A 70,074-nucleotide genomic window follows, 5' to 3' on the forward strand; every position below is an offset into this window, starting at 1 on the left:
GTCACTCACTTAATAGGAGTTCACATCGTTTCTCTTTCAGGCTAGGCGCGGGGGATGGGGGTGGGATGTAGGGTACATGTATACATGTGTGTATCTTTTCACATGCACCGGTGGGCCTGTGTACAGGTAGGAACGCTCACATAAGGAGTGCAGCCCTTCAAGGGTGACTGTGTGTGCACTTGTGTTTATAGATTGAGGGGCACATGTGTACACATGTGAGTGTACAAACAAAACATTGTGTTTGTATCAAAGCACCATATTCCAGCTCAGCACCCAAATGCTCCACCCCTCCCTTTCCCGGAGCAAAGAGGAGAGATCCTGGCTAAGGGGGATGAGGACTTAGAGGTGGGAGCTCCCCTCATCCCCAACCTGTACCCAAAGCCCCTGGCAGCCTGTCACTGCTCAGGGGAGGAGTGGCAGATGCCCAGCTCCCTCCAGGTGTTGACAGGCAGGCCTAGGTTGCAGCTGCGTGGGGCCCAGTCCGCTGGGAATCTGGGTCACCCAGTGAGGAGCTGATTCATTGTTTGTACCAGTCACAGGGTAGGGAGCGGCAGGGGAGATACCCCAAGGCAAATTTGAGGAAGCATGGCTTACCTATTTCTGGGTCCCCAGGTCACCCCCATTAGCTAACCCAGTCCAGGAGGGCTTCTCCATGCCCAAGCATGACTGTGGGTGCTCGTGTTTGTGGGTGTTTATCTGGGTGTATCTGTGCCTGTGAGTATCTTTACGGCCTGGTGGCTGTGTGAAGTTGTGAGTGGGTTTGTGGCTGCATATGGAGATGTGTATGTGGGTGTGTGTTTGTGTATCTGCAGCTCTGCTTATGAGTATCTAATGTGAACAAAATGCCACAAACTGCTTCCCCCACCTGGGCTGCCTTTTATTGAGCACTTATCAAGTGCCAGGCTGGTCTAAGTTCTTTACACGTATGTATTAACTTATTTGAGCTTCATAATGACCCTCTGAGGTAGGTAATAGTGTTATCATCATCCCTGTTTTGTAGACAGAAAGCTGAGAACCAAAGCGGGTCTAAGTCGCTTGCCCATGGTAGCACACTTAGTCAGTGGCAGAGCAGAATTTGGATGGTTGAATGTTCTTAGCCACAGTGCTATCCCAGGTCAGTGAAAGATTGCCGGCCTGGGAGTTGGGACGCCTGGGTTCTGCCTGTCTCTTATGGTGTGACTTTGGGTGCTGGCCTTGCCCTCTAGTCTGAGTTCCCTGCAGAGTTTTCCCTCAGCATTCTCAGAGGCTAACCAGCTACCCCGTTCCTCTCCAACCCAGGTAAAAATCTGGTTCCAGAACCGCCGCTCCAAGTTCAAGAAGCTCTACAAGAATGGGGAGGTGCCCCTGGAGCACAGCCCCAACAACAGTGATTCCATGGCCTGCAACTCGCCACCATCACCTGCCCTCTGGGACACCTCCTCTCACTCCACTCCGGCCCCTGCCCGCAGCCAGCTGCCCCCGCCGCTCCCATACAGCACCTCCCCCAGCTACCTGGACGACCCCACCAACTCCTGGTACCACGCTCAGAACCTGAGTGGACCCCACTTACAGCAACAGCCGCCTCAGCCAGCCACCCTGCACCACGCCTCTCCTGGGCCCCCGCCCAACCCTGGGGCTGTGTACTGAGCACCCCACCTTGCCTGAACTCCCCACGAAGGAACCCCGGGACCAGGCAGAAGGCGCCTCCGTCCTAGCTGACACTCAGGAATCATCAAGGAGCACAGGGGAAAGCGTACCTCCTTTCCCCCTCCCTTGTCCCTTCCTCCAGGGACCCAAGAGCTTCCAGATGAACTTTGCATGGACCAAGGATGTCCCCTGAGCCTCGCACCCCCTGCCCAGGTACCGGAGTGCCCCTCCAGATATCGGGGCATTCCACTCCAGCTGGGACAGCTCTTCCCCTTCTGCTCCAGGAGCCTGGATGGGCTTTAAGTGACGGCTCATCACCTTTCAGTTTCTGAAACTTAATACCTGTGCCCTGGACTGGCGACCTGGCGGATGGGCGAGACTGTGGAGCCTTCACAGGTTACGCATGGGCTGGGGCTCCAGGCACCATGGAATCCTGGGACCGGCTAGTCCTGGTTCCTCCTAAGCCATTTGTGACCTTCCCCTTCCTGAGCGGCCCCTCTGCCGAGAAGACATTGGACATTGTGACTGGGACTCAGGGGGAGGGACCTGAACCAGCACCCCTGCTCCGCACTTCTAGCCCTCATTTAAGAAATGAGGGTTAAACCAAAGAACACCCCCCGCCCCCCCGCAACATGAGGGAAGCCTTTAACATTTGTGGCTTAGAGGGAAGAATGAAAGGAGACTTCTCTCTCCTCTCTCGGCCTCTGTTCTGGGGGAGAAGGAGGGGAGAGTCTCCAATGTCTTGCCTAAGGACCTATTTCTTCTTCTGTGTACAGGACTTTGCACAACTTTGGTTTTAAAAGCTGTTGAAAAATAGGAAAACAAAGGGCATTGTTAACAGATAGGACCAAATCTCCTCTTACGCGGCGGGCACCTCTGCTCCGCTTCTACCCCCCACCCCACCTCTTCCTCTCCTCCAGTAAGTTGGCAGTTTGGGTGCCAAACCCCAAATCTCCAAGGAGACAAACTAGGCAAGACAATCCCCCAGCACCCCCTTTCTGATGGCCTTGGAAGCAGATTGTTCCCGCCGAGATGGAGAATGCCTGGTGAGGTACATGGAAGAGAAGGGGAAGGTTATAACTTGGTGCCTTCAGGGGTGAGGGGGCGGCTGTGTACTGGGACTGCCCCTCCCTCACCCAGACGTCCCCCCAAAGCTAACCCTCCTCCACCCCTGATGTGGTAAAACATGGAAGCAAAGGCGAGGTGGATGACTGGAGCTATATATATATAGTATGTATTTTTTTTAAGAGCAACAGAGAGAAGTAGCCTCCTCCCTACTGTGGTTTCCTATTTATGTGACCCTTTCCTCCTGGACGGAGCTGCACGGCAAGTTAGAGAAAGCGGGCTGTGGGCTCCGGCTGGATTTCGAGTTGGTAGGAAGTGCAGGAGTGGGGAGAGGCGACGGGTCTCAAAGAGTCCCACTTCAGGGGGACAGGAGCAAAGTCAACTCCTACCCCCTCCCAGCCTTGCCATTTCTGCTTCCTTACTGGACCCATCTTTATATATAAGGTTAATAAAAAAGAAGAGAACAACCACTGAGCTCTTTGAATTGGCGAGTGGCGACAGGCAGCTCCCAGGGGGAGGCCCTGGGAGTTGGGGAAGGTGTTTCAGGGTGATGGAACTCTGCGCCTCCACGGGCTCCTGGGGGTGTCAGGGCCGTGGCAACTCACTGCTGGGGCTCTGGGCTGGGCTGGGCCTGACCCCAGCTGGCAGGTACGCCTGACCCCATGGCTGCCCCCAACCTGGGCAGGTTTGTGTGGGTGCGAGGCTTCCGCTGTGGCCTCCCTGACTCCACTCGGCTTGGCGGCTTGGCGGCTTGGCGTTCCCTGCCAGCCAGCTGCCCTCCGCCGCCACCGCCGCTGGGTCACCTCAGGGCTGCTCTTTGATCTTGAGCTCACACACAGACATGCTTGCACACGCGTGTAAACCCCCTGTCTCCGTGCCCAGGCACTCCCTGGCCCCTTACCCTCCTGTCTATCCCTTTCAGCTTAGGGTGAGGGTGGGGCTCGGGCAGGGGGAACACTACTGCTCCCACAGCTGGCAGGGACCCCGGGCTATTGGGAGCCAGGTTGGGGATGGAAGCAAACAGGCAGGGTGGGTTCTGGGTTTTCTGTCTTGGGGAAAGCTCAGGCCCTGACTCAGAGCCCTCTTGCTGCTGCCACTGACTGCCTGGGTCAGCATGGCCGCCTCTCCCCACCTTCTGTGCTGCCCAATGCCAAGGTTTGGGGTGGAAAGCTGGAGGTGGAATGAATGGAGGTGTGTGTGAGTGTCACATCCAGGCACAGATGGGAGACGGAGAGCGAATGGAGCCTCTCTCTCACATACATACAAGCACACGCAGCAAGACAAGCGAAGCCATCTCTCCATCGTCACACATACATGGACCCCCACTTTGAGGCAGATATGTCATCATCGCGCAGGCACATATATAGACATACACACACACACACCCCTGAGACACACCAGCCTCGCACAAATGTACAAAGCCAAAATCATTAACACTCCAAAAGGTACAGGCCCCCAATAGGCAGGTGCACAAGCACAAGCCACTCAAGTCACCCAGCATCACACAGCACACACACATGCACACACACACAGGCAGAGGTGGCTCCTTATTATGGAAAAAGTCTTGGATGGAACATCAGCCACACCACACAGCAGCCGAGGTGACCCAGCTCATTCTGCAACCTCCCCATCAGGCCCTCAGTTTCCTCATCTGTCAAATGGAGATAACAATCTCCACCCTATTGACCTCTGGGCTGTTGTGTTGCACAAAGGCTAGTAAGGAGGAGCAGGCAGGAGGAGCGAGTCTGAAGCTCACATAAGGGACTTGTTAGACAGTCACAGCCTGATGGGCGAGGGGTTCTCTGGGCAGGGATCCAGAGCTGTGGGGACCACCCCCCTGCCCCTACTCCATGCCTTTCCCTCTCAGAAGGCAGGCCTTCTCCTCCCCCGACGCCGCCCGAGGGAGACGGAAGGGAGGAGGGCTTTCAGCCCACGGACGCCAACTGGGCTGGCGAGGGTTAAGGTGGCAGCTGCCAGGCGGGGCTGAGCTGAGCAGTTTGGTTTGAGGGCTGCGTGCAGGCAGGAGCAGCGAGGCGGCAGCCGGGCAGACTTGCTGGAGACACTGCATTTTATTAGGGCTGGGCTGCCAGCAAAGGGAGGGAGAGGGAAAAAAAAAAAAAGGGCAGAAAGAGAGAGGAAGGAAGGAGGGAGGCTGGGCAGGCGGGCGGCTACGGGGATGAAAGGATGTTGTAAGCTTTCTAATTCCTCCCTGCTCATCCCTGATCTGTCAGTCTGGATTAACTGCCCCGGTGACCTCCTTTGGGGGTCAGCCCCACCTCTGACCTCCCCTTCCTCCTCTCCTCACCCCCAGGTCAAGCAGGCATCCTTTAAGGCCTGCCCCTGGGGGGGTCCCCGTGAGGCAAGGGCTTGGGTGGGGAACCTGACCCGTCCCGTGCCACGGTGGGGGCTGCTGAGCCCATCTTCTGCCAAGTGTGTCTTGACTATGCCCATTGCCTTATGACAACCTTTGGGGAAGAAGTAGGGGGATGACCAGGGAACCCCAGTCTGCCCTGAAGGTCACTGTTCTCCAAACCATAGGAACAGCTGGCATTTGCTAAGCTCTGATTCTGTGCAAGGCACTTGGCTCATGATCCTCACAACAGCCTGGGAGCTGGATGGATGGTGCCCATTTTTCAGATGGGGAAATTGAGGCTCAGAGAGGTTAGGTCTCTGTCAAGTTCATGTGGCAGTGCTGGGATTGGAACCCAAGTGTGTCTGGAGCATGGGTGCTCTTAAACACTGGGCTTTTCTGCATCTCAGCTTACTAAAAGGCCCCAGGGCACAGTGTCAGAGAGCGGGAGCCCCCGCAGCCCCACCCTTCCCAGCTGCCTTCTCTCCTCTCTTACGGGGGGAGGTGGGGGCTGGCCTTCTTCCCCAGGACTGGTCCTAGGAAAAGCTTAATGCTGTGGTCAGGAATGTGCACGCTGGCGTCAGCTGACCTGGATTTGAAGCCTACCTCTACAACTTTACTGACTGTGTGACCTTGGGCAAATCACTTAACTTCTCTAAGCCTCAGTTTCCTCATTTGTAATGTAAGGATAATGCTACGTACCTAGCGAGGTTGTTGAGAGGATTAAATGGGATAATGTGAGTAAAATGCTTAGCAAGGTGCCCAGTGCATAGTGAGTGCCGCTCAGGTAATGGGAATTGCTGCTGACAATGGTGACGGCGATGATGGGGCTTCCTCCCCCCCCACCGCCTCCTGCCCCATCCACCCACACCCCACCCGCAGTTCAGACCCAGGCCTCAAGCTGCAGTTGCAGTATTGGTTGATCCAGCCATCTCCAAGTGCACTCAGGAAAGGAATAATTCAACCAGTGTTTATTGAGCAGTTACTTCACACCAGACATTACTCTGGGTGCTGGTCCAACAGAGGACTTAAGACCGGTGGAGGGAGGCATAGCCTCTATGTTGAGCGCTCCAGGGCCAGCAGCAGGGCCCACCCTAGACAGGCCCAGAGCTAGGGAAACCAGGAGCACAGTTAGGGGAGGATTGTACAGGCTGCCAGAGAGAGGCAGGGGCAGTTGGCATGGTGGGTGGGAAGGAAAGCTGGGAAGGCTTCATGGGAGAGGTGGCATTTGAATTATGCCTAGAAAGAAGGGTGGAAACATCATCACAGGCAGAGATGTGGTTCTGGGGAACATGCTCCTGACTTCACGGGGACCCCATGTGGGGACCCCACCTGTGGAGTAATCCCCACCCAGGACTGCACGGGTTAGGAGAGCCTGAAAGCAGTAATCAAATGGATCATGCTAGGGCCACTGCCGAAGGGAAGGGCGGGTCTCTAAGTCCTTTTCCGGATGTTGGACTCAGAAAAGGGTCAGGGTCTGGCAGTTCCAGTCCCGTAGACAAGCTAGGAGCTGCCTGATACCTTGAGCTTGGGGAAGGAAAGGAAGTTCCTTGCCCTTCTTTTGGAAGGAGACAGCCCCTGTCCTTCTCACGGGAAGTGGGTGAGAAGGATGGTCCCTAACCCTGTCCCTGAGGCCCCCTCCCTGGCAGAAGTCCCAAGCACTAGGGAGAGACCCTACCCCAACTCCGTCTCCATACCCCATCCCCCTTGGCAATACACCATCACTATCACCTTCCCCAATCTCACAGAGCCTCTGCCCAGAGATGCTGATAGGAAGGGGGCTTCTAGACAGCTGGGGTGAGGATCCGCGATGCTCAGGCTCCTATCCTCCAGCTCCAGGCCCCTAGGTAAGGGCTCTGGCTGGCAAAGTCAGGCTGAGTTGCATCAACCCAGCCCAGAGGGGATCGGAGCAGAGGGGAAGGGGGGACAAATGGAGGAGGAGAAGAGGGAATCTTCAGCCAGCACCCTGGCCTCTGTTTTTCCAGCGTTAATTGCAGCGTTAATCACTTTAATAAGCTGTTTACCAACCACCCAGCAGCCTGAGACTGGGAGACTCAGAAGCCAAAAAGTGCTTGGAGATGAGTTTCCTTGGCCCCAGGGAAGGGGGGCAGGAGAACAAGGTTGATGGGGGCCCTGGTGGGGCTTGGGGCAGAGGGAGCCGGTGCGGGCTTTCAGGAGAAGGCTGGGGTCAGGAAGTCTGTTGAAGGCCAACCTCAAGCTTCAATTGTGCCCCACGTAGCACGGGAGACCAGCACCCCCCTTAAGAAGCCTTGAGGTCACTTCCACAGAGAAACCTTCCCTGACCTCCAGCCGAGGTCCTCAGTCCCGGCCTGCTCCTTCATCACTCGGCCATGCTTGTCACTACTAATTCCGTGACTCTTACCAGGCCTTTGGCTCCCCTTCTTTCCTGTGTCGTCCCCGCTCATGGCATTGGTACATTTGTCCACCCTGGGGAGGGCTGCCGGACTGGAAGCCAAGGGGCCTGGAGCTATCTTTCATATCCAGGTCCCTGGGGGCAGAGCTGGGGAGAGTCTGAACTGGGGGTGTCAGGAATGAGGGCGGGTTGGGCATGTTCACCTGGACACTCCCTTCCTGTGCCTACCACAGGCTGGAGTAGCAAAATGTTCAGCAAACATCAAGTACTTGAATGAATAAATAAAGCGATCAGAGAGCTCTTGGGACCCCTCCCACAATCCCTGTCTCAGCACTGGCTCCCACTCCCATCAGACAAGGGGCTAGGAGGCTGAGGGGGGAATGATATCGCCACCCTTCTCGGCTGTTGGAGGTTAAACGAGATGACACGGAGCCGGCATCCAATTGCTGCTCTTGAACAACTGCAGGAGTTAACAGTGATTGTACCTTCACTCTGCATTATCTCCTTTAATCGTCAGGAAACTGAGCTCAGAGAGACTGTGTGACTTGCCCAAGGTCACACAGTGAATGAGGGGAAGTGCAAAATGAGTGCCTGGGCTTGCAGAAGGTGGGAGAGACTACGGAAACTGACCTGTTGAGCCCCAGGAGAGCCCTGGGAAGAAGCTCAGAGGCCCAAGAAGCACTAGGGAGAGGTCTGGAGTCCGGTGGCAACTCTCTGCCCAAAGTAGGGAATCTGAGAGAAGGAGGGGCTTAGGGGCTCCTAACAGTCAGAATAGGCACCCTGGAAGAAGGCAAACCCAGGAGGGGGCCTGGGAGGGCTGGGGCCTTGAGGCCCAAATTCCTGGGTTGTCTCCTGGGGCAAATCGGAGCAGGATTGGAAGTGTCTGCTGAGTAAGCAGGGAATGGAGACTCCACACCCTGGAGGATTAGCTGGGACTGGGGAGGGGACGTCCCCCCATCCTCGGCAGTTTCACCTCGCACCTGGCAAACGGCAGCAGCGTGCCCTTCCCTGCGCACAGAAGGCGCCTGGCCACGTCATGCAACCTGTGTGGCACTGTCCTCCGCCCACCCCCCAGGGCCAGTCAGGCCTGCCCTGAGCTCAGAAATCACCAGTGGGGTGGTGGTGACATGCCCTCAGCTGGGGAAGGATAAGGGGCAGCCAAGGGAGACAGGAGGCCAGAGGGAGCAGAAGGCAGGCAGGGAAGGAAGGAAAGCAGGAGAAAATTGCTCCCAAGCTCAGACTTAGATCCTCCCAAATCTCGGCAGAAGGTGCTAACTGAGCTCCTACTGCACGCCAGGCCCTGTGCCAGGAGCTTTGACATGCAGTCTCATTAGTCCTTACAACTGCTTGGCAAGGTCAGTGTCATTATTATCCCATTTCATAAGTGAGATAACTGAGCCGTAGAGAGGTTCAACATGGGAACCTAGGTAGCGTAATGGTTAAGTGCTACAGCTGCTAACCAAAAGGTCAGCAGTTTGAATCCACCAGGTATTCCTTGGAAACTCTATGGGGCAGTTCTACTCTGTCCTGTAGGGTCGCTATGGTCAGAATTGACTTGATGGCAATGGGTTTGGTTTTTTTTTTTTTTTTTTTTAAGAGAGGTTCAGTAGCATCTCCCAAAGTTCCCCAGTGAATTTGAAGCAGGGTGGGCCTTCTGAATCCCTGGTCCATGAGTCTCCTGTCATCCCATGGCATCCAAAACTGGAATGGAGAGAAGGAGGTGTGGGACCAGGTTTAGCCTCTCCCCCTTCTTTCTAAACCTGCCCTATGCCCGCAGGGACACCAGGATTATCAATCCATGGATTAGGACACACATGTCCAGACACCCAGGCACACATATGCACACACCTGAGGTCAAACCCTGGCTTAGATATTTACTAGCTGTGTAACTTCAGGTAAGTCACTTGCCCTCTCTGAGCCTCACTTTTCTTGGTCTGTAAAATGGAGCTAATAATCTCTATCTTGCAGTGCTGCTGAGGAAATTAAATGAGATAACACCTATAAAAGACTTAGTACAAAGCTTGACACCATGATGGGAGCTCAACAAACTGTATTGTCAGTTTTAGAAAAAAACTGCCTATGGGCAGTTAGGACACTTCTCAGCTGGACTGGGGAGCTCTAGGCACCTTCAAAGGGCCAAAAGTTGACCCCTTCTCCTTTGTAGGTCTCATACAGAATTCTTCCCTCTACTGAGAGAATGCTTCCTTGATTCCAAGCTAAGTCTACCATGCTGTAGATATAATGGAAGGATGGCCACCCAGAACAGAGCTGTGCTCCGGGCCTTAGCACCAGAGGAAGGAAAGATAACAGGGGTTAATATCCTTCAGTTACCAATCAACTAAAAACCTGCTCTCCACTCACAGTATCTTGTTATTTTTTTTGCTCCATTATAATAGGAAATTTTTCTTTATTTATTGCTAGACTAGAGGATAGCTACTGATGTTTTATATTTATCTTATATCCAGCCACTGTACTTAAATTCTCTTAATTCTGGATTTTTGCCCCCTAGAGTCTCTTGAGTTTTCTAGGTACACAATCAAATATCAGTAAAAAGAAATGGTTTTAACTCTAATTTTTTGCTAGTGGGAGGGATTGTGGGATTACAATGGGGGGTAATCTTTTGTGAGTGAAGAAGCCAGTCACCTCATCTGCCTCCGAATTAGCTCTGACCCAGGCAGGGACTGGATGGTCTCAACTCTTCAGGCACCTTCCCACCTGAGGTGCCCAGAGGGCTGTTCTGGAAGCCCAATCAGATTTCTTCACCTTTTGGCCAACCTTTACCCTGCACTATTTACTCTTCTCTTCACTAAGCAGCTTCTGCCCAGTCCACCACTCACACTGCCTAGGTATCTGCAGGAGACTCCGCTTGCAGGAGGGACCCCAGCCCAACAAAGATGCTTGGTGGGAACCAAGACTCCCAAGCAGAAGAGTCCAACAGAGGAACGAGGATACTTGAGCAAAGTCCCTTATAATAGCAATTGGAGTAACTAACAACTAATCCTTACTGAATCCTTACTGTATTGTAGTGCTTTTGTGTTTTAACTCATTTAGTCCTCACAATAACTCTATGAAATAAGTGCTGTTATCCTCATTTTCCATATGAGGAAGGTGAGGTACAGAGAGGTTAAGAAACTTGTCTAATGTTATACATCTTGGACTTGAACTCAGGCCATGTGGTTCTGGAACCCTATACTGTTCACCATTCTATGGTGTGCTCATGGGTCAAAGCGGAGCATAGGTGGATGTGGGAAGAGGGACACTTCCAGCACCAAGTGGGAATGTCCAGGGTGAAGGAATAAGTCACCATATCCCTTGCATACCTGATGCATTTCACAGCCTACCAAGGGGACATTCTTCCTGTCTCCATGAACTTCTGAGGCATCATTTTTATCATTATTCCCACTGCATAGGTGAGGAGATAAAGGCCCAAAGAGGCAAAGTGACTTTCTCAAGGCTTCTCAGCTGAGCATCTGCATTTCAGAGTGCAACTTATGAAGTCTTTCTGGGGGCAAGAGACATAATTTCCCATTGCTCAGATGGGCCTGCTGAGGGGCTGGGGGGTAGGTACTCAAAGCCAGGGATGAGCCCCAGGACAGAACTCAGGCTTTGGATAGGAGGTAAGAGGGCACAAGGAGTCAAGGCAAAGGCCCGAGGTCACAAAGGCTGGAAGAAGCTAGCACTGGTGGACCCAGCTGATCCCCCTGGGCTCAGGGAATGTGACAGGAACCCCGCAGAGGCATGTCAGGAGCCTCCTGCAGTCTGGCTTCCCCCAGGATCTGTTGGAGCAAAGAATTCCAGGAGGCTCCAGGGCTGGGAGGAGTTTGCAGCAGGCCCCGGCTTGCAGAGACAGAAAAAGCAGCTCCTAGGTCCAGCGCAGAGAGGAGTGCATGGCGGGCAGTGAGGGGGTGGGCAGGGCCTGGACAGGGTCATGTGTCCCCTCCCTCCAGCAGCCCTCTGCCCAACTCCAGAAACACAGCCCCTCCATCCTGAAGAGAGTGGGGGCACCAGGGGAGGAGGGAGCCATGAATGGGCAGAGGAAGGCACCCGTCTGAGAGGGGAGGCCAGTGCCTTGCTCTCTGTAAACCTCCAGTCTGAGGGAGGAGTACAAATGAAGTCCTGACTCTCGTGCAAAACAGGACAGAGAGGTGATCATGAGGGTGGGCTTCTAGGTGGAGGTAATTCCTGCAGAGTGGGGAAAGAATAATGACCCCCAGGGAACCTCATGATCTAAGTGAGATAATCCCTACCTCCCTCCTTATCTGACCTGCATGTTATTTATTAGCTTAAAATATGAGAGGAAGGGAGTGGGACCAGAGTAGAATCTCCTCATGCTGACAGGACAGTCTTCCTCAGGTCTGACCCAAAATTCAACTGAACTCTGAAAAGGGAAGCTCAGATGACCTGAGAGGAATACATTCCACAGAAAGTGGCACTCTACCTGGAAATGAAGTAATCTCTCCACTTTAGGGCCAGAGAGGCAGAAGGCCTGGCACAGTGAGGAGTTGAATCAGAACCTAGATATTTGGAGAGAGGTTGGTGGCTACTCCTTGCCCCTTCCTGGGCTGGCCAGACATGACCCCTAGGATGGCCTTAGGACTGAGTACCTTAGAATCATCAAACCATGGCGTTGGAAAGAGCAACACAGTGCTTCCAGTCTAATGGGAGAGGCATAGCCCTATGCTCAGGAAGTCCCCAGTCTGATGAAGGAGATAGGCTCTGCCCTTACAAAGCCCCAGACTGGAGTGGAGAATGGTGGTGGACACAATACCTACCGACCCCCATACACACAGGACTTAGCAAGAGAAATGATCTGAGATGCAGAGAAGGTGTGTGACTTGCCCAAGGTCATCCAGCAAGCAGTAGCAGATTCAGATCATCAGCTCCCAAAGCAGGGCTTCCTTCACCACACTAGGATCCCAGGTTCCCTCCTCCCTCCCTGAAGCAGGGGCATGGAAGGGACTGTGGAGGCATCTGAGGGGAAGGCCACCTAAGGCCCCCCCCCGCCAGCCTGGCAGTTCCTGTGGCAGGTCTGGAATAAATGTCCATGTCTGGGAGCCACTGGGCATGCCAGGACGGGCTGGGGGACAGGAGCTCTTGCTAGAGATCAGGAAAAGAAGCAGGCAAGCCTTCAGGGAACAACGAAAATACAGTCATAATCAAATTATCGGGTTTCTGTGGCCATTCAGCCTCCTTCCCCAACCACTCACCAGGGAAATATTCCCAGAAAATAGATTGAGAGCCAGGAAAAGGGGAGGGAAAGAGACAGGGGGGTGGGAAAAGAGAGACACTCACTGGGGGGAAGGGGGCAACTCCCCCACACACACAAAGGGAAGCTGGTCTGAGTATGTTTCCAGCCTGTCAGCGTACTTGTAAGTCCCTGAGCACCTCCTTCTTGGTTTATCCCCATGTTGGGCTTCTTTCTCTATGTACCCCGTGGGTGTATTTTCCATATGTCTGTATGCACCAGGGGAATGCTTCATGTACGTATGCACATGTGTGCCTCTGGGCATCTCTGCCCACTCCATGTATGTGTCTTTCTGCCTGTGCATGCATCTCTTCTGTGGGAATGTGTGTGCACGTAGGGTGTCCCCGTGCTGGTGTTTGTAGGACTGCCTGTCTGTGTATTTGTCTGTGTATTTGTCCCAGGCCTTTGAGTTTGGAGGTTTGGGGTGGAAGGGGTCTTTTTCCCCCCTTTCTTAACCAATATGAGCTGGCCAGGAAAGGGGGAAGGGGAGGCATGAAGAGTTGGCCACTTTGCCTCTCCAAGCTTTTTCACCTTGAAAGAGGAGAGACAGCAGTCACTCTGGGGACTCCAAGAAGGAATTTCTCTCTGGCTCTCCCAGGTCCAGCAGCCATGCTGCTCAGATGAGGGCAGGGGGCGGGACAAGGAGAAAGGAGAGCTGATGAATCACCTCCTCTTGGAATAGGAGAGATGGGAGAAAAGGTGAGACATGAAAAAGAAATACTTTGGAGTTAGTGAATTTTTCTTTTCCATCAAAATTGTTAAAACATTATTCACCCCTTAAAACAAGGGCTCCCAGGGAAAGGGGGATCCCTAGTCCCTTGAAAACTGGCTACATTGTGGGACAGATTTTAGAAGGGTCTTTGTATAGGATCTGAAGCCCCATGCCCACACCTTTGGCTCAGCCCCTGCCTCCTCATCTCTAGGAACGCTAGTCTCCTCTCTACACCATCACTTCTCCCTCCTGCCTCTACCCAGGTAGAATGAGCCCTGGCAAGGGAAGGGTTAGCTCAGGTGAGGTGGAGGTGGGAAGCACCTGCAGGGAAGGAAGAGGCTTCAGTGCCTCTGAGGACAGAGAGGAGATTTGCAGCCACTACAACCGAAAGGATTGAGATTAGACTCCAGGCAGAACTAGAAAGCATCAGAGCAGGGGAGAAGAGAGAGTGGGTGGATCATCACCTCCTTTGGGAGCAGGAAGTCAGTGTGCACCTTCTCTGGTCTTTCCTCTCTGCCCACATCCTTTATAAATTTGGGGGAAGTCCTTGATCTCCACGGCCCCGTCTACACAGGTTTCAGCTACCCGGATAAACATTCCATTGACTCTGGATACAATCCCAGAGGCAAGTTCAGGCATCCAAACTCGAATGAGGTTTAGAGCTGAGTAATCAGTGGCTATGGCTATGCAGACATTTTGCTGGGGATGAACCAGCTCCCCACCCCCACCTCACACGGCGCGCTGCGGATTTGGGGATGGGGGAGGGGCAGCCTGTCACTTGGTGTCTTCCCACCCCCCTCCCACCACCACATTCTCCCTCTTCCCACCTGCAAGTAATTTGGCCAATGGGAGGGCAGTTAAGATTGCAATATGGAATCCCTCTAGAGCTGCGTGTGTTTGGTGAGGAGGGGGCTCCCTCCTGCCCCCTAGACCCCTTGTGCCCTTTTTCCTCTTCACAGCAGCAAATTACTTGTAATTATCTCACATTGAGAACCTTCAGGAGCTACTCCCCAAATTGCTTTAATTGAATTAATTGAATCTCATTTTGTTCGGGGAGAAAATGGGGGCATGTTTTAAAATAGCGTACGGGGAGAAGGAAGAGGAGTAACTCAGAGGGGAGGGGAAGCTCCAAGTCGGGTTCTTTGTGGCCAGGACCATAGCAGGTGGTAGAATGTGCCCTGGGCTCTCTGTCCCCGTCTTCCAGTCCCATCTGATTTCAGATGCCTGGTGCTCCCGGCTGTTTTGCATATAAGAGCTTGTCTGTGTCCTGCTCTCAAATGGAGGTGACCAGCAATGAGTTGGAGCTCTCCAATCTCCACCCCAATTCCCCCTCCCACCCTCAGGAGGCAAGTCTGCCAGAGGCAAGAGATGAATGAATGGCAGAATGAATTCACGCTCGCCGTGACCCCTACCCTCCCTGATAATCATAACAGCACCTATAAATGCCATTTATTAAGTGCCTTCTGTGTTCCAGGCACTGTGTCAAGCATGTTACAAGCACTGTCTCATTTTATCATCACAACCACATTGTGAAGCAGTTCCTATTAGTATTCCCACGTTGAGGAGGGCAGGGATGAGGCTCAGAGAGAGGTTAGGTAACTTGCCCCAAATCACAGAGCTAACAAGTGGCAGAGTCGACTCTTTGGAGGTCAAAGTCCCTGTTCCTTCCGTATCCAAGCCAACCTCCCCAGAGGGGTGTCCTCATGATTCGACACCGCAGGGTTCCCCTTCTACAGCCCAGATTGCTTAAGGGAGAATGGGACACTTCCTCCACTGGGGTTCCAGTCCCCTCTCCACCCAGGAACTCAGGGATCCTGGACCAGCCCCTAAGTGGAAAGGGATTCTTGTTTCCCTGGGAAAGGGTGGATGGGGGTGGGGGGTGTGTGCTGTCAGCTCAGCTGGCCTCTGGCTGGGAGAGTAATTACACTCCTTCTGCTACTTAACTTTACAACCAGGGCTGTTGTTTTAACGATGTGACTCGTGTTGGGCTGTCCAATTAATCTCGCCTTTGGAGGTTTTCCGAGATGGGGCGGTAGATCTTATCTCGCTGGTTCTGTAGAAAGAGGAGTGTGCAACCTGCAGTAGGAGGGAACAACTACCCGGAGGCCCACGGCCCCAGAGCAGGCCCAGAGGAGGAGCTAGAGGCAGGGGCAGGTGCTGGCAGGGAGGATGAGAAGATGCTTCTCTTGGCCTCCACCAGCCAGTCCTCCCTCCTCCTGGGTCTTGGCTTTGAGCCACCACCTGCCATTTGCTATCCCCAAGAGAATAGTCCACGTGTGTTTTGGGAAGTGGGGTTGACCAGAACTGGGGCCAAGGAGAGACTTATTGCTGTTTCTGCAGATGGGGGCTTCCCCTGAACTTTAGCCCTTCTGTCCTACATACGACCCCATTTGGGCTCCTCTTTGACCAGCCAGGGTTGCTCCAAGTGCTTGAGTGGGCTTTGCAGACTGGGGCAGGCCCGAGTTTACAGTGCCTGGGAACAGATTCAGGCAGTAAGAGGGAAGCTCCGCTTGGGAGCTTTTGCCTGGAATTAGGCTCAGGCTATGTTATCATCCCCCTCCACTCCAGTTTTCCTAATCCCCGGGGCACTATGTGTGTGTGGTAGCGTGCAGTGGTCGTGAATCTATCCCCGGGTCCAGCTGCTCCCACCCATCAGCCCAAGCTGAACTGGAGCTCCCTGACTATGCCCCTACCGTCCCCTGTGCTTCCTCTTAACCTGGCACTTACCATACAAGCATATGGTCCTTTGGCGTCACATTAACCCATGAGCTCCCAAGGGCAGAGTCTGCCTAGGTCACCTTGGTATCCCCAGGATCCAACACAGAGCATACAACATGTTTGTTGGATAGAGGAGGAAAATTCCAGTTCCTTTTGGGTTTTTCCTCTTTCTCCCTCTTTCCCCTGGTGGGACCTAGCCATTCTACCCCCAAGTAGCACACTGCCCCCAGGATAAGATTTGCCCGGCTCAGTGGACATGTCCTCTCCAAGGGTGAGCAGGGGTTCTCCCTGGGCTGAAGGTGGGGCATATGGGGCTATGAGACGCCTGGCTCCCTCCTGAACTGGGCCAGCAGAGAATCTGCTGGTAAGGATATTCAAACCTTGGCCATTCCCAGTAGGAGCATTCTCCAGTTTAACACTGGAGCATACGAAACTATGGAAGTTACTAGAACATTCCAGAGCTAGAACCACACAGCTAATTAGTGGTAGAGGCAAACTCGAATTCACTTCCCTTGACTCCTAGTTCAGTGCTTCTCCTGCAAAAGACAGATACAAAGAGGAAGAGCGAAGGGAGAGATGAATAACTAGCCCCTACTCCTGAGAAGTCAGGAAACAAATACACTTCACAGCCAGGGCCTAAGTTTTTGTACAAACTTTAATCTTTGGAAGTTCATGGCGTGGAAGATTGTGAGAGTTTGGAGGATACTAGTCAGGCTGGCTGGAGGGCAGCAAACCAAAGCCCTCAGGCCCCAGGAACCTTTATAAATATGAGCAGTTTGTTCCTTTGGCCCCAGACAGTTATGAGGAGCCGAATTGCCAGGCCTACCCCCAACTATCTGGTGGTATCTATACCTGCACTAATCCAGAGAGCTTGTTTGTCTCCACTTCTTCCAGTGTTACCCTACTGGGTTCCCGAGTATCTGTGTATGTGGGTTTGTTAAATGTTGTTGCTGTGTGCTATCAAGTCCATTCTGACACATAGCGACCCTATACGACAGAGCAGAACTGCCCCATAGGGTTTCCTACGCTGTAATCTTCATAGGAGCAGATTGCCAGGGCTTTTCCTCTTTACCTCACAGGATGGTGAATAGGGCGTGCCAGTTATAGGGGTAATGGACGAACCCCTAGGAAAAACCGGTGGATGGGAGCTCACACTGGTCGGTTTTGAAGATTCCAGATGCTCATTTCAGCTTTGGCTCACAAATGGGTTGACCTTGCTCAACCCCCACCCAGCTCACCCAAAGCATATAAAGAGAAAAAATACTGCAGGTTTCTTGCTGGTTTTGATTCTAGGCTATGGCGGGCTGCAGTCCTTTTGGGTAGTGGTAAGGCTAGTGGTCCCGGGGGGAGTCTAAACTCCTGCCAATGACTCTCTCTCTCCAGAGCCTTTGTCCAGTTGGAGGGAGGTTGTCCAGTTCTTGGTGGTGGTGGAAGGCAGTGGTTAAGGCTGAAGTCTTTGATTTAGCTGTTTAGGTTAGGGGGTAAGTGGGACAGGACTACACAGCATCACTTTTTCTCCTTTAGCTCCTTGTCCTCCCCAGAAAATCCATCTGGAGCTGGTTCCCTTCCAGCCCAGAAGGGCTTGGTAGGAGGGCTGGGGACTGATCCGCCCTTCCCAGAGTCACATCATCTGAGGCGTAGCCAGGACATCTGGGGAGTGATGCTGATACCAGGCTCCAAAGCTGTTGCCATAGCCACCAGTGGGCAGTGCCCCTGCCTTGGGTAGAGCCCACAGGGATGGAAGGGGTGGGGAGCAAGGAGACAGGGAGGAGGGCCCCCCAGAAAAGTCCCCTTCCTGCCCCCCAGAGTTCTGCTTCAGGAGTTTCTTGTATTTGGAGCGCTTGTTCTGAAACCAGATCTTTACCTGTGGGGAGAAAAGGGAAGAGAATGAAAGTTCCCTGAGTTCTCAGCTCCCAGCCAGTACCCAGTTCTACCTCTTGGTATGCCCTCCTCTACCTGAGTCTAGCTTTTAACACACACCCACCAACACTGAGGACCAGCTCTAAACATCCCACTGGAGACCCCTGACAACAAGGTCAGGGGACTCATCAGCCATCACAGCTGGGGGGTGAGCACCCGAGAACACATGGGTGATGTTAGAGCTCAGGAAGGATGGGACTGGCCCCACCTGGGTCTGCGTGAGGCCGAGCTGGGCGGCCAGCTGAGCCCTCTCGGGCAGCGCCAGGTACTGCGTGTGCTGGAAACGCTGGTTCAGGTGCTGCAGCTGCAGGCTGGAGTAGACGGTCCTCGGCTTGCGCAGCTTCTTGACTGGGACCTGCGGGCGCCGCTCCGAGGACACCGGGGACAGATGCGGCTTCTCCAAGTCTGGGAGGCAGCGCAAGATGGCGTGTGTGGGAGTAGGGAAGGGGGTGATAGGGTAGGGTGATAGGCTCATTTGCATGTCCGTCTCCGATTAGCAAAAAGCGCAGACGCGGAGGTCGCACCTCAGCCCCGGGCCCCTCTCTCTGCCCTTCTCTGTATTAGGCTTCACGGTCAGTGCAACCTCCACGTTCACCGTGCACCAGGTGATGCAAGACTTATTACTTGCCCTCAGGGGGCTCCCACTCTTGTGGGTCCTGTGACCAGAGGAAGAAAGCGCCAAGGGCCAGAACGAGGGTACCGGCGTCAGGCTTCGGGCGGTGCGGTCGCCCAAGCTTGGGGTGGGGCAGGGCGGAAGGGCTCCGTCGAGGGCCGAGCTGAGGCCTAGAGATGACGGGGAAGGATATTCCAGGCGGAGGGAACTCAACAGTAATGCTCAGAGGCCGGAGAGAGTGTCAGCTTGGCAGCCTCGGGGCTGCGGGAAGAGGCGAGGGTAGGAGGGGACCAGCAGAGGGACGTTGAACGCCAGGATGAAGGCCTTCCCCCCAGCATCGGAGTGTAGAAGTCCCCGGGGTTTGCCGTCGTCTTGACTTCTGTAACGGGCAGCCCCTCTCCCAAGGCACACCCTGCAGGAAAAGTGACCATCTCCCCTCCCCCACGGCCAGCTGGCTCTGGAAGGATGGCTTTTGGGAGGGGGGCTTAGAAGTCCCCCCCACCTCCATCGCTGCACTCATGGAGAGGTGGCGGGGAAGGTGACAGGAAAGGTGATGGGGTTCGGAGAGCGTACAGCTCCTGGCAGCGCCGGCTCGGCCGCTCCAGGACTGCGCTGCGGTGCCACTGCCGGAGAACTGGTCACCTCCGGCAAACCAGGCCCAGCCTCTCAAGGAATCTGGGCCGGGGAATGCCTTTGTGTGTGAGGGTGTGTGTCTATGTATGTAGTTTTCCCTCTACAGAGCCCGGCCGCCCCAACCTGCGCCACTCTACGGGGAAACCGGAGGCCCTCCCATGTGGACGGGAGGGGTGGGGTGAATGCAGAGACCGAAATGCTTCCGGACTTCGGACGACCTTCGCTGTCTTCCACGCTGTTTGCCCAACCGTACCCAGCCGCTGAGAGCGCTGGGCTCCAGTACCCAGCCGGCCGCGGCGTTTGTCCGTCCGCGTCTCCCCTCACCCCTTGCCTCCAGTAGGGCTCACCCCACACTCGTTAGGTTCGTCTCCCTTGGCCAGCCGCGGTCACCATTGTTCTCACCTCCCCCGCATCCCTTACCCGTGGCCTCGGGGCGCTGCAGGCTTCTCAGATCCACCACCCCTGCCAATTCCCGGAAAAACCTTTGGTTTCCGCTCCGCCCGCGCCTGTCCGGCCTCTCCAGCTCGACCCCACTGCTCGCAGCCCAGGGCTGGAAGCCGAGCGACCACCCGCACCTCTCTGGCTGTGTGGACTGAGCAATTGCGGCGGTGACACCGAGACCCGCGGCAGGCAGATCCAGCTGCTAAACTCTCAGAGCCCTCCGCGCCTCGACTCTCCGAGCAGACCGCCCCTCAAGTTCCTTCCCTGACAGCAGCCTTTCCCCACATCAGTTGCTGCAAGTCACGACTGGCTCGCCCAGGTAGCGACAATGTAGCCCAAGGGCCTCCCTCAAGGCGCCAGCAGCACCGCCGACTCAATGGGATGTTAGCCCGCAGCTCACTTGGAGCCAAACCTCTCCCTGAGGAGGGGTGGATGTAGGGTGAGGATAAAAGGAGGACCCCTGTCACACTCCAATAGCTCACTCTGAAGTAGGTCAAACCCACCAGTTTCAGTAGTAAAATGCCATAATCTGTTCTAAGAGCGTTTGTGTGTGCGTGTGTGGTTTTTTTCGCTGCATCCGGGAAAGTCCATAAGAAAAGGAATTCTCCACTGGCTGGTCCTTACACCAAGCAAAGGGAAGGCAAGGCATGTGGAAGACAGTAATGCAAACACCAGTCCCATTTCCAACAGTTCTCTTAAAGACAAGGTATCTTATTCCTCACACACACACCCAAATATACTGTACTAGCATATATTTAAAGTAAGAGTCCAAGGGATTCATTTTAGAAGCTAGATCTGTAACCTCCTCTCTCCCCCCGAACTACCCCTCACCCAAGGACAGACCCAGAAGTCTGGGAGAGGCAGTTCCATTTCTGCCACAGAAGACAGTTAACTTTTTGGGGCTCTGAGAAAGTTCCCTAAAATCCTCTTTACTGGCCCCATACAGTGAAAGTCAATTTGCAAAGGTCAAGAGCCTGGAAAAGAGGCTGTGTGCTGGTTTGTCCATCTGTACATCAAGAAGGTGGAGTGCCCAAATCTCTAGGGTCACCTCTGGCTCTAATGGTTTATGAGCCCGGGCCAGAGGCTGGTGCACCATGTGTAGGGGCAACAGGGGAAGGGAGGGGGACATATCTACCCTGGGCTGACTCCAGCAGAGTCACCGGGTGGATGTGCATCCTTAGAAGAGTCTATTGCAGCAATGACAATTGTGGCAGGGAGTGCAGGGGACCTAGAGTCTAAGCGGGAGGCAGTGCAGATTGGTGTATGCATAGTTTCCGTGTGTAATGCCCATGCCTACGCTATTTGTCTGCTGAGCTGTGCGAGGCTTCACTGAGGCCCCCCGCTGAGCACTTTCTCCGGAGCTCAAAGTTGTTCCAGATAATGGCAACTGGGGCCTAACCTATCCCAAAGTCAAGGGGTGGAGATGACGCAGATGGCTTGCTCCTTTGGCTGGAAGGCAGAGGTAGCCAAGGTCTCCAGTGGGGGGCTGCTGGCCCTGGGCTGTGGCTACCTTCTTAGAACAATGGCTGAGAGGATCCTACCCCTTGATTCCGCCAGGCCAGCTTCCAGCATTGGTCTGACAAGTTCGGTGGAGAGAGAGAGGGGGCCGGGAAGGGAGAAGAAGGAGCTCCGAATAAGCCCACTGGTCTAGTGCCCTCCAACCGGGGCCTGATTTCTATTTATCAGGGTTTGGTTTGAGCATTGCTTTCTGAGACGAGAGGAACGCCGAGAGGGCGACATAGGGAAGGGAGGGTGTGCACGAAGGGGAAAAACCTGGGGAAGGGTCTAGACCCCCCCCCCCACATCTGGATTGTTTCAGTTTTCCGTTACACGTAGGTACACACAACCCTGCTGCTCCAGGGGGTGGGGTAGGGAGCCCTCCCGCCTGGCTTCACACAACTGCAAATCGAAACCGGGTCGGTCTTGAAAGGAGACCTAGATCAATTCGCCCCCGCCCCTCCCCCCACGTCTCCCGCCCCATCCTTTTGCCCTCCCCCCACCCCCAGATCCCTTGGAATCCGAGTAAGGCTGGAATCCCGCTAGCTGCGCCCGACCAGGCGAGGGCGAAGTTTAGGGACTCACAGGAGCCAGCTCCCGGAGGTGGAAAGGAGCGTCACGGCAGCACTTACCTGCCTCCGGCTCTTGCGAGTGCCCGGCGGGGCCGCGGAGGGGCTGAGAGGGCGCTGCGGCTTGCTGAGAGGGCAGGTAGGAGTCTCCGGGGGTCGCTGGGCGGGTGTAAGGGTAGGGCAGGAGGTGGCCATACCGCCCAGAGTAGGACAAATCGGAGGCGGCTGCGGTTGCTGAGGGCAGGCCAAGCGGGTAGGCAGCCACTACCGACCGGGCGGGGGCGAGGTCCGGGAAGATGGCTTTGGAGGCGTCCTGGCCGAGGAGGGGGCAGGGCAAAGAGGTCATTGCGGCCGGAGCCCGGCCCGTAAGGCCTAGGCCATGGCCTGGCAAGTTGTCCGCTCCCTCCGCCAACTCTGTTTTCCGCGCCTCGGGCGTCGGGTCCCGGTGAGCCCCCCGTCGACCGCCCCCACACTTAAGATCCCCGGGAAAGTGTCTCTGTGCGCGGTCTCCAGCGGAGACCGCGCTCCTGGAAAAGGGGTTCCGGAGGTGCCTCCATGGCTTTTCCCCTCCCCCCTAAACCCATGGGGGCCCCATCCTCTTTCTCTAGGGTTCGGTTCTCGGGAACCGACGAGGGCCCCCGCCTACTTAGACGCCCGGGATTGGCTCCCGCACTCGGTGACCTCACGGAGGCCTGGAGCTCAGCCCGCCCCACTCCCCGGGGAGCCCGCGGCGGGGAATTTCAGAACTGGGAGAGGGGAGCGGGCGGTGCACACGCCCCAGGCCCGTTTATCTCGGTGTCTTTTCCGAGAGAGGTGCCGGAGTTGCAGGGTGCTTGGTGCCGCCGGGGAACCTCGGTCCCAATAGCAGACACGCGAGGGAGTTGGCGGGTCTGGGAAGTTGGGCGAGTGGAGCAGCGCAGCGGCGGAGACACTGCGGCTCTCGGGCGCAGGGAACCTGCATTCGCGATCTCCAGCTCACAGAGGTCTGCAGGGCGGCTCTGGTCCCGCCGCCACCAACTGGCTGGCGAGTGGAGACCGAACCGTCAGTGCCTGCAGCTTATTCAGCGCGTCGGAATGCGTCGCTGCCGAGCGCCGGTATTTGTTGGTAAACAGACGCCGGGCCGGGGGAGGTGTCGCCGGCGCCTAGGCTGCCCCGCACGCGCGCCGCCCTCACGCCCTGGTGGGGCGCCCTGCGCCAGGCACGCCGCGACCGCCGCAACTGCGCCTCGCCGCCCCCCGCTCCAGCTTCCGTTTCCGGCAGGGGCCCCGGGTTGGTTGCGATAACAAGCTTCTGCTGGCCCCCGCAGGCCTCAGGATGGATCCGCCGTCTGGGCTTTTGCCCATGCGGCGCCCCGCCTTTTCTGGCGTCGCGTGAGACTGAAGCCTTGCCCAAATGAGGACAAGACCCGGCGGCGGGGAGCGAGTCCGGTTTGATGGCTCCTCGGAACCCGCAGGAAGTACAGCAGGCCGGTCTCCGTGGCAGCATTTTCCAGGCTATGTGCAAGACCCGACTCTTAACACTAGTATCCACGGCCTTAATGAACATGTGTTCACGTATGCAAACATCTATTCTGACATGTAGACAACTACCTAGAGACTCCACTCAACTACAACATATACATTCGCAGATACCAACACACCGGTGTTCACATTAGCGTCCCTCAATGGACAGAAAGGCTCATTTATGGATCTGCAAACACACTATATAGGTTTTAATGTATCCACATCTATATACATAGAGATGAATAGCAGTATCTTTGCATAAAAGCACTATTACTTGTCTCTTACACAGACCCATGAGAATACCAGCCAAATCGCTGGTGTATACAGTCGAAATACAGAACATCCAAGCATATATACACGTGTACCTACCCTATGAGAGATGCCTGCCCACACACATCTAAACTGCTTCATGATAGGACACAGCTACATCCCCAAACCCTCCTGTCCTCACAGCATACCCGCACACCTCCCACGTGTGTACACAACCGGGACATGAAGATTCGTGTATGTATACACACATGCACTCAGTATTGGGGCTCAGAGTGAAGGTGGCAGTCTTCAGAATTGGGGGTGAGGGAGAGGACAGCATTCAGGGAAAGAGGGAAGCCTGGAAGAGTAAGAGAAAGCAAAGGGAGTGGCAGGGCCCAGGCCTCCTTGGAAAGACAGGAAGATAGACAGGTGTGCAGGGGTGTTTCAAACCCCAGTCAGATGTCTGGGAGGAGGTGTGGAGTTGAGTGCCAAATGGCACTCGACCTTCAAGAAGAGCAAGTCCACTTCAAACTGAACTCCCCCCTCCCCCCTCCCAATGAAATGGACAGATTCGAGATTTTCTAAAACATTCCTCTGGCACCTGACTCTGAGCTTTCCTCCCTGACGCCTCAGACCTCTGAGGGAAGGGGCTATGTAGGGGAGCCCCCTCATCTGGGCAGCTGGAGAACCTTCTCCTCTCATCCAACAGGGTATGAAGCATTTACTTAGTTGAAAAATGTTATTTTTACATGGGACCACTTTCGCCCGCCCTTCAACACCAGCAGTGCTGCCATCTCCTTAGAGTTGGAGCTGTGAACCTAGGAGGATGTATCCTTCCAACCCTCCTTTCCACCATCATCCTCCTCTGGAGGGAGGCAGCCACGTGGCATACAGTGCCCCGGTGGGTTCCAAGGATGTGTCTCAGGGTGCATCAAAGGAAGAGAATGCCTTTGGGGGGTGGAGTTGACTGTCAGGGGAGGCTTCAGAAAGGAGGTGCTTTTGAGCTGGAATTGAAAGGTCCTCTCAGGGCTGGTTCCAGAGACATTTCTGTGCTGGAGCTGGCAGAAAGGGGCAGGAGTGGGTTTTCTGGCAGGGTCTCTGCAGCAGTTGTGCTTGGGCAGCCTCCAAAGCAGGCCACTCTTTAGAATTTATGAAGCACTCACTACATCTAAGCCTTGTACATCTGTGCACGCGCGCGCACACACACACACACACACACACACACACACACACCTGTGAAGTAAGTACTATTATTCCCATTTTACAAGTAAGGAAACCTTTCCGTCCATCATCCACTCCCTCCTCAGGCTCCTCAGCCCCGCACAGATGATCTGATCTGCCCTCTTCCCACATGCCAGAGTGGGGGCTAGGGCACAGACTGGTGAGAGATTTCGGGGTCTCCTCAGATGCAGACTTCCCTAGAAGGGGTCCCCTGGGACATGAGCCGCATCTGGACATCTGGGCCTGGGGGACTTCCAAGCCAAGATGGGAAAGGTGACAGAAACGGCGCGTGGGGACTAGGAAGAGCTGACCACGTAGGTCTGATCAGGAGAGGGGCGGCCTGAGAGGCCTGAGGTTTGGGTTCTCATCGGTTCTGTGATATGCTGGGTCAGTCATTTCCCGTCTCTGAGATTCAGTTTATCCTTCTGTAAAACGAGAGAGCTGGACTCAAGACCGCCAAGCCTTTGCCCTTTGCTTTAGGATGAATTACAAAAACCCAAATCCAAAAACATAATAAAACCAAGAAGAAGGCGAAGAAAGGAAGGAGAAACCAAAACAGAAACGAACTTCTCCGTCACTACAGCCTCTGATTCGTCACAAAAGCTAGAAACGGCCCTCCGGCTCTTCCCCACTCACGTCGTCAGGTTCACACTGCGCGAAATGGGCCCGCTTTGGAGAACCCGAGCACCGAGCGGCGACGCCTTGGGGGTCGACCGCAGGGTCCAGGACGGGGACGCATCGCAGCGGGGGTCTTGGGATTGGACTTGATGGACTTGTGTTTGCAGGCTTTTCACAGGTCACCCCGCAAACGCCCTCCCACCCTATCCGGTAACGACTCCTTGCGCAGAATAGGCACCCGCGGTAGGGAGATACATGCCTTGCTCGAGGTCACCCCGAGTCCTGACCTTCCCTGAAGCCTAGGATTCCATCTTAACCAGTGTCCCCTCCCAAAAGTTCATAACCGGCACCCCAAACACGTGGTGGGCGCGCAGAGCTCTGCGCGCAGCGGCTGCGCTGCTTACGGTGCTGGCAGAGCCCGCTGCCTCCCGCGCCGGATACAAGCTCCGAGGAAAAAGGGTCGGAGTCTGTGGCTAGAACTCGGCGCAGGGGTCTGCAACCCCACGCACTCTGCACGCAATGCTGTGTGGATCTGCCCAGTGGAATAGAGATTTCCCTGCGATCCTTGCCCTCGGCCCTCGGCGGCCATCCGCGCTTATCCGCGCTCCTTCTCCTCCATCCCACCCACAGTCCCCAAACGAAATTTTAGTTTAATTTTGTCCGTTCTCGATAAGTACTAGGTTTGATTTGGCGGGGGCTTTGTTAGTAACGCAGTTTGGGGAAACTTTGTGAATAATTCGGTTTGACGACTGCAGGTCGAGGGTTGGAAGGAATCGAATCGTTGCCCCAGCCTCCCTCGGCTCCACCCAGTGCGCAGTGGACTGAGCCCTCACATTCAGCGAGGCCCAGGAAGGGGCAGCCCCACCAAGCGCAGAGACCTGCAAGCCCTACTCGGATGTGACTCTTTCATGAGGTTGTGATTTATTCCGTCTCTTTCTGATCGAGCATTTTAATGAGCCCTGGCGCACGTGGGTCGGCGGGCTGATTACTGAGGTCACCACGTGCCCAGCCATGCTGTCGGTTTGCCCTCACCTCCAAGCAGAGAGATTTCTCCGGGATTGGAGTTCCCGCCTTACTTCCCAAATAACCCGGGCGAAGCTCTGGGGGAGGGGCGAAGGTTGGAGAGGGAGAGGCCGTCGGGTCAGTGCGACCTGGATCGCCGAGTCGCTCTGCCTTCGCGTTCTCCTCAGATGTTCTCCGGCTCCGCCCCCAGCGACGCTCTCCCGGCGTCTTCTTCGCTTTATTTCCAAATAAATCTTCCATTTGGGATTGACCAACCAAAAAAAAAAAAAAAAAAACCAAACCCACTGCCATCGAGTCGATTCCGACTCATAGCGACAAAATACACACATATATGAAGTCTCAAGTAAACAACTCTTGGACCATGTTCCCCCCAGAAAAACAAAGTTAATAAAAAATGGGGTGGTTTTGTAGGTGCGTTGGAGGCGCTTTGCGCAGCAAAGAAACCACGCAGCGCTGAACTTGTCAGAGTGCCAGAGTGGGATATGTTCTGGGCTGGGAGGCGCGTGGGCTCTGGGCTCCGCGGCGGGGGCGCCGGCATTTTCGGCCAGGTGTTCCAACCCCAAGCCCCGCAGGCCTGACGGAGGAGCCCGCACCCGCAGCCGCGCGGACAGACAGCCGGAGGGCGCTCCAGAAGCCCCGGGGTGAACGCTGCAAGCTGGCCGCAGGCCCCGCAGCCAACCCGGCTGCAACGAATTCGCAGCGCTGCGGCATCAATGTAGCTCGGCCGGGTTCTCAGATCCTCCCAGCACCCGGCATGGAAACTAGGGTGTTCCGCCGACGTCAGCATCGCCGGGCCTGGGTGGAAGCCGGAGATGGGATGTGGGGGGAGTTGGACGGTTGGTCTAGTGGGCCACAAAGAAGCGGGTGTGTGCACGGTCACACGCACCACACACGCACACCACAAACACGCATACTGCCCACACACTTCCACAACCCAGTAGCCACAGCACACACTCCACATGCACCCCCACAACACCCGAAGCACATACACAATCTCATCACACACACACAACACATACACACCCGCATGAGCGCGCGCACACACGCGACTCACTCCCATCACTCTGAACCCCCTCAGTTGTGCGAAGGGTCGATACGGGTGCATTGGTTTCACTTTCTGCCTCTCCGACGAGACCTTTTGAAGGTCTGAACTTTTTTTCTTTCTTAAGGATTGGTCCGGACCCTGCGTCCTGATCTGGGCTGCGGAACCCTAGAGAAGGGGACAGCCTTACCCTGCTAGATTGAGTCTGGGTCTAGGAGAATGCGGGGAATGTTGCTTTGGGGACGCGAGCGGGATGGCGGCTGTGGCGCCGCAGACGAACCCTCAACTCCTTCCCCTTAAAGTGAGAAAAATAATCACAATTTAAAAAACAAACACCCCCCCCCCCGCAGCCTTTCCCTCTGCACACCCACGTGTCGGGCCCCGGGCCCCCAGGCCTGGGGTGGGGGGGAGAGTAGAGAGGAGTAGGGTAAGAGGCAACTCCTTCCCCACTTTCTCTTTCTCCCAAACCCTCCTCCACTGAGGGTTAACGAAGCCGGAGGGGGAACCTGCTATTTAAGGAGGGAGCGGGCCTCGCGCACCTCCTTCTGCTCCACACCCAGCCGCCATCATCAATCACCCTCGTTAATTCCTGTTGGAAAAGGATCACACACTGGAAGTTCACCAACGGCTGCCTGGAAAAGGCTAGAAGACGTGGGGAGCAGGGTGGGGAAATGGGCAGAGAAGAGGGAAGGGTTTGCACAGATTGAATGGGGTGGGGGCTGTGCGCTGGTCCTTGGCACTCAGGGCAGAGGAAGGGCTGAGGAGGGAGAGCGGACCCAGCAGAGGGATGCCCTTTGTAGGGTGGCAGTAGGAGAAGTAAAATATTAATAATGGCTAATATTTATAATGGGTTCATTTGCTAGACATAAACTAAAAGCTAGATATGCTTCTAAGTGCTTTACATACATTTCCTCATTTAAATTTTCACAGAACCCTGTAAGGGAGTCTATTATTATCCTCATTTTACAGATGAGGAGACTGAGGCACAAAAAAGGTGCATGCAGGATCTTACACCCACTTGGCTGGAAGGTAAGGAAGTGGGGAAACAGCTGAGACTGAGAATCAGGAGGTTCCCCATGCAGAGGGCCTCCAACACCAAGCAAGAGTTTAAAATCGGGCCCATGGGCAGTGGGGAGGACCAGGATGGGAGCTGAGAGGCTTCTCAGGGACATCTTGGATACCACAGTAGGCTGGGGTCCGGGTGGGGGGAGGGAAGAGTTGGGTGGCAGAGTGGCAGAGAGCCCAGTTAGGAGGCTGTTATAATAGGTCAAGCGTGAAGTGAGGAGGGAGGGCCCAGCAGGGTGGTGGCAGAGGCAACGGAAAGGAAGGGAAGGGTAAGAAGGGTGGCTCAGAGACGGATTCTACTGGGCCCAATAACTGTACCAGAAGAGGGTAGACGCAAGAATGACTCTGAAGTTCCTGGCCTAGGCAACCAGAGGAGCCCCAGGAAGAAGCCATGTGTTTGGTTCAGAAATTCAGGCATCTGATGGGCAGATGGATCAGGGACCAAAATTCTGAGTTTGGCTGCTCCAGCAGCCACCAGCTATTCTGTTTCCTTCCCTCCCCTGCGTAGGTGTATTTCCTGGGCCTTGCCAGTGAAACTTGCATATATGCAGATGTATGCAAATGAGAGTAACCCAGCCTGGGCCCTGAGTCACAGCCAGGGAGGCAGGCCCTCCCCCACATCCAAGGAGGGGGAAGCCACCCCAGCCCTGGCTCGCCCTCTGACGTGCCACTTGGAATGCCACCTCCCCAGCTGAGTTTCCTCTGACCTGGAGAACTTGCTCCTGGAATCACCCTGAAGCTCAGTTCCAGAAGATCAGAGGCCCAAGTACCTGAGGCTGGGGATGGGAACCAAAAGCCTTCTAAATCAGGGTAAAGAATGCCTGGGTAATATGACATTTATAAGAATACAACGTACATGGCATTCCCTAAAGCATTTTCACATCTGTAACATCATTGGGGCCTCCTAGTAACTTGCGAAGGAGGTAGTTTATTAGCTCCATTTTCCAGATGAAGACACTGAGGTGCCTTGCCAGGGAAAACATGGCTAGTGTGTACAGAGCTGGATTTCCAAACTAGGCCTTCTGACTCAGTGCTCTTAGCACATCTCTAGGATTTGATGCAAGGCTGCAGAGAGGGGAAGCTAATTCTGGAGTCTGGGGCTTATTTTAGAGAACTGCTAACCCTTAGGTATCCAGACATCACTGGATAGAAGCCTTTAATCCTCCTCACCCTGAAGAATTTCAGTGAGTAAGTGAGCTGAGGCTCCTAAACCAAGGCCATGCACCCCACTTCTGGCTCCTTCAAGACTCATTGCAATTCAATATTATATTTTTAAGCACCTACTAGGTACAGGATCTGTGTAGGGTCCCACGACAGATTGGCCTAGAGCCCTCCAAGGTCCCACCCAAAGATGAATTTGGTAATTTATGCGTATTAAACCTGAAAAAAATTAAAGAAAAGTGAACACTATGTATATTATATACAGTCATCCCTTACTGACTTAGGCAAGTAAAACTTCACCTTGCCTCAGTTTCCTCATCTATAAAATTGACATAATAATAAACCCAGCTTCACAGGATTGTGAAGATTCAGTGAATTACTCTAAGTGATCAGCACATAGTAGGTGTTTTACATATGTTAGCTCCCCTTCCTCTTTCTGGTGGTCCCCTTGGCTCACCCACAAGGGATATTCCTGTCCCCATCATTTAATCTACCTGGAGGGTACTGGACCCAACTTAATTAAAGAGTTTTAGTTCTCAGAAGATTTGGTGAGGGCTGGAGGTGTCACTCCCAGGATGGAGAACTCCTGCACGGCAGAGACTCTGCCTTCTTCAGCTCCTCACCCTCACAGCACCTGTCACAGTGCCCTGCATACCAAGGTGCTCAGGACAGCCTTTATTCTCCAGCTAATCCCGAAGCCACCTTCAGCTCCTCCCATGTACAGGGATGCTTTGAAGGGTCTGTCCCTCAGTAGCGTATGGAATACTTTCATGCTCAGGATCCCAGCTAATCCTCATCTACCCTTTCAGGTAGGTGGGGCAAGTATTCCTGTCCCCATTTCACAGATGAGGAAACCGATGGATGCTCAAAGCAGCTTAGCGCCTTGCCCAACATTGCACAACCAGTAAGTGGCAGAGCTGGGATTGGAACCCCAGCCTCCTGACTCTGGGGTTCGCTGGATTTTCCAGAGCAGCCCAGCTGTCTCTGGAACGGGTAAAGGAGAAGGGAGTCTCCGGGCCCTGTGATGGAAGGAGTAGCCGGAGGGAAACCCGCTATCTCTGCAGGGGGGTAGTACAATCACAGGAGTCTCTAAGAGAAACAAGGCAACTGGCCCTATGGGAAGTAGGCAGTGGGGATAAAAGAATTGTCTGCAAGAGCCTGAGGGCTTCAGACTAATTCTGTGTGACTTGAGGCCAGAATGCAGAGAATCAAATGGAAGCCACAGGAATGGAGATTTGGGTTCATTATAAGGAAGAAAATTTTAATAGAGTTTCCCAAAAACAGCACATTCTCCACTTCTTTCTTAAGCACTGACTCCTACATTGTACGGGGTGATTATTCCACATCTTGTTTCTTCTGTTGGAATAAGACATCTGGGGAGTAGTTTCACCTCTTAATGAGCTTTGCTTCCCCCAACATGTGTGTACACGATCTGTCCTCAGTAAGTGTTTGAAAGTCAGTGAGCTCCCCATCACTGGAGGTATTCAAGCAGAGGCTCGGGGATGCTGTAAGATGAGGTTGAAAGCCTGTACTCTGGAGCAGATGGAGTAGGTTTGAATTCCGGTTCTGCTGTTTACTAAACTAAGAGATCGTGGGCAGGCGGCTTAAAATTACTGAGCCTCATTTCTCTCATCTGTGAAATGGAGTTAATAATACCTACCATATAGAATAAGAAGCCCTGGTGGTGAGACATGGAACCCTGGTGGTGCAGTGGTTAAGTGCTCAGCTGCTAACCGAAAGGTCAGTGGTTTGAACCCACCAGCTGCTCTATGGGAGAAAGAGGTGGCAGTCTACTTTTGTGAAGATTTACAGCCTTGGGAACTCTATGGGGGCAGCTCTGCTGTGTCCTATAGGATCCCTATGAGTCGGAATCAACTCAATGGCAATAGGTTTTTTTTTTGGTTTGGGTAGTGCCACAGTTAAGCTCTTGGCCGATAACCAAAGTACCGGAGGTTCAAACCCACCCAGCCACTCAGCAGGAGAAAGACTGCTTCTGTAAAGACTACAGTCAAGAAAACCTTATGGGGCAGCTCTACGCTGTCACATGGGGTTGCTATGAGTCGAAATTGACTCGATGGCACCCCACAACAACCACACAGAATTGTTGAGAGTATCACATAAATGAGGCACTGTATGTGACTACCTGGAAAGCTAATAATGCAGCTCTTTTGATGATGTATGTGGTTGAGGGGCTGTATCATGTGCCCACTAATGTCCCTCCAACTCTGACATCATATGATGCTACTCAGTAAGCATCAGGAAAGGAGCTAAGCAGAAACCAGGAAGCAGATTGACTCAACATGGGAAACTGGCTTAAAATGAACAGAACCTCATTCAAGTCCCAAGATTCTTGAGACTCATACATGGACTTTTCCTACCATTGCCCTGCCCACTTCCCCCTAGACAAGCCCCCTACCCCAAGCCTGGGGTTGGGATCAGGGACTCTCCTGGTTTCTGGACAGCTTGGGCAACATTAGCCCCGGAAAACGTATCAGGAGTCCTCAGGCAGCCTGGTCCAGCCTGGAAGCCTAACCTTAGCCAAGAACACAGCCCAAGAGTTCTGAGTTGCCCATAACCTGCTCTAACCACAAGCCCTTAACCAGCCCAAGCCTCTAAACCAGCAAGATGATGTGTCACCTTCTGGAAGGGGCAGTGACTCCTGCGTGCCAGGTGCCCCAGGCTGGGAGGAGCTGTCAGTGGCCTCAGGACCAGCCCGTGTTCTCCAGCTGCTCCTCAAAGTCTTGTTGTCCTTCTTAGAGCTAGAAGGGACTTCAGAGGTCTCCAGAGCCAGTGAGTCTCAAATTCTAGGATCAAGAAGGTCTGGGGTGGGCCTGGAAATCTGTATAATGATAAGTATCCCAGGTGAGAATCTGATCTGGCCCAGTAACCTTGAGTTACACATGAAGCAGGTAAGCCTGAGAGGGAAGGGGCTTGTCCAAGATGACCTGTTGGAACTGGCCAGAAGCCCTGCTCTCTGGACCCCAGTACAGGCTGTTTTCTAACCCAGCTGCCTCTCACGGCTCACTCCCCCAGAGAAGGGAAGGCCAGTTTCTCATGGAAGTCTTCCCTGAGTCTATGCCCCATGCTTCCTTCAGAGGTTGTGTCAATTACATGAGAATCATTCACCCTCCTGGAAATGGCCCCTGAGAAAAATGAATTGAAGAGTCATGACAGGAGTCCCCCAAGGCCAGGGCACAGGAGCAAGCAGGTGCTGGAGGCCAGATCTGCAGAAGGTCACACAGGCACATATTTAGAAATAGCCAGTACACTGGTGAAAAATATTGGTCTGATTTAGAATAACCTCTCTATTCACCAGCACATAGCAAAGTCGCTGGCACATAGCTGAATAATGGCCTGTTGAATAAAAGAATGATGCTTAATGTTGATTGGACTCAATCATCTCCAAGGCTACAGGCTCCTCCCTCAGTGGCAAGAGGTGTGAAGACTTGGCTAAGCCTGGAGAATGCCAAACAGTGGCCTTTCAGAATGGGGGGGGGGGTGGTCATGTAGGTGCAGTCAGGAGGAAGGAGGGGGTTGAGCAGGTACCCGTGAATCAGGCACTGTCTCCATCCCCACCCCAGAGGTCAATTCCCACCAGGTCGCAGCCCCAGAGGTTCCATGAACCCAGTGGGTCTGCATGATTGTGTATACTTGTGTGACTGGGGCATTTGTGACTGGAACATGTGACATGTGTAACTGTATATGCGATGGGTACGTAACTGAGACTTTACATGTGTGACTCTTGGGTGTGGCTCTGCATTGTGTGAGAGCTGTGTTGTTGCGAGCTGCATGTGACTGTATGGCTATGTGTTTGTGTGACTATGTGTGCAGAAATGTGTGTTACCCGTGTAATGTTGTGTGTGACTCCCAGAGACTGGTTCTGTGTGAGGCTAGATATTGGGTACATGTATGTGACTGTCTATAGCTGTGTCCCTCTGTGTGATTTGTGTGCAGTCTGGGTGGAGACATCTGTATGTGACCCTGTGGGACTCTGATATTATCTGAGTGTGCTTGGGACAATCTGGCTGTGTTTTCTTCTGTGTGTCTCTACGCGCTGCCTGGTGGGTTACTGGCTTTGCACTTTGTGTGTGTAGCTGGGTGTCACGCTCTCAACTGTGTGTCACTGTGTGTCCCTCTGAGTGACTCAGTTGTGTCACTATGTGTGACTGTGACTGTGGTTGTGTGAGACAGCATCCCCCTCAAACCACCTTCCTTTGGTGGCTTTGATGTGGCTGAGGTTCTAGGTGCCATAAGGAAGGCTGCCTCACTCTTGAGGACTTCAAAAGATGGGGATCCTTTCTGCCCAGTGAGGGAAAAATCCATTTCCCCTTCACCCTTACCTTCTCCCCGCTGCCTGGAGGAGAGGCCTGTTTGTTTTCCTATTTTTACTGCCTAGGATGAGTTCATGGCCACAACTGACTCACCACTCTTTCCGAGAGTTGGGGAAGGAAATAGGGGTTGCTTGGTTGGGGCCTCTGCCTACGAGCTTGGGGACCTTCGGAGCAGGGCCAAGGAAGCTATCCGGGTCCATGTGGTCTGCACCCTCCTTAGAGGTCATTTTCCAGCCCCCAGCCTCCTACCCCAAATGAGAGAGGATTCTCTCCTTTTCTGAGAGTCCTCCGCTTCCTTTAGCCACAGGCCAGTTGAAAAGTTAGCTGGAGCTTTGGAAGTGCCTTTGACGCCTCTGCCTCTGTTGGGTTCATCTCGCTGCAGGTAATTCATACTTCTCTAGCTCAGGCAGTAACAGAGATACCTTCCTTTGACAACACTGTTTGGGCGCCCCCTATGGGCAGAGCTTGCCCAGGCTGAAGGAGGCGGAGCAAGAGGAAGGAGGCTTTCACAACCATCTGGGAGCCCCCAGTTTGATGGGAGACACACAGTCCTTATCCCCAGGGACCCCTGCCCCCTGCATCTTATGAGGGAGTCAGAATTCCCCCCATTTAGAGGCTCTGAGACAAAGAACAAGGAGAATTCAAACTGGGAATAGTTTCCTGGGCTGGGAGAAGAATCATGCTCAGAGTCTGAGGAAGAATCAGAGAAGGCTTCTGGAAGGTGGTGGCTGGGATTTTGGTGCAGGCTGGGAAGGAGAGCATGTCTTGAAGGCTAGAAAACTGGGAGGACCTAGGGATGGAACAAGGTTTTTGGAAGATATACGGGAGGCAAGGAGAGGTGGGAAGGCTGAGGTGGAACGCTCCTTGAGTGGAATAACAAGGGAGAAGGAGGGCATGGGCTGGACCCCATTTACATTGCAGAGGAACTCTGCCTAAGCAGAGGGTTTGTGGGTAGGAAGTCCCCTCTAGTGTCTACTTGGTGTCCCTCCAGCTGCAGCCAGCATACAGCCACCCACATCCGGTTGCCCAGGAGGGGGCTCTGAGGCTCTGAGAAGGTGTTACTCCCTTCTCCCTGCCCCAGCCTGGGGAGCCAGACACCCCGAACATGCTCCCAGCCAGCTTGTCCATCCAGCAGGGACTCCTGTCCCCATATTCCCCTTGAAGATACCCCTGCCAGGCTCTCCCCCAGCCAGTGGCTGAGACCATGAAGACTTCCCTCTGCCCCCGCCCTCCTGGCCCGCTGCCTTGGCACTCTTGGGACTGGCTAACTCACCAGGCCTACCCCTCTGCCTGCCTGGCCCTGGCCCAAAACTCCCCCACTTCGAACTTAGGGGCATTTGGGCCCCTCTCTTGGAGGAACTGAGAAGAGCGTCAGACTCAGAGTCAGTACTGGGGCTTTTGGGAGCTCACTGGGCAAGACATTGGGCCTCAGTTTCCCCATCTGCAAAATGGGGCTAATGCTGTCTGCCCTGCTGGGTTTCCAGGGCGGGTGGGGAAGATTCCAGTGAGCTCATGGGTGTGAAGGCCCTGATGAGCCGTAAATAGTCCAGTGCTCGTGGGAGGGAGGGAGGGAAGCCATGTTATTCCAGCTGGGCCTGGCTGCCCGAAAGGAGGGCTTGGCCAGTTGGGGGCTGGGGACCTGTGAGGGTCTGTGTGCCAAGTGCTGGAAACAGGAGAATTCGAGGCTGGCACCCCAATGAAGGCTAGGGGAAAGGTCCTGCTGAGGCCACACCAGGGACAAGAGTTGGGGTAACAGCTGCAGGATTTGTGATATAAGGGCTTTGGACAAGTCATCTGGACAAGTGACCGAAGAGCCTGATTTGGGGAAGGGGGATGGTGAGGAACCTGAGGTCACCAGGTAATATCACTGTTAGCATCTCTGGCACCCCAGCCTCTGCAGGGAGGGGATGGGGATATCATAGCCTTTGCCTCTCTGTCCCTCTGCCCTGGGGAGAGGAAGTTGAGCATGTTAGCAGGTATGGGCTGGGGAGTGACAGTGGTTTTTTTCATATAAGGAAAATTCTGGAGCTGTAACCTGTTCACCAAAGGGTCTTGCTGCATCTTTCTCCAGCCAGTCACAGATGGTTGTTGACCCCTCTCCCTCTTCTTCAAATGGGCAAACCGACACCTTCCCCGTGTACCCCCACCCCTCCAATCCATCTGCCCACTCTCTGCCTCCACACCCTCACCTTGGTCTCCTCCCTCCGAGCTTTCACAAAGGCTGCTCCCCTGCTGGAATGCCCTCCCCCAGACCAAGCCTGCTCAATCCCCCCCACCCCCCGCCTCTGCTAATTTCTAGTCACATGACACTGGGCAAGTCATTGAATCTCTTTGAACCTAGTCTTCCCATCTGTAAAATGGGGCTAATACTACCTCCCAGGGTGGTGAGAAACATGAGATAACATGTAGAACACCAAGCCCAGTTCCTGCCACTGGAGAGAGGGCTCAGCACCTTCATTCACCCTTCCTAGAATCCCTCCCAATGTCTGTTTGCCTTACACTGATTGGCTTTATTGCTTTGTAATAAATCAAAAGACAGATATCTACTGAACACTTACTCTATGCTTGGAGTCCTGGGTGGTGCAAAAGGCTAAGCACTCAGTTGCTAATTGAAAGGCTGGTGGTTTGAACCCCCTCAGTGGTGTCTTGGAAGAAAGACCTAGTGATCTGCTTCCAAAAGGTCACAGCCATGAAAACCCTATGGGTCACCATGAGTCAGAATTGACCCGATGGCAACTGTTTTTTTTTGGTGGGGGCGAGGGGTTGGTACTATATGTTTAACACTGTAGCAGGTATTGGGGAATTCCAGGAGGATTCTTCTGCTCACCTGGAAACAGTTCTAAGTCTGCATAGGCAGGTGACATCTGCAGACATGGAACACGCAGCAACTCCTAACAGCACAGCTATCATGCCGAGCTACGTGAGGAACAGGGTTTTGGAGGAGATAGAACAGTTAAGGCGGGAGTGGTTCAAAGAGGGCTTCCTGGAGAAGGGGTCTTGCAGGACAAGTAGATAGGCAGAGGGGACAAGAAGGGCATGGCAGAGAGAGGACTATGGTGTGCTCACTGGAGACCCAGGAGTGGAGAGAGACTATGGGAGTGTTCAGAGTGAAGACTGGATTGACAAGCTGAGGCCAGAGGCTGGAGACACTTGAGAGCCAGGCAGAGGAACTCAGACCAGACATGGTAGGAAACAGGGAGCCACAGCAGGGTCTTGAGCAGGGGAGTAAAGGTTGAAAGGGAAGGGATGAGCCTCCCATTTATTAAGAATTAACTATATTCTAGAAGTTTGCTAGGTATTTGTCTTAGGCATCTGGTGCTGCTATAACAGAAATACTATAAGTGGATGGCTTTAACAAAGAGATATTTATTTTCTCACAGTCTAGTAGGCTAGAAGCCCAAATTCAGGGCGTCAGCTCCAGGGGAAGGCTTTCTCTCATCAATCTTCCCTCAGACTAGGAGCTTCTCCACGCAGGGACCCTGGATCCAAAGGATGCACTCTGCTCTTGGCATTGCTTTCTTGGTGGTATAAGGTCCCCTAACTCTCTGCTTGCTTCCCCTTCCTTTTATCTCTTGTAAGATAAAAGGTGGTGCAGGCCACACCCCAGAGAAACTCCCTTTACATTGGATCAGGGATGTGACCTTAGTAAGGGTGTTACAGCGTCACCCTAATCCTCTTTAACATAAAATTACAATCACAAAATGGAGGACAACCACATAATACTGGGAATTATGGCCCAGCCAAATTGATACACACATTTTTGGGGGGACATAATTCAATCCATGACAGTACTTATTACATGGTTTCCCACTTAATCCCCAAGCAACCGTGAGATATGCATTGTTTAGAGATGGGGAAATTGAAATCAGAGATGTAACTTCCCCAAGGTCACAGAATTATGGAGAAAGTGACACAACTGATGTCTGCCCAACTCCAGAGTCCATGTGCTTGCCATCACAACCCAGTTTTCCCAAAAGAAGATACGAGAATGAATCGGGCAGGATCCTTCTTCTCTTTCCTGACCTGCGGAGCCCTTGGTGGAGTTTGCTCCAGGGGCTGGGGGTGTCCGGAGCTGAGGGAGATGAAGCTTCTTCAGAAGGCTGATTTTCCAGCAGTTTATGAGATGGAGAGAACAGGGACCAGTCAGGGGACCACTTGTCTCGGGTCACCACACAGGGAAGGTCTGGAGGGCCAGGGGGAGTGACAGCAGTCAGAGGTGACTCTGGGCTCTCAGTGGGACTGCCCGGGAGGAACATGAGGTTATTGAGGAGACAGAGAAGCCAGAGCAAGTTGCAGGAAGGATGAGGCATTCGGTTTGGAAAGCGCTGAGCTTGACGCAGTTGGCCAAGCAGAAACAGCCCCCGGCTTAGGAAACCCAGGGTCAGAGCTTGGTAGAGAGGCCTGACCTCAGGGAATTTCCTGGCACTCTTTCCTGTCCCCTGCAGAATGAGGACATCCAGAGAATGGGAACTGTGGTGCCACCTTCCTTGGCCTCCTCGCCGGCACCCAGAGTTGTGTCCTGAGTCAGGGGGTCTCCAGTCTGGAGAAATTATCTGGGTGAGGAGGTGAGGGATGGAGGTGGCAGAACCAGTGACCCAGTAGGTGACCTTTGCCTTCTGCTTTCTCTCCTCTGGGGTCTCCAGCTTATAACTTTGAAGAGAGAGGGTCCTTCCCTCCATCTAGGAAGGCCCTGACTAGAAGCCTCCTTTACTGACCACCTTCCTCCTCCTCCTTTCTCAGCCCTTGGCATACCTTTTGGGGCTTGGGAACCAAAGGACCATCTGTCTTGCCTAAATTCCTGCAAAAGTAGCTGTGTGGGCTGCTCTCCTGATCCTTGCTTGAACCAACCCAACAGCTCCCTCAGTTATCTGAGCATATCTTCCTCCCCAGGTCACTCATTCATTCAGCAATTTCTCTTGAGCACCCACTATGCCAGGTCTTGTGCTAGCCACTGAGGATACAGCCATGTCTTCTTGGAGCTTACATCTAGTAGGCAAGACAGACAATTACCAAGTAATTAAAGATAAGCTCATTTCAGGTAGTGATAAATGCTGTAAGAAAGAATAAAGCAGGGCTGTGGAGACAGGTGGATGGAATACCAGGAGACACAGGGGCACTATTTTAGATCCAGTGGTCCAAGAAGTCCCTTGGGCCTTGAATGACAAGAACAAGGAAAAATGTAGGGAAGAAAATCCAGTTGGAAGGGATGGTCAGTGCAAAGGCCTTGAGGTAGGGGTGGGCCTGGTGTATGTGAGAAACAGCCTGGAGTGGGATGAATAAGAGGAAATGTAGGAGGAGATGAGGCTCAGGAGGGGGGTAAGGCCCATATAGTGAAGATCTTATAGAGTTTCCACTATTATTTTGAGTGAGATGGAAGGCTATTGGAGGATTTGAACCAGGGAATGGACATGTTCTGATTTATGTTTATAAAGATCCCTTTGGTGAGTGCTAAGATCAGTGAAGGTTCTGGGGTGACTTTAGGATACCCTCAAGGGAGTGATGTCATGGAAGAACTGCTTTGTTTGACCTTTGGGGGTCCCTTTGTCCCCAGCCTGCATTGGGGTACCTCTGTGTCAGGGGCTCTGTGAGGAAGGTGGTGCCTCCTCAGGGCCCATGCTAACTTCCAGACAGAAATCTCAGGCCTGGAGGAATTGTCTGAGTGAGGAGAGAAGAGATGGAGGTGGCAGAGCAAGCAGCCCAGCAGTGACCTGCCCTCTGCTCTCTCCTCAAATTCTGCTGGAGCCCCTGGCTGCCCAAGTGGGATGGGGGGTGGCTTCTGTCTGGGTGAGGCCTATGGAATCTGTCGGCCTCCTGGGGCTGACCCTGGGGATGGACGCCCAGCAGCAGCCCTGGGAAGGGACTGAGTCAGATCCGGAGAGCAGCATGGGGCAGCCTGGCTGAGGTCACGGTCTGGTGGCTGGAGATGGCTTCCCAACCCGAGTCCTCCACCCCCAGCTGTTGTTCAGAAGGCCCTCTGACGTGCACCAGGCGCCTTCCTGGCCTCACTCTGGCACTCCTGGGATGTCGCAAGATGTTCAGAGCTAAGACCAGGCCATGGCTGGGCTTCAATCTCCACTCTTCCTGTGTGCCCAGGTCTGAGGGAAGGCATGATCCTGCCCTCAGGGAGCCCCCAGTCTGAGAGGAGAGGTATGCCCCTGCCCTCAGGGAGCCCCAAATCTGAAGGGAGAATTAGACATACTTATGGGAACACACAGATGAAGATCTAAAGGAAATTCTCCAACTGGATCAAGGACTGGAGTGAAGAGTGGGTAAGGGTGGGGGTGGGGAGGTGGATGGAAGGAGGTGGTGGGAGCATTGAGTGGAAGTGTCTGAAAGGGCCCCAAGGCGGGTTGAAGGAACAGGACTGGGCCCAGGCTCTGAGACCCTTTGTGGACACAGGGTTCCTTCTGTACAGCACAACCCCCACCTCTGTGCAACTGTGGGTGAGGGCCTCTGTCTGAAGGCAGCCCGACTTGGCTTTGGCAACCACTCTTATCCCCAGGAGAGGAGCACCGTGAGCAGGCCCTGTCCTGACACGAGGGTGTCCCTGATGCCCACTGGTTCCTCTCATTCCTCACCCCTTCATCCGGAACCGCAGCTGACATCCTCTCACCCACAGAACACTGAGGCAGGGAGTTGTGCAACGGTCAGGAGACAGGGGAGCAGGCTGGCTGGGGAGGGGAGATTCCTGTCTCCCCCACCACCCTACCCCCTGAGGCCTTCCCTCCCTGCAGCCTTGGCCTGTGTGCTGCCACCGCCCTCCTGCCCTCCTCCGCTGTTGTTGTCGGCTGTTGGAGCTTGTTTGGCCGGAGGGTTCTCACCCCAGCGCCTCCTCCCCCTTGCCTTCCTGCCCAAGAACAGCAGCCAGAGGGCTGAGATGGGAGGAAAGCCAGGGGCTAGAGTTGGACTGGGGCAAGGCTGAGCCCCCAAGCCCAGGAGGAGAATCCAGTGCCTCCCGGACAGAGCCTTGGGCTGGCAGGTTTCTGCTCTCCAGGAACCAGACACTCATTGACCTGGGGCGGGCACCAGAGAGTCCTCAGCGGGAAAGGCAAGACTGAGCCCCAGACTCAGAGACATAGCAGCGCAAAGGCAGACTCTAGATTTAAAGCCATGGAAATCAGAGGGCCCTGGCTAGAGATTTGAGCTCAGCATGAGGAGGGAGTGGTTTTCTAATAGTCCCAGCCATCTCAAGGTGGCACGGGTTGTACTGGGAGTAAGTGAGCTGCCCATCAGGGGAGGCATTCAAGTATAGGCTGTAGAGATTAATCATCCTTTCACTGAATATTCATTAAGTACCTTCTGTAGGTGGCGTAGTCTGGGCAATAGGTGGGAAGGCAGTTGTTGAACCACATGATAGTCGAAAGTCCCTTCCAGCCCTGGGACCCTAAAACAGGGTCAGTCTGGGCAGGCTTCTCAGAAGATGCTGGAGGGAGAGAGAAAGGTCTTCTATAAGGGCTGGGGAATGGCCAGTCCTCAGGCTCTGGAGCCTGCTTAAGCCTTGGGCAAGCTTGGGCTGAGGCTAGACACCGCCCCCCAACCAGGGGGTGTAGGCAGAGGAGGAGGCTTAGGTCCTAGGGATGCATGGTGGTGAAGGGGAGCCAGACAGCTTCTTAGAAAGTGGCATGCAGGTGAGCGGAGCTCCCCAGTGATAATTAAGGAACAAAGGTGCCGAGGAGCGTAGGAGCCTGCGCGGGCCTCTGGGGCAGGCAGGCTAATGGGAGCCTGGAGGAGAGGTAATAACAAGCAGAGGAACGGAGCAGACAGCCCGGCGTCGCTACGCCCACACGCCGCCCCCTCGCCCTCCTGCACCAGAACAATAACTGGAGTGCCCAGCTGGCGTGAAAACATATGGATAATACATGGAGTGAGCTTTTTCAGGTACTCCAGTGAGGTTGCTGTGGGGAGAGGGGGCCGATGAGCTGCTGAGCCTGGGAGTGGTGGGAGGTGGGTCAGAGTGCAGTCAGTGGTGGGGACAAAGAACTTGGGTAGGTGGACATTTGCCTGGGATCCCAAAGGCATGGGGTGCCTGGGAGGAGATGCCCTCCACAGACTTAAAGAGAGAACTGTCTCCGCAGCCTTGTCCTGGTGACTCACTCCCAGATACTGGAGGAGGCGAGTGAGGCTGGAGTGCCCACCTGGAGTCAGGAGACCTGGGGTCTGCTTCTGCTTTCGGTGGTAGTGTGACCCTGGGCAAGATTCTTGGCGCCTGAGCTTCCTCAACTGTGGGAAAAAAACAAACCTGTTGCCGACGGGTTGATTCCGACTCATGGCAACCCCATGTGTTTGTTAACAGAGTACAACTGTGCTCCAGAGGGTTTTCTTGGTTGTGATTGAGTGCTTAGCTGCTAACGGACAGGTCAGTGGTTTGACCCACCAGCTGCTCCATGGGAGAAAGACCAGATGATTTGCTCCCGTGAAGATTTCAGTCTAGAAAACTCTATGGGGCAGTTCTACACTATAGGGTTGTTATGAGTTGGCATTGACTCAACAGCACATAGCAACAACAACGTTACAAAAGCAAATCGCCAGGCCTTTCTTCCACAGCACCACTGGGTGGGTTCAAATAGCCCATCTTCTGGTTAGTCGTTTACGCCATCCAGGAACCTCTCACCTGTGGAAATGGAACAATAACATGTACTGCACTGGGTGGATAGGACAGATTAATGGGCTGGTGTATGGAAAAGCCCCCAGCTCAGACCGGATGGAAATCAGAATCTCACCCTGGAGCCACACACCAGGTCAGTCCGATACCCAAGCCTGCGGGAACAAAATCCACTCACAAAGCCACACGCACTATTTGGATCTCCTCCCACCACCACCCCGCCATCCTGCCCCTACGTACACATACTCCCACACCCACCTGTGTGTCACACCTGCGACAGCAGCATCCTACAGACTGCCACAGAGGCATGTCTTCAACGTTCCCTCCCCAGCTGCACCCCACAAAAGAGGCCCACAAAGCACCCAGCACCAAGTCACAATGCAGTGTGCACCCCTGCTAACCACACGGAGACCCCATCAATAAATAGGGAGTGGTGACTATGTATATACTCACGTGTACCCATGTGTGAACACACACACACATATACACTACTACATGGGCCTAAAACTTTGGAAACAGGCTGAGAGACCGTCTAGATCAGCCCCTGCCTCAACCATTCAACACCCTCACAGCAGATGGTAGTCTAGTCATGGGAGATTCCCGGACGCGCACACACACAAGACATGTGTTTGCATGCACATACACCCACCGCTCTGTTTGGCTAGTACGGTTATCGGGCTTCTCCCCTCCACGTCCCTCCTTACTCCAGTCTGACCCAGCATAGTGCTGTCAGATTCATCTTCCTGAGGCTCAGCTTTCCCTGTGTCTCTCCACTGCTCAGACATCTTCTGTGGCTCCCCATTGCCCCCTAAGAGAAAGGGCAAGTGCTTCACCCCGCCATTCCTCCCTCCGGTGCTTTAGTGGCTCCCCCAACTTCACAGGACCCCAGTAACCTTAGAGGACATCAGTGCTATCCCCCAATCCAGTTCTTGAATCCCCTCCACAAGATGTTAGAAAGACTGCCAGTGACAGGAGCTCAGTCTGCTTCAACTTCTGTCGCTTCCTGAGAGTCTTCTGCAGTCTCTCGCCCCATGGTTCTGCCTTCAGCATTCCCTGCCATCACGGCTAGCTGTGTTTCCTGTCTGAGACCTCTTCTTTGCCATGAGACTCTGAGCGCTTGGGCGCAGGTGCCTGAAATAGCATAAGTGCTCAGGAATGGGGTGTCCACTTGAAGGACACACACCCACATGCATATCCACGTCCAGGTAGGCAGGCACTCCTGTGTGCAGGCCTGTCCCCGTGCATTCTGGGTACACACAGAGGCTGCAGTCACTGACACAGGTGGGTATCGGAGATGCCATTTCAGGAGGCCCCATTGGGCTTGCTCTTCACCATGATGTGTTAGCGACCCATTAGCCTCAGACTCAGGGCTCCAGATCCCTTAGTTTCCCATCTCGCTCCAGGGGAGCAGGCACAGCTGAAGGAGGGTTCAGAAGTCCCTTCTCTGCCCTCCTGGAGCCCCCAAGCTGTCACAGCACCAATTAGTTTTGTGATATAATTGCCGCCCCCTCCCACTCCCTAGCCCCCTCCCGACATTATTTTCCTCCATGTTATGGCACACGTCTCCTTCGAGCAGGCGTTTCACTTGCTTACTTTTTTTTTTTTTACCGTAGTTACTTTCTGCCACCTTCTAGAATATGAGCTCTTTGAGGGCAGGGGTTTGGGGCTGTTCTGTTCATTTTCATATCCCTAGTGTCTAGACTAGTACCTGGCACCCGGGGTTCAATAGCTGTAGGACAAATGGATAGAATTGTTTTCTTCTTCCCCTCTTTCCCCATCACTGACCAGACAGCATCAGGAGGGCGGAGCCTGGGCCCTGGCTCTGTCTTCTCAGTGCCCAGAGCAGTGTGGCACACAAAAGGGGAGCTAAGTCCATGTCTGTGGACTGAATGAACAGGGGCCATCAGCAGGTGTCATCTTTCACAGCCCATCCAGAGCCTCCTGAGGCACAGGTGTGGGCAGGGCAGGTAAGGGGATAGAGAGCTGGACACCTAGCTCCCTCGAACCATGCTCAACTCCCCGGCAGCCTCTCTGGCTGATCAAGCTGTGGCCTTGGGGGGTGGGCAGGAGATGGGTCTGGGGTTCATGGCAGGTCTCTCAGGTGTTCTGGAGAAACAGGAGGAGCAAATGGCCATGGCTCAGAGGGCGTGGAGAGAGAGGAGAGCTGCCCACTTGTGTGTACCTCCCAAGAACCGTGGCATCAGTTCCTTTTGGAAACCTAATAGGGTGGCTTTGGCCTCCCTTAGTGCTTAGCCTGTCTGACCCCATTTTCTCCAGCTGAAAAATGGGGCAAATAATCATATCTACTTGTAAGGAACATTACCAGCACCGAGTAAGTACTCACATGTTATCATTGTTGTGATGATATTGATGATGATGAGGAGGAGGACAAAAGTAAATAAGGTGAAACAAAGGCCTCAGCCTCCCACTTCCCAGGCCTGGTGGTTGTCTCGAGCTCCTTTTCTGGCCTGTAAGATAAAGGGAGCAGGATCCAGGAGGCTGGGCCTTTGTGGGGGGCTGAAGGCTAGATGGAAACTCAGGACCCAGAGAAGAGCGCGCCAGGCCAGTGGGAGGTAAGGCCCAAAGAGGGAGTCCATGGGAGAAAGAAGAGACAGAAGGTCCTAGTTCCCTTGTTGCTATGCATCTAGGCAATGGGGGCAGGGAGGGCAGAGGATGGTCACAGCAATCCTCCCTTAGCTGAAGCCTAGCAAGGCCCTGCTACTGTTTTGGACGTGTCCTCGTTGCTGTGAGCTCCACCAGCTCTAGGCAGAGAACATTCTTGTCCTGGAGGTCCCAGGGATAGTGAGAGAGCACATGGGAAAAAGAGTCAGGAGACCCAAACTCTAGTCTGGGCCCTGCCTCTAACTCACCTCAGGGCAAGTCACTCCCCTTCTGGAACCTCAGTTTTCTCCTCTGTCAAATGGGAGGTTTGGACTAGGTGGTTCTAACACTACTCTGACAGACAGGCTGTGGTTCTTTAGGGAAAGTGAGGTGAAGCACACCAGCCCAGTGCCTGGCATGTATGCAGTAGGTGCTCAATAAATATTGGAGTTCCCACACGCTTTAAACTGTCCTCTGGGAAGAGAGAAGGGGGGCTCCCCTCACGCTGCTCCTGCCCCCACTTCTGCCAACAAGGAAGTCCTCTTCCAGGGAGCCAGAGACTATGATTAAGGTGTCAGTCAGCCTCCTCTGCTAGCCTCTACCTCTTCCCAGCCCAGCCTTCCCCCTCCACCCCCACCTTGGCTACCTCCCAGCATTCTTCCCTCCTTCCCTCCCCCTATAGGCTTGAGGGGTTTCAAAGCCCCATTGTCCTGCCACCGAGTGTGAGAACTGAGCTCCTCTCCCCACATGGAGGCTCCATGCCCTTCCACTGAGGCCCCTCCCAACTCTCAGAGTCCGCATTCATCCCTGCCCACAAGAAGGTCCCAATCAGTGGGGAAGATATCCTACAATCCTCTCTGTATGGTGGAAGAACTGCTTTAATAGGTGCCTTCCAAACAGAGTGGGGACATGTGGAAGGGCACCCATCTGCCTGCTGGGGCCAAGGGAGAGCATCTTTGGGCTGAGACTTTAAGTGTAAGTTGGCGTTTGCCCGTTGTACAGTGGTGGGAGAATGAGAGGTCGTTTCAGGTACAGTGTTGACACAGCAGATGTGAGTCTGCGTGTTCTGGGCAACACCATGGTGCAGAAGTGGGCAGAGACCACGCCTTGGAGGCCTTTATGAGCCATGCTGAGGAGTCCGAAGAGTTGTCCAGCAGGAAATGGGGAACAGACCACCCCTAAATTTTGTGGGGCTTAGGGCAAGAGTACAAATGCAGGCCCACAAATTGAGATAACAAATTGCTAAAAAAAAAAAATGCTCTTTCTTCCTTCCTTGGCAATATGCCTTCAGAACAACACTGAAAAATATCCATAAAGCTATGTTTTTTATGTGGCCGAATTTTTATGTGACTAAAGTACTCAAAATTAACTAGTAAAATACAGATTACAACCAATGAGCATCAAAATCGTGTATTAAAATGATTTAAGTAAACCTACATTTTTAATTTGTAATTTTGTAAATGTAATTAAATATTAAGAAATATTTTTATAGAATACAATGCTTTGTAATTCCAACGTTGAGTGTCCATCAAATTGCCAATATAAAGATTCACTATCAAATTTCATGTACGTTACATTTAGACCTACATGTATACAAATTAAAAGTTACATAGATTACTTAGAGCAAAATGTTTCTCGCCTGCAACCTGCATCTATTTTGAATACTATGCTAATTTGTGAGTACCTCTGGAACTTGAAAAGAAGCAAGAATACATGTCGTTATTGAGAAATTTTGTTATGCAAGCATCCAGGGCATTATTCTTTAATAAAGTGTTTTTTTAAAAATAACCTATTGCATGTATGCTATCTGAAAGAAATGATTTAACAAATATATCAATTTATTTTTTATTTCACCTAAGCACTTCTATAATGTCCTACAATGTTCTACAATGTTGGTAGTGACTACACCTCTCAGGGCATCCAGAAACAGTTGCTTTTTGTTTCAAGAACTTAGAGCAGGAAGCACTGCTCAGCAATGAGTACAAGGTGGAGGACATGCTGGGGCCAGGGAGGAGTACCCAGCCCCGGAAGTCATTCTCAAGCAGGGCCTGCTTGGTATGGGACCATGTGCCTGGAGGCATCAGGCTGGATGAGATAACCTCACAGGGAACCCTTCCAACTCCAGGCTCTTTGCCCTGATCCCAAAGGCTAACTCCACCCGCGTCCTCCACACTCCACCATGTCTATACGTGGCAGCCCTTGCAGATGGTTATCTCCCCTCCCCTCACCCCACTGCCTCCAGCCCGGCCCCGCCTGTCCATCTGCCAACAGCCCCACTCCTGGCCTTTCATCTTGTGCCACTGCAGCCGGCCGCGGTGCTGCAATCCCCCGCCCCCTCCTACCTGGCCTGCCCAGCTCTGCAGTCTCTCTCAGGGCTTGGGCCCCACTGGGGCCGAGAGACTGAGTCCCCCAGGACTTTAGCTTCCTTCTGCAGACCTTGCCCAGGGTGGTCACGGACCCCTCCTCACCCTGTAAACACACGCACCCATCCGTATACCTTCCCAGAGTCATATGAGCACATGCCCCGAGCCACAGCCCCATTGTCCTTTCCTCCCTGGGCAAGCTTCCCTCCACCAAGGCTCCTTCCACCGCCATCCCCAAGACCTCCTCCCATCTCCAGAACCCTTTCCCTGCCTTGTTCCCTGTGCTTGAAGGTCCAGACAGCAACAAGGAGGCAATGAGACCACAGGAGGCAGGAGAAGGATCCACAATTGGAGGAACAGACGTTGCCAGTGAGAGCTGCCATTTTCTTCTCCTGAACGGTCTTCTTTTCCTGGTGCTGGCAGAAGCAGGCACAGCTCTGAGGGAGGAGTGTGGATGAGTTGACCTACGGCAGGTCAGGATGATCAGCATCTCAGGGGATAGGTTGAGGGCATGTGACCACCACTGCCACCACAGACATTGACCCCCCTTCCACCCAGTCCCACTCCTGGACATTGAGGGAAAGTGTGGGGTGAGACCCAACTGTCATTGTTGGGGAAGAAGGAGCAAGATCAGTTCTCTGTGACCTTTGTGGGTGGCAGCAGCCTGCCCAGGAGGCTGAGGAGGAAGCATAAGATGTTTTGATGGGGCTGGTGGGCTGAAGCAGTAGCTCAAAGTTGCCCTCTAGAGCTTGCTGTGGAAGGAGGTATGGGTGAGGCAGGAAAGGCCGGGATAGAGCCTCCTTCTCTGGCTGGGGGTAAGGTGAGGCCAAGGCATATCTTGTCTATCCCCCTGCCTCCAGCAGAGGAGGGCAGAGGCTATGTCCAGAAGCCCCCTGTCATGGGCACCCTTGGGCACAGACAGATGGACCTAGCCTGAGCTCTGCTGGCCACAGTCAGCCAGGGGCCAGGACAGGCTGGGAGGCCCCCCAGGGCAGACACTGAGTCTTCTGTATCTTCCCACCTGCTCCACCACAGTGTTGGGGTCAGTGCCCACTGCCAGTTACATCCAGGGGACTCTCTTGATGCCCTGGCTCCTTCGGTCACCCGTTAACATCTTCATTCTCAGCCCGGTTGCCGAGTGCCTACTGCCTTCCAGGAGCTGTGCCGGGAGTGAGTGGGCACTGGGAGTGTTGTCATTTCACCCAACTGTTAGCACAGTGGGAAACAAAGATGTTGATGGACAGTCAGAGGAGGGGGCACTCCTGGAGGCTGGGAGCTCCCTGAGCCTGCCCAGAGGAAGCCTGGTTCGAGAACAACAGGATCAGGGAGGAAAGTGGTCATTGCAGTAGGGGAGAGGGGTAGGCAAGAACAACTGTCATCAAGCCACACAGACGGGCTGGCGGCCAGAGCTCAAGACCCACTGTCCGGTGAAAGGGGCAGAAGAGAGGGCACACGTGCGTACACGTGTATATGTGCATAGAGGAGGCTGAAGAATGTGCACCACAGGGAGTCCAATGGCCATCCCTGGGGGGCATGTATGCGGGAGGAAGTGAAGGCAATCTACATTTTACTGTTTATTTTCCTGCTCGGTTGAATCTCATATGAGAATGTACGCATATATTACTTGTGGAATTAAAAATATAATCAGTGGTGAAATCTGAGTAAAGGGTTTAGTTAATAGTAATGTACCCATGTTAGTTTCTTAGCTGTGACAAATGTGCCCTGGTGATGTAGGATGTTAACAGTAGGGGAAACTTGGTGAGGGGTATATGGGAGCTCTCTGTTTTATCGTTGCAACTTTTCTGTACATCTATTTTACTCTAAAACAAAAAGTTTATTTAAAAAAATATAGTATTTTAGAGCTAGATACAGGATGGCTGTACAACATCGTGAATGTACTCAATGCCACTGAATTGTGTACTTCCAAATGGTTAATTTGATATGTGAATAAAAAAATAGAAAATACACGCACACACAAAATACTATGCCTCACTCAGCACAGTTAGTCCATTTGGCTACCCTACCACACTGCTGGGAGGGGAGCAGACCAACTGCAGGATCGGGTAGAGAGCACAGCTGGATGGGGAAGGCCCCAGTACTCAACCAGGGGACACCGGGAGTCATGGAAGGTTTGTGAATGGGATTGTGTTCTAACGGGTCAAGGAAGTTAATGGCAAGTCAGACAGATGACCAGGCAATCCAGTACGGTGTGATGGGGTTGTGTTGGCAAAATGTGGGAGCAGTGGGAGCTTGGAGGAGGGGACCCTGACCTAGATTTGGGGGGAGCTAACATCTCCTGCCTGAAGGGTGTGTAGAAGACAGACAAGGTAGAAGGGAGGAGGGTTTTCTAAATAGAGGGCCTGCACAGGGCCCCTTCTGGAAGTTCAGGGCCACAATGGACAAGCCACGGAGCTTGGAGTCAGGCAGACCTGCTGGGAGTCCAGACTCCTTACTCATTGTGTCCTTGAGCAAGTCACTTCAACTCTCAGGGCCTCAGTTTCCTCATCCATAAAATGGAGATTATCGTTCTGTCTACCCTGCCTGCCTCCCAGAGTTGTTGTAAGTGTCACATGAGACAATGATCATGAAAAGGCCCGGCGTGGGCCAGAATCACCCCGGAAAGATGAACGCCGAATCCATGGGGGAGTTGAATGGCGGGCACATGCTCTGCCAGCACCAGTCAGTTCTGGCCATCCATAGTCCTGGTGCAGACCTCGGAGCTGCTCCCTGTGCCAGGCTCTCCCCAGGAGCCAGTGTTGTCCCCATGATTGCAGGGGCCAGATGCCATGCCCTCCCTGAGACCCCAGGAAACAGGCCAGAGTCCTCCACGGTGGGTGGGGGGCGGGCAGTGGGGCCCTGGGAGTGTGGGCTGCCAGGGCTGGGAAGATGCTGAGTTGGAGATGGAGGTATCTGTGAGGGCCCAAGCCCAGGGGGGAAGAAATTCTTGCTGGAGCTGTATAATTAAAATCCTATTAAGCGGCGCCTGGCAGTCTCCCATCAAACCCCCACCGAGGCACCACCACTGAACCCTTGCAGCAGCTGCGGCACCCTGCTCTCGGGGCACTGGCTCAGGGCTGGCTCTGCTTTGGGAGAGCTGGGGGCCAGGCTACGGCTGGCCTTGGGCAGAGCGAGGGTGGGCCAGGGTGGGCACAGGGGAGGGGAGGGAGGCCAGGGCCCTAGCCCTGCATCTGGGCCCTTCGTCCCCTCCATCCTTCCTCTGCCCTGTGAGGATGGCGCGTCTTTTCTCCACCCCCTCAGCCCCTCAGGCCCCGGGAATGAAGCACCTTCTTTCTGGCTTCCCACCCACCCTCCTCCACTTCTCTTCCGGGCAGGCTCTCAGTCCAGCCCCCTTGAGGACAGCTCCTCTGAGCCCAACTCCTATCCTCCTCACCTCAGGCTTTCTGTCCCCCTCACTCTCTCTCCCTTTCCCCTAAACCTTTTCCCCTGTCTGAGGCAGCATCCCCTTCTCCTCCCTTCCTTAGGCTCCAGGCCCCTCTTTCCATGTAGTCTGCCATGACTTCCCTACCCAAATCAATTTACCCCTTTCTCTCCTCTCATTATTCACTTAGTCCACACTCTGTTGTCTTTCCCTGGATTTACGTCCTGAGTACGTTGGTGTCTTGACTTCTCCATCAGATTAATTATCAGCTCCTCCATCACTCTGGGGAGTTTCCTGAGAGCAGAGTGTAAAGTCTGCGTTTGATGAGCTCAGGGATTGATTGGTCTCCCCTCAGAAGGGGCTCTGTCCAGAAGGTCACCAAGTCCAACAAAAGCAACTGAGACTTGGGCAAGGGGAGGGGGACTTAGACCTAGGAACACCCCAACCATTCCCTCTGAGTGGCCTGGAGAAGGGCTCTGGAAGCAGGGACGATGAAATGGGATGGGGGAGAGGGTCAGATGGAGAGGCCTTGACCCTTGTCTCCCTGAAGATGGATCCTAGCATCTTTCCAGACCTGCTCCCAGCCTCAAGCCCTGTCCCTTAGCTCTGCGCCTTGAACTTCAGTGGGGGTGAATGCTCTAATCCCCTCTGCTGGGGAGGGGGGCACTGCTGCAGTGACCTGAGCCCTGGCTCTCCCGCAGCTGCCAGCCCTGGAGGACTATGGGGTAGGTGAGGGTGAGGTTAATAGCAGGCAGCTGGCCTTGAATCCCAGCTGACAGACATGGTCTGGCTCTGCATGCCCCTCTCTTCATCTACTGGGCTCCCTTTTGGGTCATGGGGCTGGAATGACCTGAGAAGTTCTGGGGTCCTGCCCCCTGCCACCACACAGACTGGTTTCAGACCAGCCCAGGATGTGCCAGCAGGCCCCCATCGATTCTCCAAAACCTCCAGGGGAGAGGATTTCACACTCTTCTTCAGAGTCCCTCTGGGATCCCAAAGGAATGTCAAGACCATGACACACTGCTCTTCGACCTTTCCCGTCAGGTTCCACCAGTCTCTCTTAGGCGTCTCACAGCCCAGGCTTCCCTGCCATCCAGAAGGGCAGCCCCTTTCCACAGCTCTCTGGCTTCTTGTAACTGGAGAAACACTCTTGGCTCATCTTTTCAGTCAGAGGAGGAGGTAGAGTGAGAAGGGGCAACTCCTTGCATTCCATCCTTCCGGGTTCCACCTCCAAACCGCTCCAGCAGCAGCCTAGCATCTCAGGAAGTCAAAAGTCAAGTCCGAGCTTCTGCCATTTTTGTGAGACCTTAGGCTGTCATCCACCTCTCTGGAACCCCATTTCATTGTGTTGATGGATCTGTGGATGTAGAAACAGACTCATCTCCCTTCCAGATACTGCTTTCCCCAGCCCACTCCCCACCCCCCAATCAGCCCCTCCCTGTACACTCCCCTCCTGCCTCCCCCTTCTCCCAGGTACCTACCAACTCCTCAGCCAATTCATTTCAATGAGCATTTACAGGGCACTGACTGTGTGGTAGGCCCTGTACCAGGTGATGGGGTCACCGAGACAAGACATGGTCTCTGCCCATTGCACAGGCCCCTTGTTCATGTCATTTAGAGGAGAGATGAGACCAGAAATGGAAGCAAAGGCAGCTCAGCAGAAAAAGAGACTGGTTAGATGCTACATGCAGATGTATGCAAATATGCATGCAAATGTCCCACTGAAGAGGGACAAGATAGTTTGTGGGATCAGATTAGTCTCTGAACGTAGATTTGATGTAATGCTCAAACAACAAAATTTGGAAATGATCTGGTGAAACTGAGGCCCAGGGAACAGAAACCCCTCACCCAAGGCCAGCAGCAAGCAGCTAGCACAAGGGCACCAGGGCCAGACCCCTATCCACCAGACTGCAAAATTCTCTCTGCTGGAAGGGCTTCCCCTGGAGCATCTGAGGCTGGAGAAGCTGGACCTTCTCAGGGGCTGGGAACATTCCCTGAATTCCCCCAGAGTGGGGACGGCCAAGAGAGTTGTCGCAGTCCATGCTGGGTGAGACTCAGCCCCAACCACATTTACACCTGAATGAGCCAATCAGACCAGAGAAGACATGGTCCCTGCCTTCAAAGGGCTTACATTCTAGATGGGGAGGTGGACCGTAGCCCCTGGCTACTATCCAAGGCACAGGAACGATGGCCCAAGGGAAACATGAGCTTCACTGCTGAGGATGGAGATGCATTTTGGTGGTAGGGGCTCAGGGAAGCTTCCCAGGGGAGGTGGCGTGGAGCTTGGCGCGCTCTGGACTCTACCTTGTGTTTATTCACAGCAGGACTGCTTGGCTCTGTCTCCCGATTATCCTGTGCAAGTTTTGACAACATAGACTCTTTTACCTCTGTAAAACCCACTGTCAGGTCCAAGCCCCTCCTCTGAAAACAACAGAAGATGAAGGCTCCGAGAGGGGTAGTGACACCCACGAGTCATGTCCAAGCCAGGTTCCCTGACCTCTAACCCCTCCTCTCCAAGTCACTTCATCCAGCCCTGGCTACTACCAAGGAGTCACAAGCCAAAGGGACCCTGAAGAGACTCATCCTGTCCGAGAAAGGCCTGTGATGGAGACAGGATGAGATAGAAGGGAGCAGAGGAGAACTAGGCTCTTAGATTCTGGTTGCTTCTGCCTCCTGAGTATGCCTCCCCCACGTTCTCCCCCCACGACTTTAGCTGAGACCCACAGCTGCAGGGGCAAAGGCTTGGCCAGGGGCAGCCACACACCTGGTCCAAAGCTGCAGGTGACATCACCCCATTCTCCCAGATGTGGGATCTTCCCATGATGACAGAGTCCACATTCCATGCTGAGGACAGTGTGGAGGGGGGAGCCTGTGGGCGTAGATGCCGTAGAAGCCCCTCCACCCCAGAGAAGGCATCCAGGGCACTGGGCAGGGCAGAATGCCTGCTTTTGCATTCCTTGGGCACTTCTCTCTGAGGCTGTCATCCACAAAACCACAAGGTTCTGCCTGAAGTCTGCTCTCCATCTCTCCTGCTGCAATGTAAAGCCCTGTGTATTCACGGAGTCACCAGCTCCGAAAACCTCAACTAGTGAGCAGATAAGTATTTCTCTTCAGCCATGTGCCCAACACCCCATCTGTCAAAAGGGCCATGAAGGAAATTTACAACAGTGTCTCTGCTCTTGGGAGGGTCACAGCTTTTGTGACCCGTATGTATTCCCCTTATAGCCGACACTTCACATCCACCCCCCCAATTCTCTTGACCATGTTCTCCAGATTCTCTGCTTTCCCCCTGCACTGTGCGTTCCCAGCTTGGCACATCACTTCCCTCCCTGGGCCTCAGTTTCCCTGTTGGTAAAAAGGGGGATTAGAACTTTCCAGGGTGTTGTCCCCTCTCTGTTGGTGGGTGTCTCAGAGGTCTCACAGCCCACCAAGGCCCAGTCGGCCGAGTCGAGCAGGCTCAGGAGGTGACCTTGCTCCCAGAGCTCAGAGGGAAGAAGCCTCTGCCTGCCTAAAGAGGGGCTGGGGCTCAGGGTTCCTCTCTCGTCCCTGAGGGCAGGGCTGTGCCCGCTGACAGCATCAGCTCTGTGCCCTCCGACGTCCTGCTGGTGTCAGCACCCTCCCCGACCCTACCCCACCTCTTCCCACCCAGCCCCTCCCATCCCCGCCCCACTCAGGGTGACAGCATCTGACCCCCTCCCATGGTGGGGGGCCTCTGACAAGCTGATGAGCAGAAGGGTGGGGGTCCCTCCACCCCCTAAGTCCTATTACTTAAAGTGCCACCGCCCTGACTCTATAATAATTGGGGGACTCATTTGCATTTCGCCTATGTGTGATTTCAGCGAGGCTTCCTGCCCACCTCATCCGGAGTCTCCACAGCTGTCTGCCCAAACCCACAGCTGGGCCCCAAGGGAAGCAGAAGGGTTGGGGAAGGGTGGGGAGTGAGAGCTGGAAGTGGGCACTGGGCCCCAGGTTTTCCAAGGAAGGGGAGCCTTGGCAAGGCCCTTAGACCTTGTGCCAGCCCTGGCTCAGGGGCCAGGGTGGGGATGAGGAGGTGACGTCCTCCACCTCCCCAGTCTCAGTTTCCTCATCTGTAAACTGGGGCTAATGACACTTAACGAGCGAGGGGAGTGGGGGGCATGTAATTAGCTCCTGCTGGCACTGGGCTTTGAAGTGTGGTGAAGGAGGGGGCTGGCTGGGCGGGGTGCAGGCAGGACCGAGTTGGAGCCTGAATGCACTGGCTGGGGAGTGGGAGGGGGTCCCAGGATCTCTGGCTTCTACTCCTCACCAGGGATTTTTCCCAGTATGAGGAGATCAACAAGCTACAACTGAAGGCCGAAGGGCGGTCTTGGAGGGCAGGGGGCAGAGAAGCGAAGCTAGGACTTAGGTACACAGAGAGAATTTTGTATGAACCAAGAATGCACCACCTGAGAAAGGAGCTGGTGCCCACCACCCCTTATTAGGGTGGGACCTCTAGGGAGAGGAGAGAGGGAGTAGAATCCAGAACCAGGATCTGTCTGTGCTGTTTGTATCCCCTGACCCACCGTGGCCTGGCCCACACCTAGGCATCCACAAAGGCAAGGCTCCATGGGTTAGGGCAACAGCTCCAGGCCGAGAGGCTCATGGGAGATTCTTGGGGGAGGTTGAAGAGACTAGGGATGGTGGGAGGGGAAGAAGGTTATGGGGACTGAGTGCAGGGAGGTGAGGACAAGCGGGAGGGAGCTACCACCTCCCACGCCCTTCGCCTTTCCGCTGGCCCCACGACGTCAGGGCTGAGTCACTGGGAGAGGCTGCTGTCCAGCAGGGGTGGGAGGACCCTGGGGACCAAGATCTGGACGCTGTCCCGGGGCGGGCACCTTTGGCCTGGTTGGCACAGTCCAAGGAAGCAGGCTTGAGCCAACCATCCAATCTAGCCACCCATGCCTCTTGAGCAGGGCCTTGGATGGGCCTGGGAGGCCCCAAACGGCCATCAGGGAAGGTCAAGAAGTCATCTCAGGCATCTTTCTGCCTCTTGACAGGTATACCATGAAACCGTCCAAGACACACCAAAATATATCGGGAAGTCCTTTTTAATGTTGAACCATGAGGCTTCTTGTTGCAAGCACCACCTATTGGACCTTCAGCAGAGTTAAAGATCAGGTGGTCACTGCTCTTCCTAGGATCCTTCTCTCTCCAGCTCCTTTTATGTTTTCCAATAAGTGGCACAAGGCAGGTGGATTTGGCCAATGGATGTGATAAGTATGCTCTCACCCACTATGGCTCAAAGCCTAAGACCCTCAGGATTAGCAATCCAGTGATTAATTTGATGGAGCTTTAGAACCATAAATAAAAACCCATACCAAACCCGTTGCCGTTGGCTCAATTTCGACTCATAGCGACCCTATAGGACAGAGTAGAACTGCCCCATAGGGTTTCCAAGGAGAGCCTGGTGGATTTGAACTGCCGACCTTTTGGTTACCAGCCATAGCTCTTAACCACTACGCTACCAGGGTTGCAGAACCATAAATATAAGTGCTAATCTGGTTTCCCAAATAGGAAGAAGAACCCTTCACTCATTCCACAAATATTTATTGATACCTACCATGGAAACCCTGGTGGCGTAGTGGTTAAGTGCTATGGCTGCTAACTAAAAGGTCAGCAGTTCGAATCCACCAGGAGCCCCTGGGAAACCCTGTGGGGCAGTTCTACTCTGTCCTATAGGGTGGCTATGAGTCGGAATCAACTTGACGGCAACGGGTTTGGTTTGGTTTTTTACCATGTCCCAGGCACTGTTCTAGGTGTGGGGACACAGCAGAGAAGACAGGCAGGAGCCCTGCCCTGGAAACCTCCATCCAGAGCAAGAATAGGGAAGGAGCCAGAATCCTTCTGAGGGTTGGGTACTGTTTTCAGAAGGTCTCAAAGGGGGAGGAAGATTTCAGCTCTCTGGAGAAGCTCTGGGTAGAGACTACACCCACCATAAATCCCGGGCCCCCCGGGGACTGGGACACGACTTTCCCACTAACCACCTTGGCCCTGCTTGAGCCAGGGACTTGCTGGCTGGAACATCTGGAAGAACTGATGTGGTGTTCCACCCCCTGAGTATGTGTGGGGCGGGCAGCAGGGGAGATTTATGGGATGCTGGCTATGCAGTTCTGTAAACCTCCTTGAAATTCAGGGGTTTTCTGTTTTCTGTGTTAACAACCCTCAAATGTTCAAGGGAAGAGGAAGTGTCCCAAGATACTCAGGAGCCCACTCAGAAGCTCCCAAGAGCCAGAGATCTGGACCTCAGAGTGGAGCAAATGGTTAACGTGCTCAGCTGCTAACCAAAAGTTTGGAGATTCAAGTTCACCCAGAGATGCCTCAGAAGAAAGACCTGGCAGTCTACTTCTGAAAAATCAGCCATTGAAGACCCTATGAAGCGCAGTTCTACTCTGACACACACGGCACACCATGAGTTGGAATCAACTCAACGGCAACTGATGGGCCTGAGAAGATGGAGGCACCTGGCCCTGGAGGATTGAGGGGTCTAGGCCCAGGGTGCCCTCTCACCCTCTGAAGGCCTGCCCAATGTAGAGCCAGGGCACCTTGACCTGTTGGGGACCTCTGGAACCTCTCCACCCCACACACAGTGCTCACCTGCTCACCATGAGGCACCCGGCTCCTACGTCCTGGTGTCTCCAGATGGCTCTGACAATACTTGGTCTCTCCCTGAATCTCCGTGACCTCTTGGGTTCCTGGGAGCTGTGTGTGAGGAGTGGGGGGTAGGGGGAGGAATCCTGTAAAAGATATTGTTAGGTCAACTGACAAAATTGGAATATGGTAGATTAAATAATAGTATTGATAGGAATTTATGAAATTGATAACTATACTGTGGTTAAGTAAGAGAATATCTCTATTCTTAGGAAATACACACTGAAAGATTTAGGGGTAAAGGGCCAGGATATATGTAACTTACGCTCAAATTGTTCAGAAAGAAAAATATATATATACATAAATATATATGTATTTATATGTATTTTTATAGAATGCTCCTTAGAAGCAAAGATGGCAAGACTTTGTCTCATATACTTTGGACATGTTATCAGGAGGGACCAGTCCCTGGAGAAGGACATCATGCTTGGCAAAGTAGAGGATCAGTGAACAAGAGGAAGACTCTCAACAAGATGGATTGACACAGTGGCTGCAACAAGGGACTCAAACAGCAAAAATTGTGAGGATGGCGCAGGACCGGGCAGTGTTTCCTTTCGTTCTGTTGTCCATAGGGTGGCTGAGTTGGAGCTGACTTAATGGCACCTAATAACAACAACAACGTATTATGTATATATGTATATACATATATATATATACACACACAGACATTTGTAAAGAGAGAGTAAATGATAAAGCAAATGGGGTAAAATATTAATAATAGGTCAATCTGGGTGAAAGATATATGCGTATTCTTTGTACTATTTTTACGTTTGCAACTTGTAAAAAGTTTGATATTTTATTTCCAAATAAAAAGTTAGGAAGAATGTTCCACCATGTCTCTCTGGCTCAAGCTCTCCCTCTTGCTCTCTTTTATCGTAACACTTCTTCCCAATATTGTCCCAGAGTTTTTCTTGTGTCTTTTATTCATTTATTCATCCCTAGAACAGAGCCTGGCACATAAAGGGCTCTCAGTAAACATGGGTGATGTGCTAGACGCACTCCTACGTTTCGGTCTTTGCATCTGTGTCAACATCATTCATTCATCTGCTTATAATGAATAAGCGCCCCTCATCACTCAGTGTCCACCACTTGTCTGTCAGTTTGTCATACTGTGCTGGCTTACATGTTGCTATGATGCTGGAAGCTATGCCACCGGTATTTCAAATACCAGCAGGGTGGCTCGTGGTGGACAGTTTTCAGCTGAGCTTCCAGACTAAGACTAGGAGGAAAGGTCTGGCAATCTATGTCTAAAATGTAACCAGTGAAAACCTTATGGATCACAACAGAACATTGTCCTATATAGTGCTGGAAGAGGAGCCCCCTAGGTTGAAGACAAACAAAATATACAGTGGCCTCAACAACGGACTCCACATCACAAAGATGGCGCAGGACCAAGCAATGTTTTGTATTGTTGTACATGGGGTCACCATGACTCAGAGGTAACTAGAGGGCAGCTAACAACAATGACAACATCATCCAGTGTGCATCCCCCTGGAGACAGGACAACGTACTGATAGAACCTACCTTGGTGGGTCTTGGTGGCTCTGAATGGGTCTCTGGCCTGTACCTTGATGTCCCAGCCCGCCTGACATTGATCTCCTTGGGGGCTGTGTCACCATCTCCAGGTGTCTGTCTGGGCTTCTTTGTGGAGTGGGTGGTGGGTGGGAGGTGCTGAATGGAGTTGTTTAGAGCCTGGATCCTGTAACACAGGGCTTTGGCAGCTCCAGCCTCCCTCCCTTACTCCATGTGGTCTCCCTCAGCCTGGGAGAGGAAGCTCTGCCACCCTTCTCCCCTTCTCCCTTGGAGGGTGCCCGTGCTCCCAAGCCCTAGGCAATGGCTGTTGTCCTGGTGGGGGGTAGCCCTGCTGTGGGTCAAGGGTCTGGCCCAGGACGTGCCTCCCTTCCCTTTCCCACCTTCTGACTCCCGCCCCGCCCTGCCACACGGCACCCACTGTCCTTGGCCTCCTAAGGTGACGTTACTGGGCCTCCCCCACCCGACACACACCCCACAGCAGCAGCAATTCCCCAGCACCATCTCACCATCTCTCCTCTTGCACATCAAAGGCCCAGGCAGCAGCATCTCCCTCCTCCCGGCCCGGGGGGTGGGGTGGGGGTGTTAATCAGAGCCAGGTATGTGTAAATGCTGGGGCTTCAAATAAATAAATAAATATGGGAACACACTGGGCCTCCCACCCCACACTGCTGCCCTGAGCCCTGGGCTGGGACCCAGGCATGAGGCCAGCCCCTGATGAGGTCCTAGGGACCGCCTGGAGCTGGAAGTGTGTGGAGTTTCGCGTGGGCTGAGGCCTGGCTTATCCTCAGTTGCATCAAAAAGACTGCAGAGGGATGGGATGGGGTGGGCAGACGAGCTGCTTGGGGAGGGAGGGTCCTTCAACTGGTGCCCCACCCCATCCCTGACAACCCCACCAGTTTCGCCTCACACACAAGCCACCCCTCCATCAACACCTTTTACTCCAAACCAGCCTGCCTCTTCCAACAAATCTGGATTTTATCGCTCAACAGTGGAGACAAAGAAAACAAGGCGGTGATCAGAGTTATTGGAAGAGAATGCTTGGCAGGGGCCTGGGCCCTGCCAATTCCCATGGCAGCAGGTGGGTGGCACTGCACATCCGAGGCCTGTGGGCCCACCTATCTGGTGCCAAAGGCTGAAAGGAGAGGGAGGCCCTCATCCCCTTGCCTGGGACATGGATTTCCACTCCTGGTGGGACAGTGGACATGCCGGGGATGGGGGGAGGCTGGGCACTAGGAAGCAGGGCTCTCAGTTCCAGTCCTGGCTTATCAGCTGTGTGACTTTGGGCCAGTCACTTAGCATCACTGAGCCTCAATTTTATCATCTGTAAAATAGGAGTAATGACCTCAGAACTGTCTCTCCCACAGGGGGTAGAAAGGGTCAGTGAAGACGACTGAGATGAGGTGTTCCACAAACTGTAAACTGCAGTGTCTCTGAAGGGGCTGGTCTCTACTGCTAGAGGGGGAGCACTTTGAAGGGGGGCACCCCTTGAATATTTGACTCCTCCATGGCGCCTGGCACAGAGTAGGTACTGAAAACATGTTGTCTGAATAGTTGGATTTAAAAAATGAAGAAATGAATGTTCCAGACTTGACTTCTTCAGTTCTTTTTAAGTTTTTGGCCATGTCCTCCTCCCATTCTCATCTTTTTGGCTCAGGACCTCTTGAACGGTCTGATGAAAGCTCTGGATCCTCAATCCAGATAAAAGTACACACATGTTTAAATATGGTTGCTGGGATTCACACCTCCGGGCCTGGGTCCAGAATCCCTGCTTTAGTGAGAGACTGCACACCTGTCTCCTTAACTGTTCATGTCAACCTGTGAAGCATATTCTTCATGCAGAAGCTTTATGTGCATTGTCTCTGATCCACCAACATTGCAGGTGTTATTGTTCCCTTTTATAGATAAGGAAACTGAGGCCCAGAGACATGAAGTGACTTGCATGAAGTCCACATTGAGGGTGTGGTGGAGCCACGGTTGTGCTTAACATGTCTAACTCCAAAGGTCTTCAGGGCTTTAAAACCTGGGCTTTTTCTAAGTTTTTCTCCCTGGAAAGTAAGTTCCTATCTCCCCCTTTTGTTCTCCCATTTGGGGCCAAATACAGAACAGCACTCAATGGGCACCCTGCCTTACTGGCAGAGGGTGGCGAGTGGGTGGCCTGGAGGCTGGGGCAGACAGGGACAGGTTGACAAGCAAAGAGGGTGAATTAGAATATGAGGCCCAGAAACAACGTTCTTGTGAGCTTTGGCACCACACAGGGGCAGGCGGCAGAGTGCAGGGGGCGGGGGCTAGGGGCAGGGGTAGGGCAGTTTGGGAAGAAGATTGAGGAGGGTAGGGAAACTGTGAGAACACAGAACAGAAAAGCCCTCGCTGGGAGAACTCCCCAGAGCAGGGTGGGTGCAGGTCAGACTCCTTCAACTGGGCCCCAGAGGGTTGCAGGGTAGGGTGGGGGAGCTTATGTATATGAGTCATATTAGCAACCATGAATGCACACTTACTATGTGCCCCCAAACCAAAACAAAACCCACTGCTGTGGAGTGGATTCCAACTCATAGTGACCCTGCAGGACAGAGTAGAACTGCTCCATAGGGTTTCCAAGGCTATAATCTTTAAAGAAGCTGACTGCCACATCTCTCTCCTGTGAGCTTCTGGTGTGTTCGAACCGCCAACCTTTCAGTTAGCAGCCAAGTGTTTAACCACTGCACCACCGGGGCTCCTACTATGCGCCCAGTACTGTGCTAATCAATTTAAGCACTTTATCTTACTCAGTCCTCACAAGCTGCTGAAATAAGAACTATTGCTGACCCCATTTTAGAGATTAAAAAAATAAGCTCCTTGCCCAAGTTCACCCACCTAGTAAGTGGCAGTGCCAAACACAAAGTAGGTGTGCAGTAAATATTTGTCAAATAAATAGATTGATGAATGGATGGATGGATGGATGGATGGGTGGGTGCATGGATGATGGATGAGTAAACCCAGATCTGTCTGAATCCCAAACTTGGTTCTTAACGTCTCCCCAATCCTGGGAGGCAGTAAGGAAGAGGGGAGTGCTAGAGCCTTCCAGGGGCCCTGAGGGTGGGATCCCCTCACTGTTTTCCTTCTCCCATCTCACTCAGAATAAAACCCAAAGTCATTACCACAGTCTACAAGGCCCTATGCAACTTCATTCCCTACCACTCTCCCCTCTGTTCACTCCTCTTCAGCCACAATGGGCTCCTTGCTATTCTCTCAACCTGGCAAGCTCACTTCCGCCTCAGGGCCTTTGCGCTTGCTAGTCTCGCTGACGCTGACGGAGGAATCTTCCTCCGGCTGTCTACCTGGCAATCTGCTTCACTCCATCAGCTCTCTGCTCAAATGTCACCTGCTCAGAGAGACCTGCTGAGCTCCTTATCTAAAATATCACCTGGTCACTCCCTATCCCCTCATGCATTTTAGTTTTTCTCCTAAGCAGTTAAAAACAACTAACATATTATCTGTTTGTGTCTGTCTCCCCCCACTCCACTGAGGAATATAAACTCTGTGAAAGCAGGGGCTGTGTTTTGTGTACAGCTGTATTCCCAACACCCAGAACGATGCCTGCTACAGAGTCAGCATCAATAAAAATTTCGGAATAAATAAAGGAATGAATAAGTAACTGCTCTGACCAGTCTTGGTGGGAAGGGCAAGACCTGCTCACAGGCACTGCCGGGTTTAGATGTGTGTGGAATCAGGCTATGTCAGAAAGTTTCCCTCCAAGAAGCCCTCCTGAATTTATATCTCTTTCAGCAAAAAAAACAAAAAGCCCAGTGCTGAGAACTCCTGCTGCATCCAGTAGGACACAGTGCTTCCCTCCTGCCCTTTTGCTCCTCACCCTGATCTCCCTTCCCAGCGATCTCTCTAGATGAGAGCAAGGGTGAAGGAAGCCGGGCTCTGGGGTGCCCGCCTGACCAGCCTTCTGCAATCTGTGCCCTAGCCAGGAGGTGGGAGGCGGTGCCCCAGGCTTAAGGCGTGAATGGGGCAGGAGGTGGATTAAAGGCAGCGAGTGCTCCTGGCCTAATGAACAAAGGGGAGCAGAGCAGGTGTGAGGGGGCCTGGGGGCCGCTGAGAGCAGAAACTGGATCTGGAGCTGGAGATCAGTTTCACCTGCAGCCGCACAGGTTTCCATTAGCTTTCTTTGGCTGTCACTCATGCTTTGGGGAAAAAGCTCAAGCTGGAGGTTAACAAGAGGCAGAGGCTGGGGTGGGGGGCCTCTCTTCTCTCTGGGTCTGTCTCCAGCAGCGTCCCCTCTTTCCAGGCGGCAGCCATACAAGGTCAAAGCCTGATGGAAGCTTAGAGAAGCTGGTCCAACACTGTCATCTTACAGATGGGACCAGTGAGGCCAGGAGGGCGTGGTGACTCACCCACAGTCACACAAGGACTGGCAGGGCCGGGACAGGAATTTAGAAGTCCTGGATCTGGGTTCAGCTGTTGGGAACTGATTTTTATGTTCAGTCTGTCTTGCCTCCTGGAGGTCCATTTGTTCGACTGTGGCCAGGAAGTTTCTAGAGCCAGCAAAGGTTGAGGCTGGGCTGGATGATGCGTGGAGAGGAGGGGGCAGGCCTAGGGGGAGGACTGGACAGAGGAGCCATGGGCAGACAGGCTGAGCAGGCAGGGCAGGGCCTACCAGAGGAGAGGCCCAGCTCCAAGGGCACTGCCATGTAGAGGGAGCACCAGGCTCCTGCACCACTGCCCAGGGCCATCCTGAATCTCAACCCTGAAACAGCTGCATTGCCCCAAACTATGGAGGGGCCTGGGGAGGGTCTGTGGCCTGGGCGGGGGTGGGAGTGAGGGGGCTGGTCAGGGAGGGAGGAGGAGGAGGACAAAGCCAGCCTGTGTGGCACCTGGGACATTCCCAGTCTCTGCCCTGTCCCCTCCCTGATCTGGTCTGGATGAGGTGGGAACAATGCCCCCATTGAGGCCCGTGCCCCTAGGGATAACATCTCTGTGTCCCCCGGGACAGGAGCCAAGCAGGTGAGCCGATGGGGGCTGGGAGCCTGTTCTCCAGCAAGGGAAGTAGACAAGGGAGGCAGGACCTCAGAGATGGAACCAGGGGGTCCAGAGAGCAGAGGTTTCCCCCTGGAGGTCCTGAGGGTATGAGCCCACCCCTGCTCTTCCCCTGGGGCCAGAGCAGAGGAGATGGGGGTGGCCACAGCAGGAGGGATTGGGGTCAGATTCCTGGGAAGGGCAGGATTCATTTCCCGGTTTATTCAGAGCCCTTCTCTGCTCTGAGAAGGAACACAGGAGTACCAGGACCCAGCCCCTGATCACAGGAGCCACCAGTGTGGGAAGAAAGCCCCTGAGAGGGGAGGCCTGGCCCTCTCCCTTTAGGAGAGAGGCAGCAGAGGGAGCCGGTGGCTCGGACTTTGGTTTTATCCAGAAAGTAACAAGTTGCCCTTCAAGGGTCTTTTCATGTCAGAAATAGATATGGCTCATCACCTAGTCGGGGTGCCAACTGGATTCCCAGTCGAAAGACTCCAAATAAAAGAAGATGCTGTATTTGCTACATTTGTTGTCATTTTAAAAAGAAATTCAATACTGTGGATTTGTTCTTTTATTGCGCACCCATCTGAGCTGGGGGGCCCTGGGCTTGAGCCAGTACTGGGCGAGAGGGCTCCACAGCCTAGGGGTGAGCCTGGCTCTCCCACTCTCCGTTGCGTGACCTTAGCAGGAGACTCAACCACTCTGGGCTTGTAACCTCAGCTCTGAAATGGGGTTGGAGGCCAAAAAAGCCTTACCTAAAAGGGTCTGTTTAGGGTCTGCCTACCTCATGGGACTGTGATCCCCACCAGGGCCTTGTTCACAGCTGGGCCCAAAACGGTGCCCAGCACATGCTAGCAACAGGAGCGCAATAAATGCTTGCTGAATTAATTTTGAACAGGGTTGTGGGAAGAAGTTTGTAAGGCATAGGGGGTTATACCAACATTAATGTTGCTTTGTGCCGTTGAGTCAATTTCGGCTCATAGCGACCCCATGTAACAGGGTAGAACTGCCCTACAGGGTTTTCTTGGCTACCATCTTTACAGAAGCAAATTGCCAAGTCTTTCTCCTGCGGAGTGGCTGGGTGGGTCCAAACTGCTAACCTTTTGGTTAGCAGCTGAGTGCTTAACCATTGCACCACCGGGGCTCCTACCAACATTAACAGCAATCCAATATGAGGGAAGACTCAGTTCCTGCCCACAGGAAGCCTCCAGCATGATGAGAGGGAACATCAGACACAAGAACAGCAAAAATAATCTGCCATGACGGTTTAAGGGAGCATGGAGCTTCCCAAATGAGAGTCCCAGGGATGGTGTTAGGAGGGGGAGGCATTGAGATGACCTCAAAGATGGGTAAATTTTTCACCAACCGTGATGGGAGACAGGAGGTTTGAAAAGCAAAAGGATCAGGATTCGTTCCCTCCCTGACTCACTGGACTGTTAGTTTACATTTATTGAGCACCTACTGTGTGCTGGCTACCGGTTGTGGAAGACACAAAGATGAAAAGATGTGCCCCTGCTCTCAAGGAAACCATTCAGCTTTTCCTACCATCTCCCCTGGCTCTCCAGCCCTGAGTTCCCAGCTCTGACCAGCTGGGGAGGCCATCTCTCCCTGGGAGCTGTGGGGACAGAGCTAGGGTCAGATCCCCTGGAGCAGCATTGCATGTCCCCTGGTGCCTAGAGGAAGCCTGTCTCCAGGGACCTCAGGATGGAGATGGGGCAAAGAAGACGATCAGACTCAGTCCTTCCTGGTCCTAACCAATCCCCATCACAGGCATCCATCCTCATGCATGTGTGGGTGTGTGTGGGAGGGCGAGGCAGCCCAAACACCTGCCCAGATGGGCTTTCACCCTGTCCTCTGCTGGGGGGCGGGCCACCTGCTCCAAACAGGTCCAAGCTGGGACCTCAGGCACAGGGCGTCTACTCTCACACTTTACACAGCTGTAAAAGGGGCTAATGACCCCCTCTACCATCCCCCCAACCGACAGGAGAGGCAGAGGAATGCTGGCCAGGGCTTGACCAGCTCCACAAGAAAGCAGCACAGAGAACTGGGAGGAATTTTTATCCTCCTGGGGATGGGGGTGGGGAGGGAGGAATGTCACCTGGAACCTATCCACCCTTTCCTTCCCTCTCAGGGACCCTGGGCCTTCAAAAATTAAAAAATCTACCCCCAAAAAATCTACCATGTCCTCTTTATAGATGTGCCCATATTTCCTGGCCTTTTTAAGCAGTCCTCTCTTGATTCTCCAGCTACTAACAATAGCAATAACATTCACTGTGCACCAGGCACCATTCCAAACTCCTTGCAAACTCTTTCCAAACTCAATGCTCTCATTATCCCTATGAGACTAGTACTCTGACTTTCTCATTTGACAGAGGCCAACACTGAAGCACAGAGAGGTTAAGTAATTTTCCCAAGGTCCCACAGCAAGCAAGTAGCAGGATGTGAGCCTGTACCCTTACCCACTTTCCAAACACTAGTCACCCCTAAGGCAATTCCTTCTGGCCCCCAAATGTGACGGGGTGAGAGCAGGGGAACCACAACTTGTCCAGTTTCCTCCTGCTGCCTCACCTGGCCCTCTTAGACAGAGGCAGGGCCCCGGGCCAGTGGGAAGTGAGGGAAAGTAACTGGGGATAAGGATGAGAGGGTTTGCTTTTCCAATCCAGGTGGACTCCCATTAGGGGAGATCCAGAATCACATGCCTGGCCATTGTATCAACTAAGGGAGCAGTATAGAACTTAAGAGAGAGAACTCTGGATAGAAATCTCACCTCTACTGCTCACAGCTGTGTGATCTTGAAAAAGTTGCTTCACCTTTCTGAGCCTCAGTTTCCTCATCTGTAAAATAGAGGGAGGAATAGGTCCCATCTCACAGGGCTGTTCTGAGGATTAAACACGTCATCTGTTAAAATGCTTCACCCAGTGCCTGATACAGAGTAAGCCCTTAACAAAGGTCAGCGATGACTACTATCCAGCCAGCAGAAGAGCTGGCAGTGTCAACAAGAAGTGGGAAGGAGGCTGCCCCTGGGGTTGCTGAGCGGCGCCTGGCAGACTTGCTCTCTTCTCTGGCTTCCGGAAGGAACCCAGTCAACACCACAGCTGGACTCCTTCATGGGCAGATGCCTGGGCCAGGAAGGAGGGGAAGAATGCACCCACTGGGCACAGACCCCTGGCACCCTGAAGCCAGGAAAGAGCTGAATTTGGAGCCAGACAGATGCACTCACAGCCATTTAGCACTGTGGGAGTTTGGCATGTGCCTGTACCCACCTGTGCCATGGTTTCCCCCTCTGCAAGACAAGGATGTCCCACCTGTGCAAAGGCTGGCCCCCAATAAATTTTCATTTCTCTCTTCCCGCTGACCAGTCTCCTCAGATGCCTGCAAAGGCTGTCCTGGTTCCTTGGTGGGGAGGGAGGATGTCTGCAGGCTTACCCCTTTGGGGAACAAGAGCAGGCCTCCCCCAGGAGGAGAGCAGATGTTTGCCTCCAGCTGTTCGCCGCTAATCAGCCCTAGGGGAGAGCATTAGGGCCCTTCCCCCAGGGGTTCTCCCCAAGAGTGGCTGAAAGTGGCCCCCACCTGGAGCAGAGGGGGAGCAGATGGGGGAGTGGGAGAGACACAGGAGGCTTTTTCAAAGGGCCACGGGGCACAAGCCCTATTTGCCCTTTGGGGTCTCTGCCATTTGTGTCCTCAGACACTGGGCCCAAGGGCTGGTGGAGGAGGGAATGCAGCCAAACCAGAACCCCTTCCACCTTCCTGCCCCTCTGGGTCCCTCCAATCCTCTATTGTCAAACAATGTTATTTCCCTCCCAGCTGCCCACCCTCCTGTCCTGGAACGGCCCTGCCTCTTGAAATACCCTCTTCTCTCCTCCTCCTCCTCTTCTTCTTCATCTTGCCCGTCCTCCTCCTCCAGGAAGATTTCTGGGACTCAGCAGAGGACAGATGACTGCCACCTGTACCCCTCCCCTGCCAGAATTCCCTCCCACCTGCTGCTTCCACTGCAAAGGTGTTGAGCTGCCCTAGATCAGGCCTCAGTGACTTTGACTTGGTGATACCCTGAATCATGGACCCACGCATAGCAGGGCTTAGGGTCACAAAAGCCACAGGGAAGCAGTTCAGTGAGCCAGCTCTGCAGTATGACAGACCTGGGCTGGGATCCCTAGCCACCCACCAGATCTCAGGGGACAAGCTAACTTAACCCTCTGTGCCCTGGATCACTCACTGCTGAGCAGTGAGATAGTGTATGTGGAGTTTTGCAACAGTACCTGGCACTATTATTATGATGGGGATAATTACAATTCTCACATTCAGAGACCACACATCTCAGACTCATAGATTCTTAGGATCATAGGACCACAGAGTCTTAGTTCCAGAAGGAGCCTTGCAGGTCACCTGGGGCAACTGTTTCTCACTTTCTGGGTCCCCTCCTCCAGCCTGCTCTTTCTGGAGGCATTGGACCCGAGTTCCTGAGGGCGAGGACACCTCTGTGACAGTCACTGCACCTGCCCGTGGGCATTTTGATTACAAGGATGACCCAGGGGGGTGGGCAAGCCTCTTCCTATCCCAGCCCAGCTCCAGCCTCTCTCCCAAAGTTCTTCTCTTTGGGCCCCAAGTGGGTGTATGCACCAGGAGAGTTACTGTAACCTCATGCTCAGCCTGTCAGCCAGGGCCCAGGGCCTGTGGAGGCTGAGCCAAGCATGGCCTCAGCACCAGCACCCTCTCTCCATTGCCCAAAGCCCTGGCCTCCAGGACCCCAGGGCTGGGCAGCATGGGCAAAGATGGGCTAGGATACTGCCTCTTTCAGGCCTGGAGCATGGAGGGGGCTGGGGCCAAGGCCTGTGTGGGTTCCAGTCCTCCTTCCTCTTCCCTGCTCAACTTGGTGGGCTTTCTGCATGAGGTGGGCTTGGGAAAAACTCGTTCATGGTCAGAGGGGGTACAGTGTGTGCAGAAGCAGACCTTGGCTCTGAGGATGTGGTGGTATGGAGATGGGAGGGCTGGGGCAGGGGGAGATAAGAGGGGCAGGAAAGACACCCTCAGAGAGCTCCTGATGAAGTGCTTGGCCTGGATGGGGAATAGAGTCCTGTCAGTATTTGGCTGCTAACCCATTATGTGGTATCTAAAAGCTTCCAAGCTCTCTGAGCCTCAGTTTACCCTCTCCCAGGAAGAAGTCCAAGGAAGGTGGTCAGGCTAAGTGCTTCCAGATCTTTCCAAGGAAAGGGTGTGAGCTACAGGACTGTTTCCCCTGGATTCCTTGGCTTCATGGGCAGAACTTACCGTCTACCCTGCCTTCCCTACACCTAAGGGAAGCCTAGGCCCCTGTCCCTGGGAGAGGCTGTGTGCAGTGTGCACTGTGCCTGGTGGTCAGGGCCGCTCCTTGAGCCTGCCCAGCTCTTCGGACAAGGGCAGCCCAGCCCTAACAAGTCTGTGCACTTCGGGCAGTTACTACCTCTGCTGGGCTCCCTCGTTCTTTTCCCACAGCATCACTGCCCCGTGCCCCACTGGCACAAGCACAGGGCATGCCAGGGAGGTGAGTGAGCTAGCTGGGAGGGTGGGTTCATCAGCTGCCCAGGTTGGAAGCCCCTTCCCTGAGTTGGGGCCGGGAGAGATAAGAGGGGACAGGTAGAGGCTCTTAGCCCAGCCCCCAGTCTGCGCCCCAAAGCCCACTTAAGATCTCAGCTCGTTTGCGAGATTAAAGCATTCCCTGTTGTAGGCCTTTGAGGGCTTTGGGCTCTGAAGGAGGGGTTGGGGCTGGGGTGGTCAGAAAGGGGGAGGTCTAGAAGCTCTATCTGACAGCCCACCTTCTCCGGGTGGCTGCAATACCCAGCCCAGCCCCCTCGCCTGCCCTCCGCACTCAACCTTGGGCAGTCTCTGCTCTGCCCCTTCCTGACAGTGCCTGCCGTCCAGCCAGGCCATGTCTCCCCCTGGGACACTCTTTTCCCTCCTTTCTGGGCTGTTCCTTGGTCTCTTC

General features: G+C 53.7%; 2 protein-coding genes across 2 annotated transcripts in view; one reads left to right on the top strand and one right to left on the bottom strand.

The window, feature by feature from the left end:
* The window catches only part of DLX3 (distal-less homeobox 3), a 3,719-nt gene extending 2,093 nt beyond the window's left edge, over positions 1 to 1,626 (top strand). Inside the window, exon 3 of the mRNA XM_004377949.1 lies at positions 1,279 to 1,626. Coding sequence (XP_004378006.1) covers positions 1,279 to 1,626 — 348 coding nt within the window. The remainder of the gene's footprint in view (positions 1 to 1,278) is intronic.
* A 16,042-nt stretch (positions 1,627 to 17,668) lies between these two features.
* DLX4 (distal-less homeobox 4) lies at positions 17,669 to 38,227 on the bottom strand. Its single transcript, XM_004377950.1, has 5 exons — positions 38,217 to 38,227; positions 35,863 to 35,868; positions 21,827 to 22,380; positions 18,219 to 18,415; positions 17,669 to 17,954 (listed from the first exon to the last, which is right to left on the bottom strand). Exons 3-5 carry the CDS (start codon positions 22,107 to 22,109, stop codon positions 17,712 to 17,714), a joined length of 723 nt encoding a protein of 240 aa, XP_004378007.1. The 5' UTR covers positions 22,110 to 22,380; positions 35,863 to 35,868; positions 38,217 to 38,227; the 3' UTR covers positions 17,669 to 17,711.
* Between the last annotated feature and the right edge of the window lie 31,847 nt (positions 38,228 to 70,074).

This window comes from Trichechus manatus, unplaced genomic scaffold (genome assembly GCF_000243295.1).
Source record: "Trichechus manatus latirostris isolate Lorelei unplaced genomic scaffold, TriManLat1.0 scaffold00054, whole genome shotgun sequence".
NCBI classification, from domain to species: domain Eukaryota; kingdom Metazoa; phylum Chordata; class Mammalia; order Sirenia; family Trichechidae; genus Trichechus; species Trichechus manatus.

What these genes read in the sequence shown, in the direction of transcription:
- DLX4 (XM_004377950.1), bottom strand. Translation starts at nt 22,109, where the DNA reads ATGACCTCTTTGCCCTGCCCCCTCCTCGGCCAGGACGCCTCCAAAGCC. An exon ending in CTCGCAAGAGCCGGAGGCAG is followed by an intron (nt 18,416 to 21,826) that starts GTAAGTGCTGCC and finishes GCTGCCTCCCAG; the next exon opens with ACTTGGAGAAGCCGCATCTG. An exon ending in TCGGCCTCACGCAGACCCAG is followed by an intron (nt 17,955 to 18,218) that starts GTGGGGCCAGTC and finishes TTCTCCCCACAG; the next exon opens with GTAAAGATCTGGTTTCAGAA.